The sequence below is a fragment of the Halyomorpha halys genome, unplaced genomic scaffold (assembly GCF_000696795.3).
Source record: "Halyomorpha halys isolate HHAL.00 unplaced genomic scaffold, Hhal_1.1 Scaffold2473.1, whole genome shotgun sequence".
In the NCBI taxonomy this organism is placed as follows: domain Eukaryota; kingdom Metazoa; phylum Arthropoda; class Insecta; order Hemiptera; family Pentatomidae; genus Halyomorpha; species Halyomorpha halys.
The window spans coordinates 42,200-111,604 of NW_027104807.1; the positions used below are offsets into that span (position 1 = coordinate 42,200).

The 69,405-nt window shown below is 30.1% G+C and overlaps 3 protein-coding genes across 6 annotated transcripts in view; 1 reads left to right on the forward strand and 2 right to left on the reverse strand.

Moving 5' to 3' along the window:
• Positions 1-18,732: 18,732 nt before the first annotated feature.
• On the reverse strand, positions 18,733-28,672 carry LOC106691539 (probable peptidoglycan muropeptide transporter SLC46). The gene is made up of 11 exons (XM_067045443.1): positions 28,635-28,672; positions 27,350-27,600; positions 25,918-26,092; positions 25,313-25,501; positions 23,882-24,145; positions 22,762-22,863; positions 21,654-21,791; positions 20,655-20,738; positions 19,519-19,678; positions 18,953-19,031; positions 18,733-18,867 (listed from the first exon to the last, which is right to left on the reverse strand). Exons 2-10 carry the CDS (start codon positions 27,575-27,577, stop codon positions 18,953-18,955), a joined length of 1,419 nt encoding a protein of 472 aa, XP_066901544.1. The 5' UTR covers positions 27,578-27,600; positions 28,635-28,672; the 3' UTR covers positions 18,733-18,867.
• A 5,033-nt stretch (positions 28,673-33,705) lies between these two features.
• Positions 33,706-57,850, reverse strand: LOC106691540 (probable peptidoglycan muropeptide transporter SLC46). Of its 4 annotated transcripts, none has more exons than XM_014437336.3 (10): positions 57,595-57,850; positions 46,518-46,756; positions 44,925-45,099; positions 43,140-43,328; positions 42,097-42,360; positions 41,146-41,247; positions 39,457-39,594; positions 39,045-39,128; positions 36,936-37,095; positions 33,706-33,887 (listed from the first exon to the last, which is right to left on the reverse strand). In XM_014437336.3, the coding sequence occupies exons 2-10, from the start codon at positions 46,734-46,736 to the stop codon at positions 33,809-33,811; spliced, it is 1,410 nt and encodes a 469-aa protein (XP_014292822.1). In that variant the 5' UTR covers positions 46,737-46,756; positions 57,595-57,850; the 3' UTR covers positions 33,706-33,808. The 4 variants fall into 4 exon arrangements, with proteins under 4 accessions (XP_014292822.1, XP_014292823.1, XP_014292821.1 ...); XM_014437337.2 differs by lacking the exon at positions 57,595-57,850 and adding an exon at positions 51,561-51,675; XM_014437335.2 differs by lacking the exon at positions 57,595-57,850 and adding an exon at positions 51,441-51,634.
• Positions 57,851-63,932: 6,082 nt separating this feature from the next.
• The window catches only part of Dus3 (Dihydrouridine synthase 3), a 12,583-nt gene continuing 7,110 nt past the window's right edge, over positions 63,933-69,405 (forward strand). The window contains exons 1-5 of the mRNA XM_014437339.2: positions 63,933-64,064; positions 64,185-64,309; positions 64,924-65,140; positions 67,047-67,164; positions 67,669-67,815. Coding sequence (XP_014292825.1) covers positions 64,027-64,064; positions 64,185-64,309; positions 64,924-65,140; positions 67,047-67,164; positions 67,669-67,815 — 645 coding nt within the window. The 5' untranslated portion in view covers positions 63,933-64,026. The remainder of the gene's footprint in view (positions 64,065-64,184; positions 64,310-64,923; positions 65,141-67,046; positions 67,165-67,668; positions 67,816-69,405) is intronic.

The window sequence follows — 69,405 nt, forward strand, 5'->3', positions numbered from 1 at the left end:
ATAATTGCTGATGTAAATTGATTAGACTGACAAGTATAGTTAGGGGGAATAAAAAATGGCGGTTGTTTCTAAATGTTTAAAAAATAAATTATTTTTCATCCTAAGCTTCATATCATTCAAACTACCCTCAAAACTAGAACATCTAATATCTTACCGAGATACACTTCATTAAAAATGAACGTTTCATAATGAAAAATCAGTAGTTTATGAATTTATGGATATTGATATCTCAGAAACCAGTAGACGAACAGATGTCTATTAGCACTCAAAGTAAAGTTAGTTTAATGTCCTATAAAGAGGTTTATTAAGTATATATTCGTAGTAGTAATATATATTCATAGAGTTTTCATGATATTTACCAAAATAAATTCACAACATTTGGATTTCTAGATCTTTTGTATTTTGATAATTAATACTCTAATTTAATATGTCTGCCCACAATATACCATACCAGCTCCATACCTTCAAAATTATCAACAACACCGTAAAACCTAAGAGAATATAATTTAAAATAGAGTAAATTTGGGGAAATATGAGCTCTAGAAGAGCTTTTTACGTTCAATATTTTCCGAGATCTAATTTTTTTTTAAAACAATATTTCATAAAAAAATACACTGAAAATCCTTGGTTAGTGAATTTATTTTGGGTATCTGTATCTCAGAAATCATCAGACGTAAAAAGGTCTATTAGCACTCAAATTATAGCCAGTATAATGTGTTATAAACTAGTTTATGACATTTACATTAGTAGAAGTACTGATTTTCATGATATTCAACAAAATAACTTCACAAAATGTTGATATATCTGGAACCATAAGCCGTACAGATGTCTGCTAGCATTCAAATTAAAGCTAATTAAATTTACTATACAAATTTAATGACGTTTATTTTTTGTTGGAGGTTATGATATCTAACAAAATAAATTCACAAAATGTTAATTTCTAGTTGTTTGAGTTTGAAAAATATATCTCTAGAACCATAAGACGTACTTATATCTGCCAGCACTCAAAATTAAGGTAATTTAACTTAATATAAATTAGTCTATTAAACGTATCTTTGTAGGGAGAAGTAGCTTTTATGATATCCACATATGAATATAAATTTTGCACATGAAAATTTGTCTGAACAACCATAAATCAATATATTTTAGCAAATATCATGAATACTACTACTCTTAAGAAGATGAATGTCATAAACCACTTTGTAGTACATTAAACTAGCTTTAATTTGAGTGCTAATAGACATCTTGCAATAGACAACATTGAAATGTTGCTTTTTTTAAAGCTATATCAGGAATACTATTCGTAAATAGCTCTATTAGGTCTGCTATTTTACTGGTAAAGATTTTAGTACATTCCTTACGTGACATTTTCTTTTTCTCATTTGAGCATTTTGCTCACCTGGCCACCTCTTGAGTTTCTTATTTTAAATCAAGAGCCGAGGCAAGAAGATCTTATAGTACAAGAGCCCAAGAGGAGAAAAAAGACAGTTATCTCACCCCAATTTTTGATTACTTTAATGAAAACTATGTATAATTACGAGCCAAAATTGATAAGTCTACCAAGTATAGGTAGGGAGAATAAAAAAGCTGGCAGACATCTGTACGTCAAATGACTTCTGAAATGATGTTTTTCATAAATCAAACTTATTGTCCGAACAACTATAAATTAATTTATTTTAGCAAATATCATGAAAACTACTATTCCTACGAAGGTAAAGGTCATTAACTTCTTTATAGTTCATTAAACTAGCTTTAATTTGAGTGCTAATAGACATCTGTACGTCACATAGTTCCTGAGATATAGATTTCTCAAAATAAATTACTAACTACTAATTTTTCAGTAGATTTTTAAGAAATTTTGCTTTTAAAAAAGCTATATCTCGAGAACTATTGGACGTAAATAGCTCTTTTAGGGCTAATATTTCAGAAAATTTACTCTTCTTTAAATAATGTTCTCTTAGATTTTCTAGTGTCGTTAGTTTTTAAGATTAGAGCTCCGTATGCAAAATTAATGTTTTTTTAAGGTTTTGAAACAGCCGCCATTTTTTATTTCCCCTATCTATACTTGGTAGACTCATCAATTTTGACTAGTAATTATACCTACTTTTCATTAGAGTAATCAAAAATTGGGGTGAGATAACTACCTTTTTTTCTTCTCGGCTCTTGTACTATTATATCTTTTACGAAATCTAGATCCTTCAGCCATTAATGGAAGAGCTACGATTTCAATTTCAAATTGGATTGAAAGTAATCTTAATGATTTTCGTTATCATCACAATTATAAATATTGTACAACGAATAGTACAAATCGTCTACCATGAGATAAATGCTCACGGGACACCTCTTAGTTAACATTACCAACGGTAATGATGTTAGTTGGGAAAACATTATTATTATATATTTACTAAAAAACATAAAATTGTGTCAGCCCTTGACTCCAAAACCAGACATTTTGTACATCTCATGCTTCCTGAGAAATAGATTTCCCGAAATAAATTCACCAATTATAATTTTTTATGAAATGTTGCTTTTTAATAAACTATATCTCTGAAACTATAGAACGCAAATAGCTCTTCTAGGGCTTATATTTTAGCAAATTTACTCTACTTTAATTGATGTTCTATTAGGTTTCCTAGTATTGTAGGTGGTTTCAAAGATAAGGATTTCCAAAAAAAAAAATCTTTTTCTTTAACAGTTTGAAACAGCCACTATTTTGTATTCACCTTGGTGGTATTTGGTACTCATATTGGTGGTATTTGGTACTCATCAATTCAAACTAGTAATTATGCGTAGTTTTCATTAATACTTTTGGTTTAAATGATTGACTCTTGTATTGTGACCATTCCTACAAAAAAGAAAACTGCCTAAACTCCTTGATGGATGACCTGGAAATGAGATCGAAACGTAGGCACAAGTAAATATTTTTTATTGTTTATTTCCTGACCCAAACCTCAAACCATCTCTGCATATTAATTCACAGCCCAACTATTAACACATCGATACTTAGAAAAGTTTGTATGTTGTATTAGCCCTGATAAATCCTTGCGATACGTTTAGAGCGACTTATTTTTATTCCCGTCCAGACTTTCCTCCTCCATTAATAGCTCAAGGTCAACCAATAATTTTCCAACTAAGATTATTACAGTTATCCTGTATATAAAAATAATATATAATATGTAATATTAAAAAAATAGATAAGGAGTTGATGTGGACTAGAGGAGAGGTTTAGGAGAAGAGGACCTTGGTTAGGCAGCTGCTTCCGGGCCCGGACAGGTATATAACTTTTTGTTGGTATCCTACCTGCTCTAGCTCTTCTAGGAAACAGTTCTAGTCTTCGTCACATCTTACAGCTCCTCTGGAATTCCAGCAATCTCTTCTCCAGGTCGCTGGGGCGCCACGGGATCAAGGAACCACAAGATGCTGAATTTTCAATCTGAATACGAAGATAGAAGTCATTAACTAGTTCATAGTACATCAAACTAGCTTTAATTTGAATGCTCTGTACGTCAAATGGTTTTTGAGATATAGATTTCCCACAATAAATTCACTAACTACTGGTTTTTTAGTGCATTTTTATGAAATATTGCATTTTAAAAACTATATCGTGAAAACTATTGGACGTAATAGTTCTGTTAGTGCTCATATGCTCAAAGCAAATTTACTATAATTTAAATTATGTCTCTGTAGTATAAAGAATATGGAGCCCCGAATGAAAAATTATTTTTTTATGTTTTTAAACAGCCACCATTTTTTTATTTCCCGAACTATACTTGGCAGACTCATCAATGTCGACTAGTGATTATATATAGTTTTCATTAAATTAATCAAAAATTGTTATGAAAAAACAGACTTTTTTCACTCTAGCCCAAAAGCTATGTTATCAGCTTAATAGCTACTTGATACAGATTCGTAGGAGTAGTAGTTTTCATGATATTTGTGAAAATAAATTTTAAAAATGTTGATTTCTAGTTGTTCCTACAAAATTTTTGATTTATGAAAAACCGTTGCACATACAGATGTCAGCACTCAAATTAAAGCTAGTTTAATGCACTATAAAGTAATTAACATTTACCACCATTTATCTTCATATGAGTAGTCCTTTTTATGATATTTGCTCAAATAAACTGATTTCTAGTTGTTCTGACAAAATTTAATATGCAAAATTCATATTCCTCAGTGTTCAATCTTCATATTTTATCTTCATAATAAAAAGAAACTATTATAAATAACGAGAAACATTGCTAAAGTTTTTATTGGAAGTTAGGAAAGTTTAAAAAAATTATTGAGGTTCTCAATACGATTCCGCATAATCAAAATTCAACAGATTCTATCTTTTCTGTATTATCTAGTGGGGATGGGATATCGATATTATATCGGCACTAAAGTATCGATATTCCAAATTATCGAAATTTAAAATCGAAAATTTAACCAATTAAAGAAAAGGTAATTATTTATTGAAATTTACAACTGTATAGAAATACAATAATTAAATGTGATAAATTTTCAGAATACATGATATTATTTGGAAAGAACCATCCAATAGTGGTTCTTCAATCATAGCTTTAAATTATAATATGATACCGTGGCTTCTTTTCAGACGCATCGGAGGATTATCAGAGAACGTTAAGGATGAGAGATTAAGAACTAATGGGCTTGGGTGGGTAGGGATTTCGGAATGAAAGGAAGTATATCTATTCCGGGCCAAATCTGCAATGAATGCGATGCTGAGGTCTTTATGAATGAGTTTATTTGTGACTTAATAAGGAGCATCAAGGATTTAACGGAGGATTTCTGATTGTAAAGATTTTATACGGGAGGAATTTGATGGTTTGGTGGATCCTCAAGGCTCAGTTATGTATGTCCAAATAGTTCTGATTATCACATAGTGTATCATATAGAGAATACGAGTTTTTTTGTTGCTAATGGGAAGTTAAGAGCGTTTGTCGAGTAGGTATTGTAGTGAACGGAATCTACAAGCAGTTTCTTATTTAGTATGGGCATTCCCAGCAAGTTACTTCACAAGATGGAGTCCTAAGTAGCGATTCTGTTCTTTAGGCATTAGTGGGATATTAAAAAAAGATTCTAGGGGTATTCAAGATCTTTATTTTAACATGTTAAATAAAGATATAATTACTTCTTTTACTATGTTAAAACTATATAACATATAACATGGTTGAGAGTCTGTTACTAAGTCTGTTAAATGAAGAATGACGTCACGGAACAAACCAGATGAGCTCGTCACCATTTTTTTTGTTGTCCTGTAAGGTTATTTACTTATAGTTTGTGTTAGTATTGTTTTGGATGATTTCATAAATAATAGAGCAATGGATGACAATAATAATAATGTAATGACAGTTGTCAATTAGCTCATCTTGATTCTCCTCACCAATTAGAAGATCAACAAGGCACTCAGTGGCGAAACTTCTACACAACTCCCACTTAAGGCATGCTGTAATAAATTACTTTAATCAAAACTTAGAAGTAAGCAAAAACAAGAAGTTTTGGAAAGAAAGGTTATAAAACAAGTTGCTCAGAAAATCCGCTTGGAGCTCTTATGCACTTAACATGACTTTAAAAGCATGGTAAAACATTTAACATTTAACACATCATGAATACCTCTATAGCAGGGTAGGAAAGTGGAGGTTTACGAAGGAGAGTAAAGCTGATCAGATGGGATTTGTTAGGATTTATTTTGATTCACTAATTGTGACACCATTCTTAGTAATTATAAAACATTAATATTGGAAATCATAGCAATACCTATTTCATATCATACCTAATTAAAACATATAAAAAATTCATGATTACAGTAAAACAAAACAACGCCATGACAACCAAAACATAAACATGACAAATATTAGAAAATTTACCCAACATTAACTAAAATATAATTGGCTGTGTTAATTGAATAAATCGTTTTAAAAAACATTAAATAGTTCAATAATCTCCAATTTACATTATATATATAATATTATCCAATTCAAAAATCAACATTTTCAAAATAAAAACATCCTAATAGTTCCGTTTGATATCGATATCAAATTTTGGCAGCAATAATAAAAGAAATTATCAATATTTCATTAGTGAAAACTTTGATATTTTCGACTGTCGATAGTGAATATTGCTGGTAATATTTTCTTAAAGTATTGTAATATTTATAAATCTACTATATCGATTGATATGATATTGATTGAATATTATTGGCTGGATATTTACCGATGTTATTGATATTTATTGATTTTTTTTTTTTTATGCTGTCAAAAATAATTTAAAAATATGAAGTTCAGAGGTGTGTGATTATTTTTAGAGAGCAGATCACCAATGATTTTTTTAAATACATATTCGAATGTACTTTTTTAAAAATTTGAGAAGAAATTTATTTATTTTATAAATTTATTTCGGTATCATCATTATCGAAATAACGAATGTTGGAGATAAATATCGATACCGATGTCACAACTCTATGTGTCTGGAAGTAAGTTTGAGAAACGTGGATTATTTTATGATTTATAATAAATTAGATCCATTTAGCTCCAACTCTATATTAATTCATTTTACACCTCAAACGTTTCGAGCAACTTAGGCATCATTATCAAGGATAATCCCAATCTTCAATTTCACAGCCTTACAATACTTTATTAACACTACAATATTTCATTCAATATTCATATTTCATTAAAATAGTTCAATTAATATTATTTCGATTCAATTCATAAATCCAAAATTTGTATGTTTTAATTGATATAGATACATGATTAATTTTTAATTTTAATCTTACAAACTAAAATTTTTATCTGTGTACCAACAGACGACTTGGCAGTTGTCATTTCTGTTTCAATTTGACACTTGGATAAACAACTTTTGTGAAGTATTTATAATGGTATTTTTCCAAATAGGTACTGTCCAAGAAGTATAAAGAATATAACTTATAATAGAAAATTACTTAAATAAAAAAATAAAAAAAAACAACATAACACTCGCACTGATAAGCCTAACGTGTGTTTATGTCGAAATGACGCTCTGACAAAAAATTAAGGCTGCTTGCTTTTTGGCGCGTAAAAAAAAATTAATTTCAATGCTTATGGCTAGATTTTAGTATGATAAAAAATTTAAAATATGTAAATAAATATGGGAAAATTAAAATATTTAAAAAGGAATATGTTAATGATATAAATATAAAAATATATTTATTGAAATTTACAATTGTACATTATAATAAATTCAGTAAATTTGATCTCAGTTATATTGGAGTGATACAGGCGTGTAAAGAACTACCCATTGGTAGCACTCTAATGACGTTTTTACACTAGCCGGTCTCGTGGCCACTTTCTTTTTAGGCACTTCGGAGCATTGTCAGGAATGGAATAGGATCCAAGGCTAGAAACTAGTGGGTTTGGGTGGTTATTAATGTCTTTATGTGTAAATTTATTTGTGATAAAGTAGAATATATATATATATTTTTAAATATTTATTTATTGCTATTTACAACTGTACATTATAATACATTTAGTAAATCTGATCTAAGTTAAATTGGAGTGTTACAGGCGTGTAGAGAAACAACCCATTGGTAGCACTCTAATGACATTTTACATTAGTTGATCTCGTGGTCATCTTATTTTCAGGCGCCTCGGAGGATTGTTAGGAATGGAAGAGGATGCAAAATTAGAAACTAGGGGGTTTAAGTGTTAGAGAGTTTATAATGGAAGGAGTGATATCTGGTCGGTTACATAGGGAACATTAAGGTCTTAATGTATGATTTTATTTGTGACAAAGTAAGGAGCATTGACGATTTTACGAAGGATTTTGGATTATAAGGACTGAATACAAGAGGAATTCGAAGTTTTAGTGGAGCCCCAAAGCTCAACTCCATACGTCCAGATTGGCCTTATTCAGTCTTGTAGATCAGTCTTTTGTAATGAATTGGAAGTTTAGACCGTTGGTCTAGTAAGTGCTGTAATAGTCGAAATCGACGAGCAGTTTCCTGTCTTTTCAGTCTGGTGTGAGAGAATATATATTTAAAACCTAAAAAAAGGAAAAATCGAAATTGTATGCAAGCAATATTAAAATTGATGATTAAAATTTTTTTTTTAAGTAAAAGCATTTAAGTAGAAACTAATAAAAAGTGCAGAAATTTTTACATTTTCTTATCTTCACCTTCAAAAACGTTGCAAATCATGTGCATTTGTAGTGGTCACTCATGCCATAATTTCAAAATATTCTACAATTAGAAAAAAAAAATAATAACCAATTTCCACCCTCCTTATAAACCCATGTAACTTGCACTTAATTTTATAATTTAATAAAATATACTATAATAAAATATTATTGTATACAGTTGAATAAACATTTAATGTATCGGGATATTATTATCCGATTGTCAGAATTTCTGTTATATTACTACAATGTGTTGTTAAGAAATATATACAGATGCAAAGACACTGTCAAAGACCACACGAAGATCCCTCGGTAGTTACGCAATGCTCTAGGACTATCTATTGAAAGACCTTAGTTCCCACGCTCCCTCCGAGTATATATTTATTATCATATACGTCCCTCCCATATAGTTCTGTAGTTTGAACGCGCCGCTCCTGAATGGATCTCTATATAATTTAGTGCCAACTTTAATAGTTGCTTTTGAAACATATATTGTTGTTCAGTGCCTTAGTCGTTACTGACTGACAATAGGCAACAATAACAGTTGGAAAAATTACTATCTCAAACTGTAGGGTATACCATTTCATTGATATCTTGTTGCATATTATGTTTTGTTAAGTAAGTAGTGAGTAAATATTGCATTGTATTTCTCCCATACGAAAAAAATATTTTGTCAAATTTAAATGTAACTGTATTAAAATCGAGACGCATTCACGAACGGCCCTTTCAAACTACAGAACTATATAGGACCTCAACATGATTAGTTGGAATTAGTACTGTTTTGGATGTTTTCATAACTAATAAAGAAATGGATGACAATAATAATAATGTAATGGCAGTTGTAAATTAGCTCATCTTGATTCTCTATCTAACAAGTTAGAAAATCAACAAGTCATTCATTGGACAAACGTTCACATTTCTTCCACTTTTCACTCACTTCAGGCATGCTGTAATAAATTACTTTATTAACTCAAAACTTAGAATTAATCAATAACATGAAGTTTTGGAAGGAAAGGTTATAAAACAAGTTGCTCTGAAAATCCGCTAGGAGCTCTTATGCATTTAAAATATAACACGACTTTTAATAGGGCTGCTCACAATCCTATACATAAAACATTTAACATGGTAAAACATTTTACATTTAATACAACATCATGAATACAACTATAATTAGAAATATGTTTGAACAGGTTGATAGGTTTGAGTATTTATACTCCATGGTAACTAGAAAAAAATGAAATTGATGAGGAAATAAAAAAAAAGGTCAATAGAAAATGTATTATTTTCGATTTATAAATTGCTTTTAAGTTAGAATTTACAAAACTATTATCTTTCTCACTGTTCTTTACGGATGCGAAGGTAACCTCTTACATCAGATTTGTATACTGTATAATTAATATAGTAGGAAATGGATTTGAATAGGTAACTGGGTTTAATTATTTAGGTTCGTGGCCTCTCACACTAAGAGTAAAACAGTATTTTTTTTTATTCAGTTGTTTCAAAATAAAAAAACAAATATTCTGTATTAAGATTAGTAATACATACGTATACGCAGTATTGCAGCACTAACGATATTTTTAGTTCATTCTCTCTGTGGTATAAATTAGTATTAGTTCTCTCAGCACTCTGATATAGATAAGTCAATATACAGTTATTCCAGGGAATAACAGTCTTTCTTAAATTCGCTGGTATTAAGAAACTCCCAATCAGTTGCTGAGCATTCTGATGGGTTGGGTTGGAAATTTAAAATCATATCATTCCAAAAGGAAAGCCTCCAAATCCTTCGTTCGTATCGTTACTATCACTTATTATTGCAGGCAAATGCCAAAATAATGCCTCCAAAGATCATTTGTTCATAACTAATCGAAAGAAACATTCTACAAGATCCTTACTGTTCGATATCTCGTTTACAAGTTAGCGTCAATCGGATTTTTTTTATGACCCCCTTCCTGGTCATTTCTGATATACGGGGAGGGGGTTATCTAGAGATAACCAACCTATTCTAACTATGATGGGGGTCAAGTTTTCATTTCGTGGAAACACCACAGGAAAAAAGTCGACCCCCAGGCTGGATCCGAACCAGCTCCGCAGCAGTTCGCAAATTGCAAAGACCTGAGACTCAACTACCTGTGCTACGGCCAGCACCGCGTCAATTTTGACTGACAGTAGGGGTATTCATGATCTTTGGTTTAACATGTTAAAGCGTGTTAAATGGAAAAACTCATGTTAAATCGAAAAAAATTGCCTTCTTTTACCGTGGTAAAACGAAATAACATTTAACATGGCTGAGAGTCTGTTACTTGGTCTGTTAAATGGTGAATGACGTCACACAATAGACCAGTTGAGATCGTCGCCATTTTTGTTGTTGTGACAGCTCAGTTCTTTCGTGTGTTTGTGGTATTCATATCCCTGTTATTAAACCAGAATGGATAATTTTAATGGAACTGCATATCTGAATGATAGAACATGGAGAATACTTTCAATACAGTTGTCAATTATCTCATCTTCATTCTCTTCCTCACAAGTTTGAAGATCAATAAGACACTTATAAGCTAAACTTTCACACAAATTCCACTTTTCACTCACTCTAGGCATGTTGTAATAAATTACTTAAATCAAAACTGAAGTAAACAATAACATGAGGCTCTGGAAGGAAGGTTATAAACATAAAGGCTTATAAAACAAGTTGCTGAGAAAATCCACTAGGGGCTCTTATGCATTTAACGTTTAACATGACTTCAAATAGGGCTGCTCACAATTCTATAGTTATAACATTTAACATGGTAAAACATTTTACATTTAACACATCATGAATACCCCTAGTGTAAACGTCTTCGTGATAGAATATGTCTGTCTTTGACTCGAAATACAGTGGGTCCCTTACTCTTACAGAAAGTATTGTTCTAAATCACCAACAGTTTTCTAGATTGATTGATATATATGGTTACTGTTCCTATGGGTCATACCGGGATATGATAACATCCCAAAGCCCCAAAAAACTCTATCTAATACAAAATCAGACTGGTAGCATTTAAACAAGTGATACTACTAATAACTACGATAACCTTAGATTTTAACAAACATATGTTTTAGCAGGTACTGTTACATAACATAATATCAGTGATGTCTGAATTTTAATTGTATGTAAATATTAATTATTTATAAATAATAGTATATCAAACCAATATTTTATATTTATTATTTTATCGTCAAGAGCTGTTACCTAGACCGGTACACCATTACCTGAACGAAAGTATTCCTGGCATTCCTAAGCCTAGCGTATCTAAAGGGCCTCCCTTTCTCCTCGCGTTGAAGGGCTTTATTCAACAGTTCTGTCAACAGATGGCGCCAATAACAGCTACTATAACTTTCTCACATGACTGCAGTGAAAGAACTTTAGACCATTGAGTGTCAAGAGAATAACTATACGATTTTCAAAGATTAAAAAAAAAAAATGTTAAAGAAACAGTAAACTATCTATCTGGGTACATTAAAAACTCTACAAGAAAAACTGGACTTTCCAATCAGTAATAAAGTGAGCATATGCCAATTCAGTTTCCCGATGCATTTTAGATAAAATTTAACTACTAATCCCCAAATTAAGCGTTAATTAATTTAATCGTTTGTTATCGATATACGTTTATCGATTACGAATGGACTACCTCAATAGATTGTCAGTCACAATGACAGTTTTCTTAAAAAGCCAAACTGACTTGATTGATTTGAAGACCACTGCAGTATTAATCCAACTGACACTTGTAAATGACTTGCGGCTAGCGCCCTTAATCATCCTCAACTGGCTTCTAATACCAGTGACTCTGTTGAGAGACAAGAGCCACCAGGATCCACCACAGTCCTGCTTCTGCTTTCACAAGGTGTTTTCCAGGCTAATTGGAATTAAGAATTAATAAGTTTAAAATGTTATTTTGTTTCAAGTTTATTTTTTCTTATTTTGTGATAATTTAATTTATATCTCTGCAAATATAGTGTGAATGCGCTCTTTGAACCTTATTACCATTTTCAGTAAATATATGACAGAATGTAATATAATACAATTAAATACCTCTCTTACTACAACTTGTAAATAAGTTATCGAACAGTAAGGATCTTCTGCAATGTTTCTTTCGATTCGTACTAAGCAAAAAGCTTGTTTGGCCATTATTTGTCTGCTGTACGTTGCCAGCAGAACAAATAGAGCTAGATGCTTTCTATGTAGTGGCCGGTTCCAAGGAATTCAACAGGTTGTTTCTCAATACCCCAGAAGAACGGACACCCAACGTGTTGACTCCTGATGTTTATCAGGACACTCCTCAGAAAAACCGCTCTGAAAAAGTTTTTCTGACGGTTTTTAACACATCAGATTTTATATGTAATAATGGTATGAGAGCAAAAAATCCATATTCTACGAAATAAAAAAATATTGAAAATGGAAGAAAAACCCCTTCAGATATTTCTCGAATAATACTACGAAACGATTGTAGGAAGATCGTCCGGAAGGCAGCCGACAAAAATAACAGGAAAACTATTTATTTGTAACCGATGTTCCATCCCACTTTACAGTGCTTCATCAGGTCTGTGTCCTTAAAGATGAGTGTCCCGGGCACCATTTTGGTACCTTTCTTCATCAACACTCTTACAATCATCTATTAATAATCTTGCAATACCATAAAGTGTATTCGGTGATACAAATGCAGTGAAATGAATTGATCTTAATGGATACCTCTGTATAACGTGATTTCCTCTTTTATTAAAGTGCCGGCCAACAAGGTACTTATTGAATGCAATTGAACCAAACGTCCAATGTCCGTCACTAATTTTATCGCCAATCAGCACTTTTCACTACTCTATTAAGGATACATGTCAAAATATGAATATTAACACACTTGCTATTCCATAAGAACATTTTGTGGTCAATGTTCAATGATTATTTTGTAAAAAAACTTTGTGAAATTAAAATGTTTTTATTCAAAATATATACCCTAATTTTTTATATATTTTTTCCAATGTGTTATCAACTTTTCAATCCCAAAACTGAAAAATTCAGGGTTTTGTAAACAGATGAAGTCAGAAAATGGATTCTGAACTGAGAATCATTTTCAAAAATTTTACCTTAAAGGAAGTTGTCCAAATTTTTGTACATATGGAAATCTTTTGGAGATAAGTCTAGCGAATAAAGTGGGTGTGAAAGGACTTTGTATAGTTTTTTCACTATCTGTCGTGAAACATGAAGTTTGGCTTTGTCGTATAATAGATTTATATATTCCTTCCGAATAACCAATGCAGGTTGTATTTTCGATACATTATGTCAATTTCGCTGCAGTACGATGTGGATGTGATGGTGTGGCCTCTGGATAAAAAGGAGAAATGAATTATTCCTGCAATCGACCACCTCACAGAAACCAATAATTGTTTATGCAAATTTGGTTTTGGCATGTGTCCTGGTCTTTCGTTGATATTTGAGCACTGACCTGACCAACGCCTGTTGCCATATACAATCCACTTTTCACAACACGTGATTATCCTTTCGAGAAAATGCTCGTGTTTTGCCTAGTAAGCAGTGAAACGCACGGGTCATAACGCTTCAGCTGCTACCGCTCATTAAGTTCACGAGGTAGCCATAGATCTATCTTTTTTACTTAGCCAATAGTCTTCAAGTGTCGATCCACTTGTATTCAGATGTGATGCAAGTCCTTCAAATGTTCTTTCAAAGTAAGCCTAAGTTCATCGTCAATTGCTGGTAGAAGTCTTTCTCTGTGTTGGTTATCCAAACAATTTTTCAACACCCTTCCCCGAACGCCGTGGTAATGCTTCTTGCAACTTGGGCTGTCGAATGTCCAAGTTTAAACTAAAAAAAATCATCTGCGTGTTTCCATGGCCATATTTGATTGCATACTAAACACTGTAGAATAAATTAGAATGATTGTAAATATTATGAAAAAAATGAGGATTAATAACGGTTCATTATTATCAGTTAATATAAACGAAGTAAACAACAAAAGTCCATTAATCCCACTTGGAATTTCTAAGATAATAAAAACGGACACTTCATATGAAATGAACCAATAGAACCATTTGGAAAGAATTTCTCAAATATGAAAAAAATATATAAGTATCCAGCAAAACGATGGTTAAGACGATATTCTTGAAAGACGTCTTCTCTTTTTATTAATAGTATACAAATCGTATTCTGTAATAAATAAACGATTCAATTATTTTGTTTTTTGTTTCTTTTTATATTAACCCCTTCCAAGTGGAAACCTGCGTATAACGGTCAAAACCATCTTCCCCGTGAGAGTCTTTTATACTTAATATGTAAACAGTTATCAGAAGCAACAATATCCTGGGCAGAGGATTCAGGACCAGAAAAAATGTTAACGAGTGTCTTCGTCCTTGAAGGCGGGAAATGCCTGAGGAGGAGCCGAACATTGCCGAGCGGTAGTTGAGGCTGTCGGCTCCAGGTAGCAGCACTCTGCGCTATCGTCACCACGTGTTGTTGAAGCCACGTGGTCCGGTTATGGTTTCGTCGTTTTAGTTAATCCAATCAATTACTTAGCGGAATTAATTAATACTTTAAATGATTATTAATACAAGAATATTATTATTAAATCCATAATTTTATTAGAATAGTACCAGCAATTACTCTTAGATACGGCTGTTAAATATGTTACAAAATAATTGAATTCGTCAGTAAGCTTATTTTAAGTATTAAAATGACCACTGGAATTCAGTTTACAACAATTAGATTTAAATCAATTTTTTATTGTAATGTATAGATTCTACTGTAGACTAAGGTTGCTTTCTGACAACTCTACTAATTTTAGGACAGTCTATAAAGGGACAAACGTAGAGAACGAAACCCCTATCTACAGTAATATTTTTGGAACACGTACTTCCAAAATAAAACAAAAACTTTTTTGTCACATATGAAGTATATATACTTTATACACTTTTAGATACTTTATATTAATTAATAGCTTGACCATAAAGATTGGTATAAATAGCATACAGTATAATAATAATTACAAAAAAGGCTTAGCGAACCCGAAGGTTCAATACCAATACATACATCTGTCCAGTGACACCGCTCCAAACCCTAATCCACTAAATCAGTCTTAACTCAATCCTCCCATCTACGTCTCAGTCTACCCCTTCGACGTTTATGCGTTGGTTCAGTATTTTTGTATTTTACGCAATACGTTATTTTCAAAAAATTGAGGCTCTGTTCTTTCCTTAGAGTAAGAGGCCACGTTTCGCATCCGTAATGAACAGTGGGAAAGATAATAGTTTTGTAAATTCTAACTTCAATGTTTTTGGACAGAATGCACAAGCTAAGCATTTTCGAAATTGAAAAATAAACAAGCATTTCCTACCTTTAACCTCGCTTTTATTTCCTCATCAATTTCGTTTTTTCTAGTTACCATAGAACCTAAATACTTAAACCTACATACCTGTTCAACAGTATTTCCTCTTATAGAGAGAAATTTTTTATTCACCCATGCTGCCCAAATACATTGGGTAGCTATAACATAACACACAGCCACACAGCCAACACACAGCCCATCAATCCATAATTGAACAATGTACACTATACTACATTAACATTTTCCATTTGTCAAACAATAATTATAAATAAACTAAATACAATACACTTCAAATACATTTTTTTTCCTATATACATATATTTATTTTCCTGCTCGTACAAAGTGAAATAACAATTTACCAATTCATCCAATACATTATCCCCCTGTTTCACTCCTTGTACCTCTCCTCTCCAGCGATCCGCAACCACCGTTTGATGAATTAAACAGTATACAAATATTTTTTTAACCCATGAAATCCCTCAAAAAAATAGGAAACATTTGATTTTTTCTTTGCTGTTGGTGTCTTTATTGACATACAAAAAGGTTAGAAAAATCTCTTGAATTTTTAGTAACTTGGGTTCATCTTTAACCAAATGGAGGCCTTCGACTACTTTAAGATATGGACCCATTTAAATTATTTTCTCAACAACTTTGGATAATAAATTAAACGGTAGATAAAATCATTAATTTATTTATGAACGGATAATTAACAAACATTAAAAAGAAAAAAAATGCATTTACAAGTCATGCTATTCTTAATTTTTAATTAGTAAAATCTTTAGCTAGTTCTTAAAAGTCTTTTAATTTAGATACAATAGTTTCTGTCCGGAAGAAACTGCAATCTTTCTTGAAGTAACGTTACTTCTCAGTTCACTCTTGATTTGTATTAACTTAAGGATCACAAATATAGGGTGTTCTGCGTACTAAAGATGACACAGATCTGGACAACTATTGCAGGGCTATTGTTTTCCATCTTTGTAAAGAGGAGACACAACTTCTAAAAACACACTGCGCCATTGTAAACATTGACAGCTAGACAAACTTAAAACAGGCTGTTTAATTGGTTGAAAAAATGGCCAAAAATTGTCACTCAATGGTCTATTTGTGATGCTATAACCATAATATTTTTTTAATAATTAATTAATTTTTATTTATTTTTTAATGTTTACTTAATTATTAATTTAAATTTGATTATAATAAGAGGAGAAACCGCAGCAGACCTGCTTTCCAGAACAATTCGCTTTATTAAAAGGCTCTAATTGGAAAGCTCTTAGAAACTATGTAGAGCAAGAGACACTGAAAAGAGCTCAATTGGTTAATATTTGAGGAATTAATGCCATATCACATTTTGATATCATTGCTTTGTTTTTTTTTCTTCTCATAAATATAATACTGTTATTTTAAATTATTGACTGGTTAAAATCATTGTTTTCAAGCTATACAACATATTTTTAAGTTTTGTTATTTATGGGTTTAGTTAAAATTCCAAACTGACTTCGACAGAGGGTTTTTCCATTGTCTATGTGGTTTTTAATTGTTGTCTAGAACCATTTTTTGTATGTTTTTTAATAAAAATATTTTAAATATAGCAAGAGGAGAAGATGGTCGGGGATGTAGTCAGTAAAGATATATAAATAGGCATAAGTCATTTATTTGTCCAAATATTTCGGCATGAATTTCAGGCCTTCATTAGAGCTGAAAAACATAACAAGATTACCTTAATTCAGAGAAAAATAAAATAATAACAAGCCTGAAAATATACACACCAATACATTAAGTAGATAGCAGTTAATATTAATAGATGATAAAATATAATATTTTATCATATTTACATGAGCCCTGTCTGATTTTTAATAATTTTATTATTATTTATTTTTAATAATTCTTATCTATATAATATTATATTTTATCTTCTATTAGTATCAAATGCTATCTACTTAATTTATTGTTATGAATATTTCCAATTTTTTTTTTTTATTATTTTTTTTTTTCTATAAATAAGGTTGTTATCTCGTTTAGTTTTTCACCCCTGATGAAGCCTTGTAATTCAGGTAACTCAAATAAATAAGTTTTGCTCATTTGTGTATTTTTACTCACCAAACCCAAAACTAACCATCTTCTCCTCGTATCAATCTACAGTCAAATAATAACTCCTCAGTAATAAAAATCTTTATTTTGGCATATCAAAGCTCAACTTAATAGATACTATCCATTACCCATTTGTTCATTACAGATTTAAGAGTTGGAAAATGCCTGCAAAAGAGGTGTCCTGAAGGTAGGTGAAAGACAGAAGTTGTGCTCTGGCTACCAGGAGGTACCTTAATAGCAGTACTTTAACAACTGTATGCCATATACGGGGGCACCTTGTATATTTAGTCAGAATTTCCATCAACACCAATACACTTTTACCAACAAACAACTAGCTTATTAATCCCAGCCAGAGAGGTTTTTGGGTTTCTACAAATAAAAAATATACTTCTGAAAAACATTTTTTATATAAATCCAGTTTTGAAAGCTTTTCTGCCATAAAAAGTTTTTCAGGGGCTCAAAAAGTGGAAGTCAATAGGGTGAGGCAAATAGGGATTTTGTATGGAGTTTGATGAAGGATTTCGTAATCCAAATTGGGCAAACATCACAGCCTTTTTTTCTTTTTTTTTTTTATATAGGAAGAAGATAGTTGAGCATATGAAGTAGATTGGAGGAAGTTGGTACAGAACACCATTCCCATCAGCCCTGCAAAGTGGAGCAAAACGTTGGTTAACAGTAAATAGCTTTTGTTACTATTTTGAAGCCTTTATTTACCGCCACCCGGACTATCTTCCTCCAATATTTTTTTTTTGTTTATGCTGTGCCACCCTATTCTAACCATGGTGGGGGGTCAAGTTTTTTTGTGGAACCACCACTGAAATAAAAGTCAACCCTCCAGACCATATTCGAAACGGTGTTTTAACTCGCTCCGCTACAAACGGCCCTAAAGACTTGGTTGGCATTCATTTAAGTCTATAAGACAACAAAATCAAATTGTCAATTACAGAATGGCATCCATAACCTTCTCTGTCTTCCAACTCAAAATCTCCTCTGTGAAACTTTTGAAACCAACGCAGCACTGTGCAGTTGTTAATGGTCCACCAACTCCACTATTCATTTATAATATGAGCAGTTTGCACAGTGATGCATCCTAAATTAAATTTGTTAAAAGAGATAGAACTGACAAAAGTGCACAAAAAAAAATTAATATTTTACTGTCATATCATTATTTTGGTAAAATGGTTTCCCAAAACTATTATTCTAAGAACAAAAAATCACAGAATAAAGTTAATCTTGAATTTAATCCCTTTCTTTGGATCAGTACCTAAAAGAAAATAATTAATTGATTTTTAACCAACTACAATATTATTTCAAATGATATATTGTTGATACAATGAGAAATATTGTACCTATTGCTGAATATCTCTCTCTTCTAAGTATTCTTGTGCTTCAGTGATATTTTTTCCATGCAGCTTGGCATTGATAAAACTGTAATAAGGCAATTAGTTATAAATAAAAAATAAAAAAATGTTAATAGTTTTACAATAAATAGTAGTGAGTGTAGTGTAGTGTAGTGTAGTGTAGTGTAGTGTAGTGTAGTGTAGTGTAGTGTAGTGTAGTGTAGTGTACAGTGTAATGTAGTGTAGTGTAGTGCAGTGTAGTGTAGTGTAGTACAGTGCAGTGCAGTACAGTTCAGTGCAGTGCAGTGCAGTGCAGTACAGTACAGTACAGTACAGTACAGTACAAAGATTATTTTTGATTTAATTGAATCATATTACACCATAGGATATTTTTAACTTTAATCTTTTTGTGATTATTATGACTGAACAAAAGATACATTAATTTAAATAATATCTCAGAATGAAGTAATCAACCAATTACCCTTTTTTTTTTTTTTTCTTTAATTGTAGAAGTAAATTAATTCACATATTTCTTTATTATTTGAATAATAATATTCTAAAATTATGAAACTTACAGTGCTATAAGAAATACGATTGTCTGGCTAACCACGACCACAAGGTAAAATGCTTCAGGGAATGGAGTGTTTATCGTATGTATGTAGACCTGGGAGAAAACATAACCAGAAAACAATGGTGGTGTTGTATCACTTATTGATAGCAATGCAAATGCTTTTCCTAAAACAGAAAATAAATGTTATATCACTGAAGAACTTAATAGTTCATATCAAAACTTAATTAAAGTGATTACCAGAAATTACAATCAATTTTTTTATTTATAAAGAATTTAATGATATTTGGAAATGATAAAAAATATTCGAGTATAATGTAAAATGATACAGTCCTATGATAACCCTTGAACCACAAATTATTTGAGGTACCTAATTCTTGACCTTACAGTATGCTCGGGAGACAGTGGGTTCATTACAGTACTCCAAGGTCCCTAACTGATGCCAAATGCTCCTGGTAAAACCCACTGCACTGATTTTCTTTAATGTGATGCTCATATTTTTTCATAGGTCATTTTAGTACAGGAATTCAGAACTGCAACTGCTAAGCTATAACAGAGGAAGACATTTCCCATTGAGTGGTATGAGGCTACCATATACTCTAAGGAGACATCCAAGCATTCTAATCCCCTTACAAACCTTGTATAACAAAATTCATGATCTTTTCAGGGATCCTGTTTAAAAGACTTCTACCCTTTACTTGGAGGGAAATAGGCTGCTATTAAGAATAGAAGTCTACCACCAATCAAATGTTCTTTCTTAGAATTTTACTGGAAAAGGCGAGGGAATTCAGGGTCAACATTCACCATTTATTCCTAGATTTTAAAGCCATCTTTGACAGCATTTCAAGAGAGGAACTCTATGAGGGAATGCTAGAGTTTAAGAAAAACTTGACAGTTGAACTTGATCCTGATCAAATGACCTCCTTGTAAAACCGATGGTCAAGAAATAGTACATCGTTACTAAACAATCCCAAGACCCTTCATGAACTGTAAGAGATACCGATTTATTAATTCTTCATTTCATTTTTTACCAAAACTAAGTTAGCATTTGAAAAATTATAGTATATTTTAATTAATAGTTAATGGATAACAACATAGAAGCAGTTAATTGTTTTTAAAATAAATATATTGAAGTAATGTTACCTCTTTCAGATTGCGGAACTAGTTTGGAAGTTATCGACCTCAGTACAGCTGCAACTACTGGACCCAAAGTAGCAACTGCAGCTCCTAAAAGATAATTTTTAATTCAAAACTCTCAGAAAATTTTTTTTTTTAGAGAAATTCATAAAATTTAATTTATACCTTTTTTTATCAAAAATGGCTCAAATGATTTGATTAAATTCAGCATATCAACATACAACCAAGTAGTTTTTTATATAAACTACATCTTATCCTCATTGGAACAGTTTTACAGTGCTAAAATGCTGAATATTTAAATATCTTTAATTTTATTTAATTGAAAATAAAATTAAAGATCCACCTTTTATTGCTAGTTGTAATGTACTATGGATAAATACAAAATATGAAAGAATTTTTTAATTAACTTAAGGACAAAATACTACATGGAACACGCCCGAGGGGCCGCCCAGCGGATGGTGTTGAAGAGGATTTGAGGACTCTGCTCGGAGTGAGGAATTGGAGAGCAGCTGCTCTTAACAGATTAAACTGATGGAAACTGCTTGAGGAGACCAAGACCCAATAATGGGTTGTCATGCCGATTGAATAAGAAGTACAAAATAAATCTTTTCGCCTTTCCATAGTTGTTATAACAACAGTTTGAATTTATTTTCAGTTACCTATTTATGCAATATATAAGAAGGGAAAGTATTTTCATTGAATAATAAAAAGATAGCTGTTTTGAAAAGTATTAAGTATTAATTTCATTTCAAAGTAGGGTTGTAAAAGTTTGTACTGAAAGTTTTGTGATGCGCTTACCACATTTTTAAAACTGATCAAGCACTTTAAAAATGGTAATCAATTGAAGACCAATCAATGAATAGCAATAGAAAAGCTTTTCTGATCAAGGGATGTAACATGTTTGTCAGTTAAGTTCACTATTTTTTCTTTTGAGCAAAGTCTTATTTTATTTTTCAGTAAATCAAAATAGAAATAAAATATGGATATTACATAAAAATGTATTACCAACATAATACCATTCAGGTGCCTCAGTGATGATGAAGATTATTCTTGCAGAAATATGACTAGTCGCTCCAATCATCATAATAACAGTGTCCCTTATGTGAAAACATTTCTGAAGGAGTGGAATGCCGACCAGTAACCCTTAAAAAAAATAATGAAGCATTCAAAAATTTAACAATTAAAATTGATTTACAAATGAAAATGGTTCATAATATCAGCATACATATGCATATATATAAATGTATTAATCCAATTTTAGCTTCCAACTAATACTGAAAAGTATCAGTTCGGGATTTGTCCATCTCTTGAGCTTGTCGAAGTCAACAGTTTTGGTCTAATTAAAGCAGTAATGATGTTATGTGTACATACATTTAAAAAAATTACATTATGTAAGTTATAACCTACTTTATTATTATTTATGCTTTACTTGATAGCTTCAACTGGCTAAGATTCTAGGGATATTGTTTTCAGTTTCTTTTTCTGGAAATTATCATTTTTCTATTGCTTATACTATCTACATTTATCTATAGTTATCTACATTTCAAATTTAATGGTTTGTCATGTAAAAAAATATATATACCTATGAGATGAGCCATTGCTGAAATATTTTGTATTCAGAAAGGAGTTTTCATAAAACTGAAAATAATTTATGAAATCTGTAAAACTTGGTATCAACACTACAATCCCTCAAAATGCCATCAAAATCAGGTTAGTGGTTCGATCAGTTATACCTAAACACAAATTTGACAACAGACAGAGAACAAAGTTTGTTTCTTGATGTCTCAAATGGATAATGTGAGTAAAAAGTTGTTATAGAAAATAGGTTTTATTATTTTGGTTTGTACATTAAACGGTAGATGGCGAAACAATGATACAGCTGAGAAAAAAGAACAGGCATGCTGCTTTGTTCTAGGACTGTCTGTCGTGGCATCTGTTTATGAAAACACACTCTTGTTGTCTTTATTTATAAAACCCTCCCTACTTTCCACAACAAAAGTTTCCATTTTGAGAATATAAATATTTATTATTTACTGCATTCATTCAAAGCTTCCCTTGGTAGTGAGGAAGCAAAATGGTTAGAAGATATTAACAAATGTTAGTTTAAACTTACCTAAAATGAATGATGCTGTCTGAAAAGTTCTGAAATTACTGTAATTTTTCACAGTCCAATTGAATTTTAGCTGGGTATAGAGTTGTATCATGCGGCTTTCATCTATAAAATAAGGTTAAGTACAAATTTTATAAAATGTTCAGAGCCAGAGATGGACAAAAAATAGCTTTAGTTGTAAATACTAGCTAAAATTGCAATGGATATCATGCTTATTCATTAATAAATAAATATTGTATCCATGACAATATTAGCTCTTTCTATAGCTAATTTTTGTTCAACTCTGTCCAGAGCAATCAGAAGATAATGATAATGCTTTGTGAAACTAGAAATCTGATGCCTATGAAACCAAAGCATGTTCCGTACAATGGGGTGCATAGAAAAAAATGTCCACTATCCAACAAACAGTTTATATTTTTATTTCTTTAACATTATACCAATTAATGATCAAAATATAGGCCATTATAATTAATTGTTGTTCACTAACCTCCAAATTTAGTAAACCTTATCATTATATTTTTTTAATCAACTGCTTTATTAGTAAGATATTGCAACCAAAATTTTTTTATTATTGTTATAAATTTTTTTTTTATTAATGTTATTTCAAAGTAACAAAAGGTTTAAACATTTAGGGTCAGCAATAAACAGAAAATATTAAGGGAGGAACAGTACCTGAAGGTTTTTGAAAATAAAATGTTGCATAAAATAATCAGAATGAAGAAGGATGAATTAACTGGAGAATGTAGATAACCCCAACTCATGTGAACTAGATCCAGTAAATATAATTCTGTTTATAGCATTAGAGCGAATAACATGGACTTTGTATGAAGTTGTAGAACATAGTAACAAATTTATTCTTAAAAAATTAATAAATACTGATCTGATGGGTAAACGTCTGAGGGGTTAACCAAAGAGTAGGTGAGAGGATTGCATCAAAACTGATTTTGTTGATTTGGGTTTGGATAGGCATCATTGGGTAGATATGTGTAGAGATTGGTGATATTGATATCAAACCTTGACGTTCGTTACATATTTGATTATTATAATGTTACTTCAAACACTGGTATTTCAAATGATATACACCACTGTTACAAGCAGTAAAATACAAATTTTTATAACTTACCCCTTTGTAAAGTAAAAAGGGCCATCCCAATGAGACATAGAATAAATATCATCCTCCTCCCTTCCTTCCTTTTTACTAACAATATCTTTAACGTATCAACAATATGGCCGAGCGTGCAGGCTCTATCTCCATCTTTTGGAGGATCCCTTGTTCTCCAAGGTATTACCAATAATGTATACAATATAGCTATTGACAAGATGGCACAATTGATAAGGAACATTCCTTTGAAGGAAATCTTCAAAGGTCCATTATATAAATAGGAGCCTGCAAAAGTAATATTAACTCTTATAAACATTATTTATTTACAATAATTAGATAATATTATATACTACAATGGATATCATATTATCTATATATAACAAATATAATGTAATATTGATCATAATGCTGTCCCACATTAGACTGTCAGTAATGTAAATACAAATATTGGCTTGCTAAATTAAGAGTTTATATCTATATACATAAGAGGTGGCTAAAAATCAGAGTGAAATGATGTAAGTGACCTTTCATTTGAGGTGAGGTCATAAATAAATCTAAAAGAGCTGTTGAAAGAAAAAAACAGACTTAGTCACCTGTATGCCAGCATTTTGGACGTTTTAAATATTTTACAACCTCTAAACTCGTATTTGTTGATTTTACCATGATATGTCATTTTCAGATGTTTAAAATAAATAAAAAATTATTTCTAAACTAGCTGAATCAATTTGTAATTAATATTTTTGATACTAGATCATCATAAGATAAAAGAATGTGTAGAGGAAAAACAAGGACCAACACTTTTAATTAAATAAACACTAAAAAAATTGAAAATGGACTTGGTGGTTTTGGAAAGCAATGCCTCAATTATCACAATATTTATTAAGACATTGAAGTGAAAAAAACTTCCATTTAGAATATTATTTATATTCTATATTTGCTTTACTACGTTTTGGGTTTCCCCATCTTCAAGTACTAATATTCCTCCTTTTGTTAAGTGCATTTATTATTTATTTTTGAAATATTGTCACATTAATTAAAATTTACCCCATTAATAATAAAATTTGTTTAAACAATGTTGTTCAGACTTACACCACTTTGACTTTAACCTCCTTCATATATTTATCATATATCATGTCATACATTTTAGATAATATAATATACAATCAAAATAATTTAATTCACTAATGAAAGTTTTTTTTTTGAAGTTTTTTATATTGTGAAACTTCTTCCTTCTTTATCAGTCTTTATTGCTGTTATCATATAAACTCAATGTTTTGGGGCTATCTGTATTCTTGAGCTATCTGAAATTAGTTTTACATTTCTTGCAATGTTAATCTGTTTTTTTGTGCTTTTACATAATAAATTTTTTTATAAACCTTTTTTTTATAGTTTCCTTGTTATTTAATCTGTATAAATAAATTTTGTTAATGATTATAATAAAGAAAGTCATACCAAGAGCTGTGCCAATCGGCATTGGTAACAAATAAGCCACTTCTAGCAGCGTTGTCCTAAGAGTTCTTTGATCTATAGGTGTTGTATCTGCGAGATATGCAAAGCAAGCCATGAAAATAGATAAGTTCATTCCAGTAAGAGCTGAAGGAAAACAGGCGGTGTAGAGTATTGCCTCCAGAGGCCACAACTCTGCAGAAAAATGTTTTACTATTTTCTTTATATCCTATAAATAATAAATTCATAAATCATTTTATGAAATAATTAAAAGATAATTAATAAAAAACATCTACTAAATATGAAGGTCAACATAGCTTCCTCACTATTTTTATCTTTTTTCTTTTTAAATTGCACTGCCATCTTGAGATCAAATACACTGGACTTTTTGTTAAACTGGCTATATCTCCTGAATGGTTTCAAAATTCTTCATATAGCCAACAAATAGCATGATATTTAATGTTTTGACACATCAAATTCAATTTTTATGAAAAATATGGAATCCACTTTTCAACACCTCATATGTCAGCAATGGATTAATACAGAAAGACTTTTGTAATAACGTAATAGATTTGGTTATCTAATAATAAACTAATAATGGTAATACTTACCAAATATATTATTGAGAAACAGAGCAAAATAATATATTAAACAACCAAAGAGGCCTAGAAGCAAGGGTAGTTTGCGACCAACACGGTCACTCCAACCACCAAGAATGAAGGCTAGAACCAATGGTATTGCATTAGATGTCACACCTTCATATTGGAAGAATTTAGAAACCTCAACCTAGAACGATAAAATATTGGGTTATACATATTATTATTATTATAGATATAATAATTGTAAATTCAGTGTACTAGAAAAATAGTTATTATTCAATGTTTACATTATTTTTGTTTAGGGTATTTTGGATATAAGTGAAAAATAAAAATCCATGTAAGGTTATTTTTATTTTTTCATTATTTTTAATTTATTTTTCAAAACACTAAATATGAAATTATATGTCTGTAAAGGCCTGCATTAGGCCTGTATGACCTGTATCAAGGCCTTGCACTTATAGGAGCTGAGCACAGAGAATAAAAAAGAATTTAAAATGAGTTGAAAGTTATGTCTTCCAGTTTCAGAAAAAAAAAATAGACATCTGTTCACAGATACGGCAAGATCATGATAATAGGATGGGATAAGGAAATAAATCTACAAGATTGATACTATAGTAGATAATATGTGGGCCTTGCAGAAAAGGTTTGGACTGGGCCTCACATCAGCTTTTATATTTGATCAAACCACTGCACAAATGGTAAAGGGGATAAAATAATTATAATGGTGATGATGATATTTGATCAAAAATAATTTTCAGAACAAGATCCAGTAGAAGCAGTTAGTGTTAATTTCTTTGGCCGAAATTCGATACAAACATTTCTTCAATACTCTAACATTTACTAACATATCTATTCAAAAAATATTTAGTTAATAAGAATAAGGAATATAAATGAATATTTAAATCAGGCGAAGATGGTTGAGAAGCAACAAGAAAGAACAAAAAATAAGATACAACTATAATGAATAAGAGGAATTAGAGAATGATTAAAAAATAAGTTATATATGCCAAAAGGCGTCAAAAAATATGAATATGAATGAGAAAATCTAGACAGTAAATATATGTAAAAAACATTTAATTTAAGTTAACGAAATATGTAAGTAAAATACTTGAATGAAATAAGTAAAAAATTATAAGCCAAAAGGAGTAATTTGTAAATATGACAATAATAAGATGTGAACGTAACTTAATAGGGTAAGGAAGAAAGAATAAGAAAAGAATAAAAAAGGAGAAGGGGTATAATAAGAAAGATGAAAAAATAAATAAAACGTGAAGAATATACCGATTTCATGCAGATTTCAAGCACAAGTATAGACATTGAAATAGAAGGGACTAACAGAACAAGTCAAGAATGCATTTACAAGTTACACTACTTAAATAGGTAAAAGGGGTGATAACAAATAATTTGAAATATAAAAGAACATAAAACATGAATATTTGAGTACCTGAACTTGTTTGTTGTAATTTTGATTAGCTTTGTCCATAATATGTTCACAAATATTTTTCGGAAATCCCAGATTAACCGTACAGGCCTTAAAAATAAAAAATTGTTCTCCGACAACAGACGTCATCATGTAGGCACTCATATACAAAAACATCACTGGCTCTACCCCTATTTTGGGAAATCTGTATTCGAATTTAACGTCTTCTTCTTGTTTATTTTCATTTACCATATTTTCTTCCTTGTTTTCAAAGCCTATTGACATAATATAAAGATGTTTAAATACTGCATACAAACCTTAATTTTTTAAGAATGAAATACAGAATAAAAAGCTATTTATTAATAGCCTACATTTTGACTCTCATTGGAGGTTTTCATTAGAGCCAAATAAAGAAGATAAAAAACAATGTAGTACTATTCTAGAAATAGAAGATGACATTCATGAACGATAAGATGAAATATAGAAAATTACATAAATATGGAAAGAGTAAATTAAATATTTAATGTGGAAGTACAGAATAATAAAAAAAAAAAAAAAGAAGAAGAAGAAGAAGAGTAATAGTTGATATAGTGATGAATCATAAGCAATGTCAAATTGGATGAGTATTTCCTGGAATTATATAATCTAAACATAATCAATTGCATAAAAAATAAACATTCTTATTTACTATGTATTATTAAAAAAGTCATTACTTACTACGAAACCTAAGCAACTATTTCATGTGCCTGACAAACCATTGGCTATACAAAGGACAAATTAAATTTTATCACCAAGAAATTTGATTTATGAGTAAGAAAAATTGAGAAGAAATTTCTTGAAAAGGTATCATTGTATTTAGTAATTTATTTTTTCTTATACCACAAATGTTGAAAATACAAAAAATGACCCTACTTTGTCTTTATAAAACAACTTTGGATTTTCTATTTTTAAATCTAATTGATTTTAGAGGGTATCATTAACATATTTGATGATACTATAGGGCATAATGAAATTTTAAACAGCTAGTTGAACTGAAATTGCATTCAATTAAAAATGAAAAGATAGTTTAAATGAACAAACTAATGTAATATCAATTTTTAATGAGTTTATTTTATTAAGATTTACAAATACACATTATGAAATAGCAAAAAACAAAGGTTTTAAATCCATCAAAATAAAGCAAAAACTACATGATACAAATTAAACACTCAAATTACTATTGATGATTCATAAAAAAAAAAATATATTAATAATAATTTATAAAAAAAACTATGAACAATCCCAAAGATAAGACTAAATACATACTAACTAGATCTTCCGCTCTTGTGCAAATCAATTTTACTTGTGCTCACTACCCAATGGGCAGCAAATTTAATCTCCCACTTATTCAGATTTAAAAAAGATAATATATCAAGAAAAATGTTATCATTTATTTTTGCAAGACAAAAAAAAAATTCAAAGAAGCAAAATAATTCAAAATTAATAGTTTTGAAGGAGTGGAAGCAAGAAATTCCACCATAACTAGTGTGATAAATTCATTCATATTTATTCAATATAAGTAATAAATATTTTTAAATACTTACTCTTATACTTAAAATATAATAGTTATTCTATTATTTAAATATTAGTAAAATATTTTTTTCAAACCTCAAAATGTTGATATTATGAAATGATGCTTCGTCTTAACACACTTAACACTCTTAGACACCTTTAGGTTTTATATTTTGAAATTTAAACTATTGATTTAAAGATATCATTAAAATATTTGATGATATTGGATATTCCTAAATTTTAAGCTGCTAGTTGAACTTAAATTAAAAATAAAAAGGCAATTTAAATGTTCAAGTTAATACAATAATAATTGAATTGATTTTATAAACATTTCTAAATATTAACATTATGATGACAAAAAAAAAAAGTTTTAACTAACTCAATATAATATTGGAATTATTTGTTGGCTACATGCAACTAATGAAGGAATATAGTTCGAGGGTTGGTTGCTCAAAATAGTGCAAAACCAAATATACATCAGCGTTTTGTCCCAGCTTGTATGGCTTATTTCAAGTTTTCTTATTTGTCACCACTTAGTCCTAATAAAGCCTTGCTATATGGGGCGAAGCATTGGATTATAATAAATAGTTTTTGTACTATCAAAGTACATATTAATGTATAAGTAAATATTGTATTGATACTTTTATACCTCTTATTAAACAAAATCAAAAAGTGTTCACTGTTACTATGAACAGAACATTTATATTAAACAATTACATTTTTAATATAAAAATATTAAAAAGATTGATTAATATTAACAATATAAAGAAATCATTGTTATATTAATAATATAGGAAAATGTGTATATTTTGTTAGTAAAACATTTATTTGATAAATATAAATTAAGAATTCTTTTAAAATATTCATTTTTTAGATGAATATCATTTATTTAATCAATTGGAAGTGAAGCGGATATTTTCGTTTTTTTATTTATAAATTTGAATATTTAAGCGTAAAGGTAATTTTTTAGCTGTTTGTGAAAAATTGTTACAATAATACAATTACAATAATTTTAAAAATAAAAACTAGATGATGATTTTTTTCTTTTAATGAACATAATCAAATAAGTGAAGTAATAATAGAACAAACAATATTGAAAGTTAGTTTAATCTACTTGCGAAGTGGAACATCAATTATAAGGAATTACTAGAAGAAGCCATCTCAACCAACTGTGAACTACAATCAAGACTACCACCAAGCATTCAATAACTATTATCATTTTTTTTTAATTTCATATGTTTTTAATATTTAAATTAAGTTTAGATTATATTTGTTAAATTTTAAATTATTTTAGTCTATATTAGAAATTGGATTTCATGTATAAATTACAAATGCTTTCTCCTACAGTTAGATATTCCAAACTTTTTTGAAAATAATTTTAAATATAAATGATTTTCAATTTAATTTTGTATTAATATTAATGAAGTAAAGTTTTTAAGTCAGATATGTTAATTATGTGAAGTAACCATATTAACAAGCAACACTTATAATTTAAATATTAAATAAAACAATTTGTTTTTAAATATAAAAATAACATCATATATATTTTGAAGTTTTAAATTAACTAAATAATTTAGTGGTTTTTTTTTTCTTGAAGTAGATGTAACAACTATTTTTTGGCCTAAATAGATTTTTCTAACAATCAAACTTGAGTTACAACATCTGGAATTTATATATATTTCTTTCTAGAAATACTTTTACCATATACTTATATAGTAAAGAAGCCGAAAGGGTAATGCTCTAGTAATTGAATTATGAATTGATTTTCGAGTTCTTATTAAAAAATATAGATTACTTCATTCTACATATGTATATACCTCTAATTTTGTATTCATATATTGATCAAATGTGTATTTTTCTGCTATCAAAAGTAATTGAAAAAAAAAAAAGTGATTATTTAAATGGTCTTTCAATATCGTCTGCAATGACAAATACTTCCCACTATCAGAAAATATTAAAATATAAAGCTACTTTGATAAAATTTTATAAATATGTATCGATTAAGTGGAGCTTCTATGTGATGGTGATAATGATAGTAATAATGATTGTTTACATCAGGACCTGCTAGTGCCTTACTCCAGGTACCCTGATATTAGGGATGAGACACATCATTGTTATTCACTGTTTACCAACAAACAATGGAATTTTGGTTTATTCATTTCAAATTTCCTTTCAGTCCATGTGCATCTTTTGTTTGCAACTTCCCGTACAGCAGCGAAACGGTGGTGGGTGTCCATAGTTGAGGTGACCTCTCCGAAGTCCTTGGTGAACTGAAGTCTAAATGTTATCGAAACGTATACCTTGCAAGCCATCAGTCATGAACCCAACCACCTCATCGATGTTGGGGAAGTAGCTGCTTGCATGGGCATGCTCAAAGTGCCGCTTGGTGGCGTTGTCCATTGCTCGATGGGCAAACATGGACAGAATCCAATCCAACTCATCCTCCTAGGCCAAACCACGAAACGATTTGATGCCCTCCCTCACCTCAGCTAAGTATGATGCATATTTCGCATGTTCATAGCCAGACGTGTATTTGTGATTCAAGACCCTTTGCAAGCATCTTGATGTGAGAATGTGCACCCATCTCACATATGCAATCATATTCTCACATTAGGGTGTCCCATGCCAACAGGTAGAAACTCAAGTCAAAAAGAAATTCCGCCAGTAGCGATGGAGGCTCAGTTGTAGAGCATCTTTTAAATAATGCACGGGATGTATGTTCACGGGAGCTAAATGCGTATTGTCGTGGACAAGAGAAACAAAAGTGTCCCAAAATCGCATCCAGGATAGATCACCATCAAAAATTGGGATATGAATGTTGGGCAGCTGGAACAGATACATCCGTGCGACTAAACTCAGTTCAGCCTCTTGAACAGTGCAATTACATTGAGCCTTCAGCTTGGCCTGATGCAACTCACTCTGTCATCTAGGTGTTCTATATGGGATATATATAAAATCCACTGCATCCTCCTCTCCTACCTTCCATTGGCCTTTGATATAATGTAAATATAATAAATGAGACTAAATTGTTGATTTAGATCCTGAAAGTTAGCTAAATGCCACACCTAACAATCTATAAAGCAGGCTTAATGCTTGAATTATTACTACTAACTATGATTGTGGCATTTAAAACTCTTTTTATAGGTAGTAATAACACTTAGCTTGCATTGAGGTTTTAAATAAATAATTTTAAATTTTTTTACACAAAGCCTGTTAGTGATGTTCAATGTTCAATTCATCAATGAATCCTTTTACATAATGCATTTAAGATATGATGTTATCTTACCTCTTCAGTCAAATCTCTCAAACTTTACACTGAATCACAACATTATCTTCTCCAATTCTTCAATATATTATCTTCTCCTTTATTATCAATATATTTTAATTGAACGGCCTGTTAATAAAACAAGTCTAATTGTTCTTTGAGGTTCAGATAAAAACTGTTGCAGATGTCTTAAATAGTTTATTTGTCTCTCTGGACTTAGAATATTATTAACATGATTAATTTTGTAAATTTGGGAATTGTAGATAAAAAAAGAACATAAATACTTTGAAAAATGTAATTTTCCAACATTTTAAAAATTTTGATGATATTCTACAATTTTTTCTATATTACAATATCATAAGTTTAAAAACTAATAATACTTTCCAAGTAGTAAACATATTATTTATTCTTAAAAGAAATTAACAAGTAAAAATTAAAAATTGATATCCTGATGGAGGCATTGAAATATAGATACCACGAGAAAGACAGAAATTAATTTCATCTAAAGAATAATTTTACATTTTTATATAGGGATAAAAAGCATAAAAATAAATATTGTAAAGAATAATCAATTTTCTAGATCAAATCCAGTTTGATTATTTTATGGCACATTTTGTTTGATGCCATTACCACTTTTTGCTAAATTCTATTTCTACACATTATATGCTTACATCTACAATACAGCATATTTGTTCAATCAGTAGTAAAATGGAAACATTGCCTTCATACATGGCAATTAATGGTTCTTGTAAATTATATTAATAATTAAAATAAACTTTAATAGAAGGAAGACGATCTGGGTGTGGTCAAAAAGCAATTAAAAAACTTTATTAAGAGCCAGTGTTTGTCCCACTTTGCATTGGGCTAAAAAAAGATGCAAACAATTAAAATATGTTAACATTGTAAGAGAAGAACATGACATGAAATAAAAATTAAATTAAGGTTGGGCTAAAGAAGATGTAAAGAATATGTGAAAAAATTAATAAAGTAAATTAAAATAAGAAGTATGAAGATAAGTATAAATAAAAAAAGAAATACAGTAAATAATTAGACATAAAATGAACAGGAGAAGTAACAACAAATAGAATAGTAGATATAAGAGAAATATAGAACACATTAAAAGATGCAAAAATAAGGAAATAAAAAAATAAGTGAAATTTTAATGTTCTGTCTTCTATATTTACTTTATTATTACTATATTTCTTTCTCTGTTTATTTTACGTCTAATACTTCACGGTATATTCTTTTTTTCTTATAGTTAATGTTATAATTTTCGCATATTCTTTTTATTTTTTTTAGCACCATTTAATTTGTTTTTGACCCAACCTGGACCATCTTCCATTTATTGATTACATACAGTTTTCTATAATAAACTTTATTGTTATTTTGAGTTATACATTTAAAACAGGAATCAGTTAAATCCTTTACAAATATTGAAGTGAAAGCTAAAAATACTATCACAGTCTAGTTTAATTAGACTTACAAGATATTTAATATGTATCATCAATTTGATGAATTTATTCATTTGAAAATGTCAACCATACTTTTTTTCTTTGGTTGATACAAAAAAAAATAAAAATAATAATACTCTAAAACTACTTCAGATCTAGAGTCACTACTATGTCAACATTACTAAAAATAATCATAACAACAGGCTTCCATTCTGTCTAATGGAGTGCAGCTCTCTCTTCTGTGTTTTCTTTAGCCTCGGCAATATTCTTTCCTTTTAACCTCGAGTTCATGAATCTGCAATATAATAAATCATTTTGTGAAGTTACAAAACATAAGTGCTTTTTCAAAAATATATGTAAATCACACTAAATATTTTTGGAACCAAAAAATTCCAGGACCCTCAAGCAAAACAAATTAACTGAAGTGTAAGCACAAACAGCCACTTGAGTTGATTAAAATGTTAATTTGGAAAAGTTAAATTTGTTATTACTCTCTTAACTTTGTAGTAGTATATATGTATTGAAAACATCTTATTTTCAATTTCACATTCCTAATTTTTAACTTTCTTATAAATTAAATCCAAATTTTAGAGCTCATAAATTGGTATAAAACAGTTTTTGCATTAATTACCTTTCCTAGAATACTATCTGATATTCTTCAGACCTTCTCTAACTTGATTATCACATTTTAGATCAATATCTGTATGGATGACCTACTTATAATGATCAGTGTCATATTTACGAACCCGATTTTTGTGCGACTTTTATTTATTTAAAATTGGGGTTATGGGTCTCAGTTTTTGATGCCCCCATTAGCAGTCTGCATCGAAAAGCCCTAAAGACTCCACATCAGTAAGCCCACCTTAGAGCCAACCTGATGTGACATTAACACCTGTGCCTGACAGCCACTGCCTCCACAACTGGATCAACGATTCACTGGACAGCCTTTGACCAAGAAAGACATGGATCGAGCGAAATAGGCAACAGAGAATCATTGTGGTAATGAAAACATCTCCTGAGATAAGCAAATATATTCATACGAGACCTTTCCCAGTCTATCTCTTTTTAAATCAGAATGTATTAATGAATGCATTAACAAATTCTCAAATTAGCAAGCACTTGTCCCATCAAGAATTTATTTTTGATTTTAAAAATATATAAATGCTCATTAACCAAGATGGTTAAATGTCACTATATTTTATCCAACCTTCTCCTCACAAATAATTAAGAACTCCAAACCAAACAAGAAAGGGTTCATGATCGTAAACCATCTAAAATTGTATAGTTTCCTAAGCACCTAAATGATCAAAAATGAAGTATGGAACATTTAATCCCAAAGAAATTTATTTATAAAATGTTATGAAACTATTGTAAAAATCCAGTATTAACATTATCAAAGTATCCTTATGAAAATGTAATTTTCTTGGCACGCATATACTTCAAACACAACTGATCCCATAGATTTTATTCTCGAACTATTGATTAAATTTATTTTAAAAAAAAAAAAAAAAAAAGGAACATATAAATAAAATAAAGTAAGGAAGGGCACCAATAATGTATGTATATATTTAGATATATATTAATAATGTTATTTATCTATTTAATAAAGGAGGTAAAAAAAAGAAAGGAATATATCAATAAATAAAAATCAAAGATTATCTAGATAACCTGGTTTCAAGAAGGTATATTAGAGTTTTGATCTTCTTATTTATAAATGTTAGGAATTTTTAATTTTTATATCATTGGCAACAATATGTTTATTGTTAATAATTTAAGGCTAATAAAGAGAACAGAAAATATTATAATAGAAGATATATTTAATCAGATACCTGATGATATTTGACCAAAACCGTCAATATTCGTTATAATTAAATAAAATAAAAAATTTAAATAGGGAAGAGGACTTTTCATTCACTATATTCAATTAAATATATGAACTGAAATATATGAAACATAGTATAATTTAAGGTAGTTTCATAAAAATATAATAATTGGCTTTTCATTACATCAAGAGGAGATCACGACACAAAAAATATTAAGAGACAATCCTATCCAGCTCACACACCCCATTAAAATCCCGATTTAGCAATTGTCCTATATCACATTTGAAACATTTACTTTTAGTGGGAGGAGGAGACTTAGGTTAGTTAAGTCGAGCAATATTGAAAAAAAGCTAAAATTGAAAAAAACTGTATGAAACTCCCCTTATCTCCGCCCTTATGTAGCCTTACTTATCTTACCTTTGAAACAGGCACTTATGTTAGTCCATGTACAACATGTTACAATCTTTCTAAGGGGAGATCATAATGCCAAAAGTAGCAGAAGGGAATCCTTCCTGGCCACCCTGGCTTGCTAAACCCCGATTTGGTGATGGTCCTATGTTACCTTTGAAAGATTTACTCAAAGCAGAAAGAGGAGACTTAAGTTAAATCAAGCAACATTAAAAAAGTGGGTAAAATTGGAAAACGGCATGAATACCATTTTAAAATATTTTTAAGGTATTAAATTCAATCTTGGTTACAAAGTCAAATTCTTAACATTCAAAATCATAAGGAAGAAATTAAAAGACTTGTTACATAAGTGTAATTAAATTAATAGCTTCTGTCATTATTTCCTTTCTTACTTTATAAAGTAAACTAGCACATCAATGATAATATTAGGCAATTTATTAAGTTTTTTTATAGTAAAACTTAATGTCCTAATAAAGATTTTGCAATTTGATTGTTTCCTTGCTTCACGACAGAGCAATTGATGTTTTATGGGGTTTTCACTTGAGGTAGTCATGATGATTGGGATGTTTAATTTGAATATTTTGATTCATTGGATGGATTCTTGAAGAGTTTTACTGATGCCAGATTGACGAGATAATTTTGTTTTTGAGATGGTGTATACGATTCAATCATCACAGATGAATTCACAAATTTAGATCCATGGGATATGTTATATCTTATCCGCAGAAATTTAATGTCGGATTGTGAATTTTAATAAAGTTTTTTTTTTGGTTCTATATTCTCCTATTCTAGCCATTGATCGGTGTAGCTTGTTAGACATGCTCAATTGGAAGATTTGTTTTTTATTTAGATTAAATATTTCTTAAATTGTATATCTCTTGGGAAAACCTTCCAAGTTAGATCACTAGGTACTGGTATAACATAGACCTAGCTGATTTTGCTACGAGATAAACAAGTTGAGAAAAATTTAATCAAAATCTTTTTTTTTAGAAATTCAGACTTATGAGGTTTTGATAGTAAGCTTTTGTCTAATATTAATTTAATCTTTTTTTCATATAGAAAGAGAATATAGAATAGTTAGAAGTAGTATAATTAAAAATAGACACACTCACATGGTGATGAGCAGTACCAAAAATTGACTAGCAGCAGTCACTAAGAATATCGCTTCAGGAAAAGAAGATTTGATGGTGTTGATGTAGACTTGGGAGAATATGAAGCCTGATACCAATGGAACAGTTGTATCGCAAACAGAAAGTAGGGCAAATGCTTTGCCTGGAAAAAAGTAAATAAACTTACTACATAATATTACAGATAATGATGTATTTTGAAATGCATAATTTAAGAAATAATAAAAATGCATGCAACTCGGAGGTTCAATAGTGTTGTAATCAATAATCACTACCTATAAACCTCTTTCCCTAGGCCAGCATTAAAATATGAATCTACAAGATCAACCTCAACACAATCCTTCTCATATCTCAGGTCCTCGTATAATATTTAAATATTTACCTAAAAGTCTGGGCCACAAGTTCTAATGCATTGTATAGTCTTAAACACTTATCCCATAGTGATTCAACTAAAAAGTATCTTTATAGACCTTACAGACCCATCTTTTGTGCTGTGTGTTTAATTAAACCAAGGTCTATTATAAAAATATAGACACAGTTCTTAATCTTTATAACAGGTACTACCATTAGCACAAGATCCTGAGACATTTTACCATCTCCCTAAATATATTATTTTTATTAAAATTTTATTAATAAACTTTATCATTCATCATTCCTTATGCTGGGGAAAGAAGCGGTTTCCATTCCGTACAACATCACCGGGTTGACGACCGTATTGTAGTGTCTTATCTTTGCGTTTGTTGACAGGCTCCTTTTATTATATAAATTGCTTGTCATAAAGCTTAGTCTTTCCAATTTAATTATTTTCTCTTTAATGATTTCTTTCTTTGGCTCATTGCTACATATAATCTCCCCCATGTACTTGAATTTATTTGATACTTTGATTCTCCCGTACCTTGTCTCCATTATTTTCTTTTGGAATTTTCTATCTGTTGTCATTAATTCCATTTTCTCAAACGATATCTGTAAACCTGTCTTTTCAGCTATTTCCTTCAAAGTGTTCAACTGCTCTATTGCTTCGCTTTCAGTCTCCACCATTAGGGCCAGATTGTCTGCGTATGCCAGGTATCTCACTTTGATGTGCTTGTTTTTAGTCCCTATTGTTGCACCAGCATCATTCCACATTTCCTTCATGATTTTGTCTAGGACTATGTTAAACATGTTCTTACAAGTTAAGGTTAAATGTTAAGGTCTAACTGATGGACCCCAGAAACTTGACCCTTGATTTCGTCTCCATCAGTGTCAGCTCTATTAGCCTCCTTGTCTTCCCATTATTATATTAAACAGATGAGGCAAGAAACTAAGAGACAGAAAATAACAGATCAAGACTGTTTCGAAAGGGATGACTATGAGAGAAGACTAAAAGAAATTAAGGTCCTTGTGGGGGAGAAAGGTACGAGAAAGGGTGTCTCATGGACTCAAGAATGAAGGAAGGAGCAATCAGAAGGAATGAGGTGGGTAGAAAGAAAAAAGGAGAGAAGGGGTATGAAAAGAAGTGAAAATAATGCTATTCGTGTGGTCTTTAAGGGCGTTCTGTGAAATAAAAAAAAAAATTCATTCATCAAAATTAACAAACTTGTATTGATATATGAATATACATTTTAATTTTTTAATGAGAACTTGTATACCCCCTTTTTAGTTGCAAGAGCAGTTGCAAAAATTTACGGGGAAGGGGATAAACCTAAAATTTCTAAACTTACTGGATGATTACTGGAGGTTGGGGAGTATCCCTAAAATTATACCTTTTCCTAAACATTTTTGGAAAACTAACACTTCTAAATAGATTAGATTTTTAAAGACATATAAAGAGTTTTGAGTGTAAAAACTCTTTGAATGATGTTTTACCACAATTTTTACATTTTTAAGTAAATTTTCAACTTTTCTGGTTTTTGAAATTATTGGGGGATTGTCCTTCAGCTCCTCCTGCCATCTCCTCCCATGATATCCCTGATCAGCAGAACACCTCTGCAATAGCTAAATTCATCATAACATGGCTTTCAGTACTATTTCACTCTTCATCTGAAGCCATGAAAAAATTGTCTTACTTAATTAGGTCGTAGTAAAATTATAATTGGTATCTTTCTAAAACATTACCTCTTTCAGAAGGTGGTACGAGTTTAGAAGTCATGGACCTCAGTACAGGCGCAACTACAGGTCCAAAAGTAGTAATTACAGCTCCTGTGACAGCATTATTGAAATAATTAAATAAAATTTTAAATGGTTTCAAACGTTTATAAAGGTTAATGAGTTATTGAGTATTCTAAAATAAATATAATTTTTTTATGTCAAATCTAAACTATATAATTTAAAAGAAAACATTTTTCAACTGATTACCATGCTTCTTCTGAGTTAGGGGAGATTACAATATAAATCAAATGGTGGCTAGCAGAGAGCAATCATTTTATGAAATGATAATAAATACAAATTAAAGGAAGTTTATAAGTGCAATAAGACTGACGACAATTAATATAACTGTTATTATAACAAAATTAATTTTTTTACTCACCAATATAATACCAGGTTGGGTTCTTGAAAACCATAAATATAATCCTAGCAGTAATGTGAGATAATGATCCAATCATCATAATGAAAGTATCTCTTAATTTTAAATATCTCTGAAGCAGGGGAATACCGACTAAGAGTCCTAAAAATAATTAAAATGTATTTAAATTTTTTTTTTAAACAAAATTTCCAGTTTTGTTCAAAAACAGAACCAAAATACAATTTTTTTAAAACATATATTTATTCTCATCTTGGACGTTTTGGGGAAACAGATCCCCTCCCCTTTTGCATTATATAATTCACTTTTTATTTTAATTTGTTATTTTAATTGTAATTAAAATTTGTTAGTTTCATTTCTGATAATAAATAAAAGAGTATTGTAACATTATATTATACTTACTTCATATGTTAAAACTATTAGCACAATAATAAATTTTAATCTCTCTATTATATAAAAAGTTGTTGGTAATCAACATGTAATATTGTATTTTACATATTTTTTTTATTTCTAAGCCACAAGGATGTAAAATTTGATATTGGGTGGGGAGGTGTAGTGAGAAATTGGTGAAATAAATTTCTTTTACTGCATTAGATGCATTTTAAGAAGGTGCCGTGGAAAGGGAATATGATAGATAGGTAAAGGGTATTGTGTCTGCTGTTTGCATGGCGGGTTTCATGATGTCAGTAATAAGTTAGTAGTTCTCAGTCGAGTCCAAAACTGTTTATGGGTGTTTGACACCTTTGTGGGCTTCCTATTGGTATAAATTTCTGAAAAAGTGGGTTAGTGCAGTGTTGGAGGCTATCAAAAAATTTGAAGTGCCTCTGTGAGATGAATTCTGTCACTGTCAGCAGTGCAAGTGTAGTATAGATGTCAGTTTTCACTCTTTGTAAAGTAGTATGTTTTACAACACGTCTCAGGACAAACTGTTGGAGTTCCTTCACTGTTGTGGGTGCTATGTTGGCCAGCATAGGTGCTCCGTAGAGGAGTATACTTTTGTATATCTGTAATTTGAGGCAGAGAGAAAGGTTAAGAGATGTTAGCAGATGATTAATCCCGTAAGCATTGGGTCCTAACCACCTTTATTTTCTTATGGCAGTGGCGAGTCAGAGTCAGATGGCTGTTAAGGGTGACACCCAAGTACACTACACTGCCTACTAGTCTGTTCTCACACCCTGCTACCCTATAGACTTTAGGGAGAAGCCAGTAGGCAGAAAATAATAGTTGGTCTTCTTGGGATTAACTGAAATATGTAGCTCTTTCAGTTTCAATTTTACATATAAGATGGAAATTTATTTTAATAAATTGAAGTACAAATTAAAATTTATTTATTTTTCATGATAAAACTATATTGAAAAAAGTAATATAATCTGAACTACGGAACACATGTATATTATAGTTATACAATTTGAGCAACGAGCAGTACAATAATGGGCAATTGCATAATTTGTGAAATGGAATTTGGCCTGCCGTTACCCAGACAGGGAGTGCCTTTTTAGTTTTTATATAAATTAATTTTTTTAAAAAAAAAGTATGTCATATAATGAAACAAATTAATCAAATTATTTTTCTTTCAAACCATTACACTTATAACATTAGTAAAAATAATAAAATAATAGAAGCTAACGCTTTTAAAATAATTTAAATACACTAATGATAACTGGATTTGAAAAAGTATTAATACTTAATGCTTACCTATAATGAAAAATACTGACTGAAAGGTTCTGAAACTACTAAACTGTTTCACATTCCAATGAAATTTCCACTGGCTGTACAATTGCATCATTCTTTTCTCATCTGAAACTCAAAAAATCTTGATTATTCTGAAATAGCTGGTGCATTACACAGGGCAACAGAGATTTTGTGGTTTAGGATTGCACAACAGATATTGTAATTCAAGTTTTGTAAATATGAGAAAAAATCATTTTTTTTTTTTTAAATAGTCTATTCATAATTTATATTGTAAGAATATGAGGGTGGAGAAGAGGGAGAGAGAGGAATGTTATAATTTTTTTAACTAAAAGACTGTCATTATTTGTTTATTTAGAGCCTGATGGGAAAAAAGAGTATGCATTTTGAAACACTGAACCAGTCTTAATTAAAACAATATCAGTTAGGGAGTTCAAAATCTGTTATTAATTTATTAAAATACACTAAATATTTAATTTTACAATTGTAACAATTAACAACAAAATCGTACAATAGTAAACAAAATCATGAATGAGAATTAAACAGGATTGATTAAACCAAACAAAAAAAAAAATTATGATAGTCTTGGGACTAGCTGACAGCAGTAAAACTTCTGAAAATTAAATAATGTATTCAAATTTTATTAATAATGTGCATGTGTTCCCTCATTATAGGCTAAGGCAGAAAATACTAGTTCTCGAAGAATAATAATAATTAGAATAGAACAGCCATTTCGGCTTTTCGGCGTAAAACCCTCCGCTCCCGCCCTCGGTTGTAACATTACTAATCTGACTTTTCACATAGACAACTATATCGAGTAGGTTGGTCAATGTATGTCATCACAATCTCACAAGAGGAGATCATAACACAAAAAAACAAAAAACAATCACTTGCATAAGGCAATCATAAGGTAATAATCATAATTATTATAATTTAAAAAATAAATGCATAGCATACCTCTTTGTAAAGTGAATAAACCCAGTCCCAATAAGCATAAAATAAGCAATAGCCTTCTTCCTTCCTTACGTTTTGTAACCAAAGTTTTGAGAGTATTGCTGAAATGTTTCAGAGTACAAGCATTATATTCTCCTTCAAGAGATTCACGCGTCCTCCATGGAATAACAAGGAATGTGTAAACAATCGCTATAAATAGGAAAAGCGAATTCACAAGAAACATTCCTCCAAAAGAGCGATACAGTGGCCCATTGAATAAGTATGAACCTGAAACAAAAAATACAGTGTTTTAATGGTAAACCTAGTATAGAATCATTTTTAAATATAAGTAACCAACCTAATTATATAAATCATATCATAAATAATAATTATATAAAAAAATAAAAATTTCAATGAATTGGTAAGTACGAAAAGATTGGGCTTAAGTTTTTCTGTAAAAAATGAGGGCAGCAATATTGAGGTCACACCATTTTTTGATTAGACTAGATTCTGAGTAAAAACATCACTCTTTCTCATGATGGAAAAAAAGCATTTAGTTCCAACATTTTTTGCTAGATAGGAGCACCTCCAAATGACTTAGTGGTGCAAGAGGATATATTTTATTATCTAATAATGTATTTAATGTTTTTTTTATCAATGATTTAAGATTTTTAAGCATTATATTTTGTTTATATTTGCTAGTTCATTTTGATTGTTAATGCAATAAGGATAGAGGTATCTCCAAACTTTTAAGCTTCCTCCCCCATTCTGAAAAGAAGAGAGTGGATTGTAGATGATTCAGTGTGATTATGTATTCATTTTTTTAAAGAAAAAAAGAGCTAACTCAAAAACCGAATTTATAAAACGTTTAATTTTTATTTTCTAGTTCACTTTTTATATCTAATTATGCATATTGTAAAATGGATGAGAAATATAGCAGTATGAATAATAGTGTGCCAAAATAAAATTACAAAAGTCCTTAAGCATTAAAAAAGTAAAAATAATGAACAAGTTAAAAAAAACTATAAAGTGTAACATGTAATAATAGAAACTAAATAGATATCTACCAAAGGCTACACCAAGTGGCATAGGAATAAGGTAGGCCACTTCAAGAAGTGTTGTCCTCACGGTACGTTGCTCGCTGGTTGTTGTGTCTGATAGGTATGTGAAACATGACATGAACACAGTTAGATGAGAGCCAGTCAGAGCTGAAGGGAAACTGGCGGTGAAGAGTATCATCTCAACAGGCCACGTCTCTGTTGGCATTACATTTAAAATTAAATAAAAGTAAAACAAATATTCTAAATAAGATGATAATAATAAAAGTAATAAAGGTTTAACGAACCCAAAGGTTTGATCCTGATACTATCAATTAATATCTATATACATTTTTGCAGAGACGCCTGTCCAGACTCAAATTGTTTCAGTCAGTTAGTCTTGATGCAATCATCTCTTTGGTCTACTCCTAGGAATTTACTTGTCTGATCAATTTTATTAATTTTGCATGTCTATTTTATATATTGCAATATATGCACTTGAATTATACTTTATACTAATTATGTGAATAAATTATGCTGGTGCAGCTCCCACAATTCGACATTGTATAGCCTTCTAAGTTTTCCAGTTAACCCATCCTTCTTCAGTTCGAATACCTTGCTTTCCATCCATAAAAATAGTAGGAAGAATAATAATTTGGTAAATTCTAACTTATAAGTTACTAGAAAAAAAGTTTAACCTGCAATTTAATAATTGAAAAATTATAAGCATTTCCCACCTTCAACCTCATTTTTATTTCCTCATCAATTTCATTTTTTCTTGTTACTGGAGACAATAAATACTTAAACCTCTCTTTCTGTTCAATTGCATTTCCTCCTATATCTACATCACCAAAATTTTTGCCATTTCTGCTGCTAACCATATATTTTGTTTTATTTGTATTTATTCCAAGGATTAGTACTTTAGCTTTTCTTTATCTTCTATACATGATAAATAAATGAAAAATTATTTATATTAATGTAAAATTAAAATTCTAAAGTTATGAAAATATTTTTGAAATGATGCCATGCTAGCTGAATACACTGGGGCGAAGATCTGTGAGTACCATACTCCGAATGGTGTGGTTTCCCTCTTGAGGCAGTCTCAAGAAATGAATGTCGATATTCCCACTATTATATTACCAGGTGGCAGCAACCTCAAGATAACCATCAGTAGTTAGTAAAATAGACTACTAGGCTCACTCGCTGGTTCCAGTTCCAGAATTGTTATCATAGAAGAAAGTTGGGGATGTGGTCATGAAAGAAACAAACATTAATGCTTTAACAACTGAGCTCTTTCCAGTGAATCCTATCGTACAAAGGTGCCAAGAGCTCTCCAATTAGAGCCTTTTAATTAATAGAATAATTTTTCTGGAGAGCCAGTCGATTGCCCAAAATATTTTATTATAATTTCACTATACTTGTAACAGGTTTCCAAGAAGTGAATGATATCTTCCTTTTCTTTGGAGTTACATATCGGATAATTATCGATACTATCCTGCATCTATGGTTTTACATTTAAATTGAGTAATTCCGCTCTATACTGGAAAATCATGCGCATCGATACCAGATCAACATTATCATTTAAATATGGGGTTTCTGTTTCAACCGCACATAAGCTTGCATACAAAGAAAAATTAGACTGGAGACATTTTCCACGATTACTTTTTTTCTCATATTCCTTTATGCAATGTCTGACTGTGGTCCATCTTCCACGCATAACAATTACAAAAGGAAAAATAAAACTGAAATGACTAAATTTAGAAATGTTATAGGATAAAATTTATTTTTAGTCTGACCAGAAATGTAAATAATCACCAAAAAGTGCATTGATGTAAATCATGAATGAGTAAATCAGGCAGCCCAGAAGGCCAAGTAGCATCGGTAGTTTGCGACCAACACGGTCACTCCATGATCCAAGAATGAAGGCTAGAATGACAGGCACAGCATGAGAAGCAATATTCTCGTACTGATGAAACTTTGAAACCTCAATCTGAAATTGAATACAATTCAATTGCTATACAATATTAAATACAGCTAATAATAATAATTGTATTTATATTAGTATATTTTAGGAATATATACATAAATAAATACATATTTAACAGATTTCTTAAAAACTCCTGAAAAAATTATTGTGTACAGTATACCAAAAACAATAACTGTTGAATTTTTTTTCGTAAATAATGAAACATTAAAATTTTAAAAAAATGATATACTTATCAAATAGAATTTAAAAAAAAATCATATATAGAAATCCTATGAGGCCTATCATGCCAAACCCTAATAAATCCATTTCTATTTTTTCAAATATTTTTTGCCATTTAGGTCCTTTCTGAGATACCCACTATCAATATCTTTAACAGATTTGCTCATACAAGCCATATTTTTTAGGGAAAATAATTCTCTTTTCTAAGAAATCAAATTTTTTAAGTTTTTTGGTATCCTATAAAATTTTGAAAATTAAACTTTTTTGGATTCGACAAAAAGTATCTCAAATCTGATGGATTAATATGTGATATTATTTCTAATAAACTCACTAAAGTTCATTAACTGGCCACTAGAAGTGAGAGAAGCAGCACTGTAGAGGATCTAATGATTAACTTAATAAGAGTTACAGTATTGTAATGTACTTTTTGAAGTTAATTCTAAAACTGATATTTCATGTCATATAATCTAATAGTTGTAACTTGGAAATTTGAAGTTGGCTTTGTAAACTTTTAATATTTACCAAATGGTTTTTTTTTCAAGATAAAATCTTAAAAAGTACATCAAAAGGGATGGAATATTTTCAAGTATTCAGAAGGCAGAACGTAATGTTTTATTAGGAAATATTTTGAAGTTTTTCTTGGTATATTAAGATGTTTGATAAGAAATTTTAGAATGTTATTTACAAATATATGTATTGAATTGATGGGCTATGATTGTATTAATTTTGAAAAAGAAATTGAATAATGAATCTTAAATAAATTTCAATATTTAGAACTTTATATATGTTTTTAGGATACACAATGTTTATCATTACAAAAAAAACTTGGAATTTTATTATTCCAATCAAAAGTCTTAACATCCCTCAGATATCTACAATCAACAAATCCATTGTTAAATCATGTGAAAGATTGTACCAACAAGTGGAAAAATTTATTCAATTTTTTTAGAATTTCCACTTTCGATTTTCATGGTGATTACAATAACTTGCCTATAAATCGGGAAGTTAAAAATATCTTTTACACATGTGCAATTTTATTCAAAAACAAAAATGTTATTAACTGCTGAATTACCTAAAAAAAAGAAACTTTTTTTTACGCCAGTTCAGATTACTGGAGTCTTCGGATTAGAGATTATACTGTATTATTTTCAAATCATTAGAATCAAATAAAAAAATGTTAAGTAAGTAGCGAAGATACTGACCTGAACTTGAGTGCTGTAATTTGTATAAATTTTTTCATTAATATGATGACAGATGTTTTTAGGATATCCCAAGTTGACAGAGCAAGCTTTATAAACAAAAAATTGTTCTTCCACGACAGTTGTCGTCATAAAAGCTGCCATGTACAGGAACATTACTGGTTCAACTCCAATTACAGGGAAACGGTGCCTTATTTTGTATTCGTCGTCTTCTCTTACCATTTTTTCTTCTTTGACAGATGCTAAAAAAAAATAAAGGAATAATAACTTTAAAGTTAGTTACCTAAAATTCAAGAGTGTGCATCAATAAATAGATAGTTCAATTCTATAACATTTTGGTAAACTAAAACTACGTTTTCAAAATTCAGTTTTTGAGATAACTCCTTTTTACTTTGACTTATCTGTATATGTAATATATTATAATTATAATGTATATAGAAAGAATTTAGAATTCAAGTTTCAACAGAAATACATGTTTTTAGGTCCTCTGAGTCCAAATATAGTTGAGTCCCCTAAGTCCTAGCTTTCCAAAATTGTCTCTGTGTGTGTTATCAGTATACCTCGATAACCAAAAGTCGATCGAAACTGGAATTACATATTTATGGAGAGTATATGCGCCTGGAGCATGGCAGCAAAGTTTTTGACAAAATCGACTGACTGGCAATGTCACTTAATGGAATCAATTTTTCACCTTTTTTTGATTTTTATTAAAATAGCTTAAACAATTTTGATTAACTTTGATGAAGAAATGAATAATTAAGAAGTTTTTAATACCCGATAAATCTTATCCTCATTGAAACAATTTGACAGGGTTTAAATGACGAATTTTTAAAAATCTTTCTCTGAAGCACCTTTAATTTTGTTCATTTGAAAAAATAAACATTGTTAGAAATAACAAATAATGTATAACTAGAAGACATTAAAGAACTTTATGAATAACTATAAGGAAAATATTAATGATGCTGACACCAGTTTGAACAGAAAAGACGAGACTGCCAGATCTTTCTAGATTGCATTAAAGTTTTGTCATCTTTTGTTAAACTTTTGTATTCTTGCCAGGAACATAATTTATATTCGTTATTACCACCTCAAGAAACCCTTAATTACGAATTTTTAGTCACAGAAAATTAAGATTCTTTGTTAATACTTTTCACCTTTCCTGGTCTTTATATATTTTTTATTTCAAAAGTCACAAAAAAAAAATAATAAATAATACTTGGACAGGATTCCACCAATCTGCACAAAACTTGGGAACATAAGTAGGGTGGTAGCACCTTCCTGCTCTAAAATAGGCTAGTAAGCTGCAGGATAATCACTCTGAATGCCAAAAATGTTCAGGCAGGCATAAACAAAAGAAAAATAGATATAGAACTAAATGCCGGGTTTTTTTTTCTTATTCAGTATAATGCATACCAAACTGGAATATGACTAAATTTTTCTTTTCCAAATTGTATTTTACTGTCTAACATTATATATATATATTTTTTTTTTATTAATAATTAAAGAGTTATTGAGCATTTAGTGAGTAGTTTCACCAAATTCTTTGTTCTTTTACAGCAAATTACAACATAATTTAAAAGTAAGTACTACCTTTTCCTATCGTGGGTATTTGAAGGTCAAAATGAAATACTTATCGTTTGGTTGAGATAGTCATTCTGTGGGAACTCTTCTTTCATAGCTGATAGTGAGGAGTCTCCGAAAAGAGCAATTCACTTTTCGTTTTTTTTTTATTACCTCCTTTATTTATTTATTCATATAATATATACATATTACGAGGATGATGTATACAAGTGAAATATTGTCTTGGATTGACTGGTGGCAAAAGAGCAATTCACTAAATACTCCAAAACTCTTGACTTATTAATAAAAAATATCATATAAAATGTTAGGCAATAAAATACAATGAGGAAAGAAAAAATTTAGTCATCCCCCAGTTCAGTACACATTAATTCAATGCATACAATTTCTGTTACTGATGAAGCCTCAGCTTATTGTAATTGGACATCTCTTTATTGCTACATTGTTGTATTTTTGGATGTAGCACTAGATCCTTCTCACACCATTAAAACCAGTGGGGAAGTGCTAATCTAGCAGGTAATGAAGGCCAGAGCAACTCAATTTTTGCATCATTAGGAAGAGATTTTTTTTTTTTTTTTTTTTAGCAGAAATTTAACTAAAAACTGCAAAACAAAAATAGAGCTCTCTCCTTAATGAAGCAGACTCCTAACTTCTATTGTTATTTAATTATAAAAATCAAGAAAAGATTTTTTTTCTAGGCTTACACAAATATGATAATTAACAATGGGATTTGAAATGGTAATTTACTGAGGATTATGCATATGAAAATATAATAAGAAACAATAAAATAAGCAATTTGGACTGTCCGCTCGCCCATCTTCAGTTAATGAATCTTTTTTCATTGTTGACATATCTTTTTTTGTTGGCATTTTTTTTTTTTTATTAGTATCCTTAAATAGTTATTTAAAGATCACTTTTTGTTTGTTTTATAAAATGATTTGTATAATTTTAAGAATGAACAATGCAACAAGAACAATGTATTATGTTAAAAGTTTTATAAAAAGAGTTTATTATGTTTTTAAAAAAATTACAAAAATATCTATTATAAATGACACAAAAAAGTGACCTTTTTTGAGGTTAATAACTATTTAGCGTTATTAATGAAATAAATATTTAAGAAAAAGAAAAAAATGCAAGATAAAACAACAAAGTAAAAGAATTAGTACCTAATGAGGACGAAGAGTCTGAAATGTTGGAAAAAATATTTTATTCATGTAAAATTGATTAAAATAAAAGGTTGAAGTAAGAAGGCTAACAATCTAGAAAGGAGAAAGCAGAAAATAATTGAATAATGTTAGTAAAAGCTGTTTACAGATCATTATTGTAATCTCTTGGAACACAAATTTATCAAATAACTGACCTTCATTAATTAATATCATTGGGTATAACTGTTATTGGAAAACAATCAAACAAAAGAACTGCAAAATGTATAAAAGCAAATAAATAATCAAAGTTGCTTGAATTTAACGTTCTACTTACTATTATCAGCATTTTTATCAAGCATTATTCACCTCAACTGGCTACTGTCGTAAGATAAAGTTCGAGCTAAGAGTTTTAGACACTTAATGCATTTTACAATGATAAAAGTTTAAATCGAGTCACGTAATCAACTCATAAAACCCCTCCTGCTGAAGATTATCAACGATTTTATTTGGGTAATACAAAAGTTAATATTTGTTATTATGAGGTAACACGGATATCAGGAGATTATATCTGGTTACATAAATTAGTTAAATTAGTTACATAAAACTAGTAATAAATAAACTAACACACTTAACATTACATTATTACTACTACAAAGTTTTTTATAAATAGTTATAATAATAACAATTATAAATCAAATAACTGCCGATATAAAAGTAACACAATTAAACCAGAGAAGCAATAAAAGAGAAAAAAAGTCTTCTTCCACAATATCTTCACATAATATATCCTCAAAATGTAGTATGAAAAGGGGAAATATTTGAATAGATAAATTAAATTAATATTATCAAAATAATTTGTAGACATTTTTCATTTAAATATTAAGAAAATATTAAAAATATGAACCGTGGTCATGAACAAGGTATAGACATTGGTTGAGAATAAAAACTTATTTGTAAAACTGGATTGTTAATCTACTGAATGTTACAAGTTTCTATAAAAAATGATGGAGTAATTATTGTATCATGTCATAAATATTATTTTTTAGAAATAAGAGTCAAAATATTTTACATTCACACTCTGATTTAAATTGGAAGAAGATAGTCGACCTTATGAAGTAGATTGTAGGATGATAGTCTTGGCGGCGGTCAATAAAGGTATCAAAATAGTAAAAGAAAACTATTTATTGTAAACCAACGTATCGCCCCACTTTGCAGGGCTTTTTATCATTTAGCCCTGACGAAGCCCTGCAAAGTGGGGCAAAACGTTGGTTAACAATAAATTGTTTTCTTTTAAAATTTTGATACCTTTATTGACCACCCAGACTATCTTCCTACAATCTAATAATATACCTAACTATAAGTTAAAAGTTAATTGCAATTTATAGATAAATTCCTTATTAAATTGAGTTATTATAAGTATTTATATGTCTTTGAATGCATTTTATAAGTAAATAGTATGTGTGGAGCTATTCAACATGATTGGAATATTTCATGATTTTAAATGCTAAAATTTAATTTATGAAATATTTAAATTTAAAGATCATAAAATTCCCAAGGTCAAGGTGACAAGAAAACAGTGCTGATCCTAAATTAAACATGTTTAAATTAACTTAAATTAAATTAAACGTTGTGTATAAGCAAGCTACAAATGCATATAAGATTGAAATATTCATATATACAACAAAATTGAAGCTTACTAAAAATTAAGGGGTTTGTTAATTTACAGTACAGTTTTATTTTGAACATAAACTCATGTCAAATTGACGAAATTAGTTAAAAGAACCTTCAATTGTTATTATATCAAATAACTACAGAAGGTGCTGCTTTTAAATCAGAAAAGAAGTTAATTAAGTCTTCTTTGTACCTTTGATCAAGTTACTTACACCTATGTTATTAGTGTTTCTAAATTCCATATTACTATATATGTAGGCCATTTTAAAAAATATATAAAACAGCATTTAAGTCATAATAGACTGATTATGTTTATTAGAATGGATTTTATCTGATGAATAAATAAACTAGGTTGCAATAAAAAATAAAATTAAATAAGTGATCTGTAAGAAGATGAAATGAAAGACAGCACTATAAACACTGACATAAAACCAGTAATTCACATTATGGCAAAGAAAATTTATTCCTACTATAAAATGGAATCATTAATACTAGCAACTACATAAAACATTAGAAAAAGCAGAATACGAACCAATGAATCTATTTTCTTGACAATTAAACGTCTCAAAGCACTTTAAACTCCCTGTCCAATAATTTTTAAAAAACAAATTTTTTCACCGTTTAAACTAATAATTTGGTAATACATTAGTACCTGATAGTAAATGGAACACTGAAAAATTTTAACTTATCTTGAATCATACTGTCGGGCAGAACTAATTCATATCAAGTGATAAAAGAAATATACTTAATAACAAAAAGGTCACGGGTCAAAGATATTAGAATACTATCCATTATCAATTGTACACGGTGTGACACATACTTCAGATAATTTGTGATGTAAGGTTTGAAAAAACAAATTATGTAACATAAATAATTACGTAAAAATATTTAATATATAACCATATAACTTGTTTTTAACAATAATATAGGCATGCAACTGACAAAAAAAAATCAAATCGATATAAATAATTTTAATATTATTTAAAAATGATTTATTCCTACAAATTGGCCTCGTCAGAACGAAGAATTTTTTTTTTTAATTTTAAATTTAATGGTAAATGTAACAATGTTCCTTATTTTATTATGAGCTAAAGCAATAACTGTTTACTGATTAATTAGTTATAATCCATAGTTAGAGCAAGGCTTTTATTTCAAACTGAAAATTGAAAGAGCCAATTCTTCTTTCCTTCTTGGTTGTGTTGGCTATGGAGGCTTTAACATCTATTTCATGCTGGTGACAGCAGTCCAGTGATGACCTCCACTAAGTTATAGCAGTTCCCCACTCTTTTATAAGATTCATCTTCAAGTTTCTGCATCTTATTTGCGCTGCTCTAAGATGGCTCGCATGTTTCTAAAGAATTGTCCAATTTTCTGACCCACAAAGAAGAAATGGCGAGAATGCAGACTTAAACAGGTGTCTCAAGAAGATTAGGACTCTTAATTTCGCCTAACATCAAATATAAATTCAAAGTCTACAAATGATAAACACACACAGAAAAAAAAAAGGAACAATAAAAAAAAAAAAATGAAATAAGAAACATATTTATAAATCGGCCCCTACCCAGAAGCAAACCTTGGATACACCCATGCAGGGTTGAATAATGCCTTGACGTTTTCGAAAAAGCACTTCTCATTAAAGGAAAATAATTAGTCCCTTGACTGTCCTCTATTCAGAGATTTCACTACTATAAAGTAAAATCAGAGGAGAAACTAGCCTACTGCATAGTTCCAGCATAGCTAATTATTCATGGACAAAATACATTATTTTCAAATACAATGTACCACTTATTATATATAGGGTGTAACAGGATAAAGCCAACAAACTCCAAGTTGTGATTCTACATCTCGATTAAAATAAAAAAAGTCTACTGGTTCCATGTCGATTTATCGAATATAAGGAAAGAGTCTAAATTTTTGTGGGTTTTTTTTTCCGAATAACATAACTTTTCTTCATAAAAATAGCAATATCTCCTTAGCTATTGGTCCTAAAACAAAATCAAAATAATGGTTCATAAGATGATTAAATTTTCCTAAAAAATAGGTGCAAAATGGGGCACTAACTTTTGGCGAAAATGTAGACAATTTATATTAGTAAGTTAAAAATAAAATTTAGCAATTCTACATTTTTTTTTAAATACTTATCATTGTAACCATATTTAAAATTTTCTATTTGCTTCATTATAAAACTTGGTTCAACATCGTAGTTAAATTTGCCAAACTTTAATTGTTGACAGCATCTGTTTTCCGTCAGAGCACACTTTCCCCTTCCTTTCTTTATCCATTTTTTTTTTAATATTCTATTTTATATTACATTACAAATTGAAAGGTAATCCCAAAAATGAGTATGCTGTTTGAAAGAAGTTTTAGTGCTATTTGCAAAGCTCATACCAAAAAATTTATTTCCGTGAGATAAAAATAAACTATTTCAAAATTTGGCATTCTTTTATTTATTTATTTTTTAATATTGATCATTGCAACCATATTAAAAATTAGTTTAGGATACTGTGTAAGAAATAAATTGTTTATAGTTTCACCAAAGGTTTAATGAGCTTTTGGATGGTTGTTTCAATTTTACTCTAGGACTATAAGCTTAGGAGATATAGCTGAGAAACTTCGTGTTATTCAGAAAAAAAACAAAAAAAAAAAACAGATTCTGCCCTTGTTAGGAATCAAACATGGGTCAAGTAGACCTTTTGTTGTACTCAAGGTATAGGTAGAATCATCACCATAAGTTTGTCTACTTTAACCTGTTGTTTTGTGTGTACTGTAATTTTAGTTCTGGTATATATTTTTTTGAATTCCGTCTTCAAACATTCCCTAAGGAAAATAATATACAAATTGTTTTCAATGTAAAATTCGATTAGAATGTGGAATAAGAAACTTTTTAGGAGGTTATTGGTTTCACCAATGTAAGCACAATTTCTGTCTCCTCACATAATTATTCTGCTTTAGGAACTTTTTGTTAGTGTAAGCATTGACGCCATGGCTTAAGGTCATTGCCTCTTCGCCGAGATATTTTTTGCAAGTAAAAATCTACTTTCGTCCAGCTAGATCAGTTTTATATCAAAGAACCAAAAAGTAAATCCACGCTAATAAAGATAAACTCTTTCTTAATATTACAACGGTTATTCCTAAAATAAACAGCTGAAGACTCATTAAGATTAGCAAACAAGGAATGAGGTTTGATACAATGTTATCTCCCAGGCTGTTATAACATAAAAATTAAGACCACCTAACGATTTTAAACAATTATTGATACTAAAAAATTATAAAATATTTAAAATTGAAAAATAAGAGTCTATAGTTTACTGGTTTTAAAGGTGAGAAATTAACGTATTATTTTCAAAGAATTACTGCCCAAATTTATAAATAAGGCTGCTGCTTACGCAACACAATATTAACTTATTTAACTTAAAACTAAAATCTTCGATTCTGAGGACAAAAATATTTTTTATTACCTACATACATTACTGCCATACCTTTGGTAGTGAGGAAGCAAAAGTCGCTTTAAAATATCATAATTTAAAAAAAATTATTTTTCATTTATTTAATTTTTGTTCGGAAAATAATAATATAATTCACATATACACAACTAGCACACGCTAACCATTATCAAACAAAATCTGATAGTGCAACAGCAAATATCAGTTTACATGATGTTAGCGGCTGCGACAGCTATCCATGAAACGTCCGCTTGAGATGAAACCTATAATTGACAGTCTAAAGCAGTGTCAATTAATATACGTTAAAATTTATTTGACCTCGATATTATTTTTTTTAAAAGAAAAAAGAATAAATAAATAATTAGACGAGTTACCACTAGTGAAAAAAAAACAACCTAAAACTGGTTTCTAACCAGGACAAACACAATACCCAATTATCTTGTGATGGCTAGGGAGAGGGCGCGAATCTCTCCTCTAAGGCTATGTTTTCGAAAAACTATTCATTTTAAAGATGCTTTATTCGGACTAAGCAATACAGATAAAATAATTAAATTTCATCTTACTGAAAAATAATTACTAATCACAGATAAAAGGAAATTGATAAGTAAAGAAAATATAATTGAAGGTAAAAATAAGTTAATGAAAGAAAATATAATTTTACAATCTAATGCAGTATGTAGAATTATTTTTTTGTAGTGAACTGAAGGGGAGGGGCATTAGAACTTAATAAAAAGATAACTTAAATATTTTTATTAAAAATATGAAATATACTAATATCAGATTATTCCAAATTCTTTAGAAGAATATAAAAAAAAAAAATGCTTTAATAATAAACATACATTTCATATTAATTATCGATTCAATTAGTGACTTGTATACTTACAGAAATGTATTCATAATTTGAGACGTTCAAAAGCCTATCGCTCGAAATAGTTCCTATTGTTGAATGGAATATGGTCCGGGTGCGGTAAAAAAAAACTCGAATAGTAAATAGTTATACTATTTTATTGAGCCAACGTTTCGCCCCACGTTGCAGGGCTTCGTCAGGGCTGTTTTGACGGCAGTCAAAAACAAAGCCAATTGTTTCCCAAAAGATTTCCTTTCTATATAAAGCAAAAGAATAAATATGAAGTAGAAATATGTAGTTCAAAATAAAGAAGATGGCGGCGTGTGTCCTTCTGAAGTCCGTTGAATCGTGGCTGAGCAGATTCAAATATTTTAAAAACTTTATTTAACTTCCCATAATAATAAAAAAGGTACAGTAGATTTAAGAAAAAATAGAAGTTTAGAAAAAGTGTTAAAGAATAATAATATATAGAAAGGAAATCTTTTGAACAACAGTTCCTATTGTTCTTTAAATAGAATTCAAAGGAAGAGAAAAACTGCTGATTGTGATATGTTTTCGACTCATTATATAATTTTAAACAAAACATAAAAATTATGAGTTGATTTTTAATTACTGTGCAATAAATATCTATGGAATACAAATACTTTAAATTTATTATTTATGTTAATAAGTGTTTTAAAATATATACTTACAATATATTTAGTAAAAGTACATATTTAGTATTCAAGTTCTACGATAACAAGAAAAAACAAAATTGATGAGGAAATAAAAGCGGGAAATATTTATTATTTTTTCAATCTCGAAATTGCTAAGCTCGCAGCTTGCTAAAATGTTTTTTAAATTTTTAGTGAATAAACAATCATCTAGTAGAATCAGTAATATTCTTTTCATATTCTTCAGATAGAGACAAATCGATTGGCATATAGTACCCATAAAAAAAGCGTATATTTTTTGAGCTACAAGCCAAAAATGCTTAATTTGTTAATAACTTTTTTATTTTTCGGAAAAATCGGTCCAGCCTACAATCTTCCCCATTACGGCCGGATGAACGGTATGACAGTGCATGAAGTACGATCAAACAAATTAGATTGGTTTGTTTTATTAGGTTTTATCTTTTTAATAGTTATTTATTGTACTCGGTTATTCTGTTATTATATTGGGACTGGTTATTATATTAGGACATTGTTTCTGTTGTAATAATAATTAAATTATATAAATAGGTTGGCAATCCCGATGTACAGTGAGGCAGAGTGACCTCAAATCACTAGCTGTAAATATTACCATTCGAAAGAAAATCAATTTTTAATGTCATTGAAGGAATAAGTGGAATTTTTAAATAACTATATTGAAAACTTCGTTGCAATAACTGAATAAGGAAAAACATTTGGTTGAGCCATCAGATAAATATTTACATAAGAAGAAACAATTACGCTGTGGTCAATTTGTATATATATATATATTTCTTTTTTCGATTTGTGTATAAAAGATAATGTACTTTTTAATGATTTGAGAAATGTTATTACTAGAGGTTTTTGAATTTACAAACATATTAATTGAAATACATAGAAGAACGATTGAGTATAGAGGAAAAATAATTTTCAGGTTTGGACATGAGTTAATTAAATATGTAAAAAAAATAATGGCAACATCATGCTCATATCATATCTTGTCTATCTGATAATCTATCACAAACTCAGAGAATAACGTAATGAGAGACTTGGAGGCTGAATATTGGCCAATTAAATCGAAGCATTGCCAGTCAACGGTCGTTATGCAATTGGATTGGTCGCGCATCTTAATTGACAATGCTTTTAAAAGATTATTTAAACAAGTTTAAATAAACCTTTTTTTTTTGTTATTGTATATTGTGTTAAATGTTATACACTATACAAATAAAAATATATATAAAAAATAGAACATATAAAATATGTTTTTAACTAATTTCATTTAATAAATTTATTGTCGAAATCAAAATTATTATGGTTAACAAAAAGTTAACTTATTAAAAATACAAAAACTGATTGACTATTAAATCATCCAATATTGTATACTATTATATATTACACATTATATACTAGAAAAAAACATAAACAATGTAATAACAAGCAAATAACTCAAAACAACAGCATAACTACAGATTGGAAAACGCACGTTGTTCAATGACCACGTGGTTAAGTGACCTCGAAGAAATAAAACTTAATTTTCGATAAGGCATTTGAAAATAATATAGAAAAAAGTGCCTATAATAGTAACAAAAAAAAAAAACTTTAATCAATTCTAGAAATATATCGATTCTTAAATTAAAGATTACAAACTTGCTAAATTATAACTGTCTTACATAACATATAAAACATTTTATAGAAATACATAATCTGATAATTTTAAAATATAGTTACCTAAATTATACAGAGGAAAAACAACATGAAACTCCAAGATCTAACTAAGCAAGCAAGTAGGAAGCAAAAACGACCGGTATTTGACCTTAAAAGTCACTTATTACTGTATAGTAACCGTTTTACCGGTCACCAGGTACTGATTCATTTACTCTTCCTGTTAAATGATTGAAGAGATTAGATTAACACCATAATCATGGGTTGTTGTAAGTTACTTATCACTTTCAAAAATTACTATCGCCACTTCGAAGCGCGCGATAGTAACAACTAAGAGCGACCTGGTGATTGTAGTACTAGCAATTGCACGATAGATAGCGTTAGTGTCAATAAGGTTACTTCAAGCTAAAATAATCGGTTATTTTTCTAATTTTGGTTAAAATAACTGTTTACTAAACTCCAATCTGGCTAAAATAAACCTATTTTCCGATTTTATACCGTATATATTAAGGAATGTTAATGAACTTTTAATAATCAGATAGTCTGAGGTTAAATTCTCAAAAATTGAAATGTTTTCGACAATGTTGTATCACTTAATATAAAGACGCTCTAGTTAAATTTATGGAGAGGGATATTTTATTAAAAAATAAAGTTAATACACGCTGATGTCATCAGCGAGTTTTAGCCGACCACAAATATGTTGCAAACCTATAATAACTTCATGTTGTTGAAAATCTAGTGAATTAATTCATCAGCAAAAGAGAAAAAATAAATGAATTAATGTATTCATTAAATTATAATCTTTAAACCCATTAATACATTTGTAGTCAAACAAAGAAAAAGCAATCAACGTTTACGGTGTTAAAGATGAATGAATAAACGACAAAATTGAAGCAATACAAATGTAGAACTCTAGTTGTTATAAAATCTCTAATTTATTTAATAAGGAAAAACTTTTATTTATTTTGTGTTTTCTAAAGGAAACACAACTATAGAAAATAACAAAAATGTATTTCAACATATTTTATATTAAATAATCTCCATGTCTGCTTAATACTAAGTCCTCAGTCTCTTAGATCAACTTTAATTTCTTAATACCTACACCAACAATGATGAGCCGTTGAAAGAACACTGTTTGATATTATTTTTAAAAAAATAATAGTAATTTTCAATTTATCGTTAAAAAAAAAGTTATTTAAATGCAAGAGGCTATTTAAAAACCTAACGTTTATTTATAAAATACTTAAGGTAACAACGAATTTGAAAAAATAACTACTTATTTTAAAACAGCTTTTCAGTAATAATCGGTTAATCGAATAGTTGGTTACTTGGGCTCATTATAGATGGAGCCCCATGTATATGAACCTTATCATTGACCTGCATTGATAACAGTGCAGCTTGAGGAGAAATGGTTATAAATTCAGTTAATTCGAAGCAGGATGTGTAGTTAACTAAAGTTTTTGTAATAAAAGTTACATAATCTATAAACGTAAGTTAGCTGATGTAATTTTGTTTTATTATTCCTTCATCCAGTTGTGAAATCAAAATCTTTTTCCTGGTTTGTTCTTATGATTATTTTTTTTGTCTAATTATTAATTAAATGATCAAGTTATATGATTCAGATAGTTTGAGTTGTATGTGTTTTTATTAATGTATTCTCATTAAATATTAATATAAATAAACATGTAATGGTTAAGTTTTTGGATACTAAATAAAAAAGTACCTAGGAATTAGTGTTTTTTTTTTATTAATTTCTAATCATCCAAACTTAAGTTAACTAAAAGATTCAATTTTTCTTACCAATGAAGATACTGCCCTTGCTTCTGTAATGGTAGGTTTCAAATCTGCTATTGGAAATAATTGACTTGTTGTGTAGTAACTTCATTATGGTCTAAAACTAAATTATTCATGAACTAATAGCTTTGTTTTTAAGTGATAATAAATTGGATGCCCGATCATAATTTGAAAATATAAGTTATTATCATACTTCAAGCAATATACAAATATAAAGTGGTTTTGTCTGGCATTTATTGAATTTATCATTTTCATAGCCTCGTGGTAAAATCTACAAACACTAGTTATTTGAAAATACCTCTTCGTCCCGCATTAGTTATAATGTTTATTATTATTTAGGAAATATTCAGTTAGGGATGTATAGAATTTTCTTTTTATATTATTCCTTATTATCTAATATAAGGAATTCTAAGGGGAATAATGGTTATCATAAGTTGGTATGGTATGGTTCATGGTGGTAAATGATTTATTATTATTGAATTGGTAATTCCAATCCTCCAGACTTCAACTGTGATAACACAAAAGCTGTGAAAAATAATAAGTTCAGTAAATTTTGAAAATTAACAATACATTAAAAAAAAAAAAGTAGGCTATGCAAGCTATCACAGATTGTATTCATTTAGAAGTAAATGCATTTTTGGTTACTATTATAAAAAAAGGGGCCATGCAATTTTTGTTGCACAGTTTTCAATAAAAACCTATCAAGATTGAATACTTAAACTTATTTACTGCAAACGTTTTGGACCTATGCCTCATAAATATTTTGGACAACAAAAAAAGACTCACATCAAACAAAATTAAAATCTTCCGGGGAAAAGCATTCAGTACAATTACAAAAGCTCCTTGATATGTCAACAACATAACTTTACATACCAACTGTATGGAGGTACTAAGTGCCCTGAGTCAAGAGCTTATTTCAGAACAGACACAAAGGCTAAACCCAACATTCCAGAATATAACAACTGTTGATGAGCACATTCAGACCAACAACAAGCGATTCCATGACAAATTAACAAGACTTACTAACACTCTTATAAATGCCCTGGCCACAACAATCATGCCTGATGACGTCCGTAGAAGACTGAAGAGGAGCTTGATGAAGGAGTTTCTTGTCTAATAACTAGATTTTATATTATATCTTTAGGAGTGCCACTCTCCTTCATGCCTCTCATAGCATTCTTATAAGTAGTGTATTGTATTCACAAATTGCCATTTTAAGTGGAATGTATGAATAAAGTTATGACATTAAAAAAACAAAGTCTATTCCTGGGAATGTCATTTGGTAGAAGTAAATATGGAAGAAAGTTTCCTTTTATTCTCCAATTGCATATATAGGGTCAAGTTTTGTCTGTTAGTGACCTAAGTTATGAGAAGGAGCTTTTGTCAAATTATGAAAAAATATCACAATCTCATGTTTATCTTAAAGCTAGTTTGATTATAGTTGTTCTGATTTATGGAAAATTGGACTGCTCTTTCTAATAACAAAATTATGGCTTCTGAGGAGAGAGATAAAAAGTTTATTTTATCTATGTTATATATACATAATAGGTTTCTATTATACACAGAATTCTAATCAGTCTTATTAGATAAAATATAAATAGTATCATAAATATTTAACAAAGTTTTAGCAGTTTTTACCTTAATTTTTATGCCACTCCTCCCATTATGACTATATATGAAAATCCCTATACATTGTTTGTGTTATTAATTAACCAACAGTTACTTTATTTATTAAAACAACGGATACTTTTTTAAAACAGCTGCCCAGTAGAGGAATAGCTCATCTGATGAACCTCTAGAACTCCTGCCTCAAGTTGAGGTATGGAAACTAGTTATCCTCTTCCTGCTTCTGAAACTCATAATGACTGGATCCCAACCTACTGACTACAGATCAATAAACTTGTTTCCGCACCTGGACAAGGTTTTTGAGAAAATTATTCTTAATTAAATCAAAACCTACTGCTCACGGGTAGAGCTAATCCCACTGGAGCAGACTGGTTTCCAGGCCGGCCTCTGCCTGGATCACCATCTGGCAAAACTGCAGGCATAAGTAAGCAAGAAGACAATGAAGAACGAGGTAACAGCGATGATCTCAATAGCCTGCAAGGAAGCGTTTGATTCAGTGTCCCATAGTTTGCTATGTAGAACACTACAAAACAACGAATTCCCAAAACAGCTATACACTCTATTAAGATCATTCCTGCAGCACCACTCATTAAGGCGAAGTGCGAAGTGCTACCAGGAGAGGTCCCACTCACCTGTGGAGTACCCCAGGGATCTGTGCTACCCCCTGTACTTTTCTCAGTATATACGGCTGAAACTGTTGGAGCCAAGCTTATAAGGGTACTGCAGCGGCTTATGCCGACGATGTAACCATCTATAGTTGTTCGTTATAACGTTAACTCCACGCATGCACTACAACAGGTCGTAAAAGTTTGTGAAGAGATCATTCAATGGCTGGATTATCTCAATATCTTCGTAAATTCAGCAAAGATGGATGCGTGGTGTTCGCATTCCAAGCAAAAGAGAGAGCAAAACTGCTAAGAACGTCTAAGTAGCAAACTCAATAATCATCCATGGCCATAGTTTATTTGGGTATAAAGCTGGGACTTCTAAAGTTTTGTGCCAATCTACATCAGAAAACGAAAAAGGTCAGTAGGAAATCCTACCGCCTACACCATCCTCTAACATTATCGGCCCTTTCCCTCCAGTTAAAACTTCAGATCTACAATAGCATACTCCGTCCAGCGATCCTGTACGGTGCCCCTTTATTCATCCACTTCACCCAGTGCCATCTACAAAACTTGTGAACTACAAAAATGCTGCCGAAGATCGTACGGATTCCAGCATGGAAGAAAGAAAAACCGCCGCTTCTTCACAAATTACTGGATATCTCAACGGTCCCAGACTTTATCTCGAGGAAACTTTTTAAAGTACTGTACTCCTTGAAACATCAACCTAACCCTCAATTCCAGACATTGCAACCAGCCCCTCCCCCACCAGTGCGATGGAAACAGGCTGTATTATAGTCACTTTAGCAGCAGTAATTTGTATATATTGTAAATTTAGGCCTAGTTTTTAAGTTTATGAACTCATAATAGTGGTATTTTTAAATTGTGGTTCATAAGGTAAACCTCTGTTTATTGGACCCTCACTTAGTAATGATGATTTTATTCGTTTGATTATATGGTCTTATCCTTTAAAGTTTTTACATGTGTTATCTTCCCATAACAGTCCTTCAATATCAATAATTATAATTAAGGCTTGTCCATGAACTCTTTCATATGTTGAGGAGGTTCTGTATAATAGGTCTAAGAATCATTTAAACAGGTGAGGCATTCTTTTTTAGCGGGCTTCTATGACGCGTGTTCACAGATAAGGTAGCTGGATAGGAGATGAAGTGGTAATATGAGTCTTAAGTTATCTAATTCTGTATGGTTATAAAGAGTTGAAAAGTCTTACAAGTACTCAGTGAAGATTCTGATGGATAGAATGAAGGTATAGGATAGTTGAGATAACTCAGTTCGTACCTAAAATAGTGGAGAATATACTAATATATGTGACCTAATACTATGTTCAGGAAGTGCCATTATCCTGGCACTAAGGGGTAATAATACTGTTAAGAGTGCAAAGGCCAGTAAGAGGAACAGCCTGTAACAAATTAGTTTACTGTGTATCAGTATATTATTTTAATTGTGTTTATTTTTTGAAATAATTAATTTACAATAATATTTTACAAAGTTTATGAAATTATTAAATGGGTAACCAAGTGCTGAGAATTCAAGGTGTATTATAGTGACGGTCGTTCCACTTCAGGCTCCTAGTCTCTAGAAAAATTGGATCGGCTCTAGAGAGAGCAAGGAATAATCGAGTTCGAATTCTGTAGAAATCGGATTTTGGAGACTGAAAATATATATGAGAAGATAGTTGACAATGGATAATATATATGAGAAGATAGTTGACAATGGATAATATATATGAGAAGATAGTTGACAATGGATAATATATATGAGAAGATAGTTGACAGTGGATAATATATATGAGAAGATAGTTGACAATGGATAATATATATGAGAAGATGGTTGGGGGTGCGGTCAGAAATATATATGATTGCTAGACTTCAGTCATGCTCTGCTGAGGAGGCCCCTCACCCTTAAAATAGCTCCTTTTTAGAATGGATAGCTCAAGACATTAAACATAATAGGTAACCTTAAAATACCAAAGGTAGTAAAAGGTAAGACACAACACAAATTACTTTATCTTTTTTCACAGTAATGCACTACTAATTTACTTTTATTTCTGTTTTAGAGGATTCGGAAAAAAAGAGAAAATGCTCTGCTGCCGCTTTGTTGGAAGCTTAGAAATAAAATACAATTAACTACTGACGTAAATGATGAGTCGCAGCCATGGGAACGGGCAATGTATCTTCCATAAGATTTAAACTGGAGAAGGCTGGTGTTATGGTCTTGGTAAGAAACACACTACAAGATAAATTGTACTGCTTCAGAGTGTTAGCACTACAGGCCGACTAAGTCGTTTTCAGCATCTGAATTACTAAAGTAAGTAATATTTCACAAGTTTTCAAGTCCTGGTTAATAACCTCTTAGGACTAACTGCTCGTTTCTGATCTACGACTGTTTCATGTCAAGAGTAGCTTTTTTCTGGGCATGTGCCATCTTTCACAAGGTTTGAGTAAATTAAATTATGGAAGCTGAAGAAGGAGTTGCTCAAATTAAACCTGAGTAATTTGTTAAATCATTTTATGCATTATATGAAAATTGACAATGAATAATTTTGACACCTTAATAATAGCATTAATCATAAATCCCATTATAATAATTTTTAATTGCCTATTTTTGTAGGTACATTATTACTAATCATGAGCGGTCTCTGTGTTATACCTGTATATCTGAAAATGATAAAAGAAAACTCGATGAAGAGGAAGTTGAAGAACAAGAAGTACCTCATAAGAAAAAAAAGCTGACAGGTGCGTTTATAAATTACAATGAATTTTGAAACTGCTGGACTTCAATATTTACATTAAGCCTCGAGTCCTTCAATTCCCAAATGATCTTAGATGCAATTAAATTTCAAATAAATTTATAGGTACTAGTTCACAACTGTTAAATGATCTTAGATGTAATTGGAATTTCAAACAAAGTTATGAAGTTAAGTTTTCAAATGAAAGTTATGAAGTTAGTATTAGTTCACAACTGTTACCGAGTGTGTAAGGTGGTTTTGAGCTTGGTTATACATGAAGAGCAAATAAGGGACCACTGTTGTCAGTTCTAAAGTAGACTCTTAAAAGTGATCTATATTTATGCAGTTTATACTTCACCTCAGTTGAAAAGGCTTTGTTGGGGAATTATTTATTTCGAGTGATTGAATGGAAGTCAAAGTCTGTCATTTAAATAAAGCAGTAATAATCCTTGTAGATCATACCTTATAGATAATCTGTGATGTGTGTTGAGTTTAGACCATCTATGTCGAAACTAAATATTGTCTATCCTCCAAATTAATTTACCGGAATATTATTATAGTAATATTATGTGTCCTATTGCTCTAGTGATGAAATAACATAAATATTTTGTATTGTTACAGGTCAGAACAAAGCACGTAATGTTTTTCGGCCTTCTAAAGATAATTTTTGCCATGCTGTGGCTGCCTCAGTTGACGAGTCTCAAGAGAAATGTGAGAACGATAACTGCAAGTTTTCTCATGACCGGAAGTCATATTTTGAGAATAAGCCTCCTGATATTGGAGACACATGTTATCTTTATTCAGTTCAAGGATTATGTTCGAGAGGTGTAACTTGTAGGTATGTAACGGTTTTAAAATTTCATTCTAGACTTATGTGTTTCTTATTTTATTGTTTCTTGTTCTAAATTCCTAAGGCTGGATGCACATTGAGATTCAGCCCAGAAAGCACAAGAGATCGGTGCACTGCATCTCTGTGGGCTATTATATAAAACTGTGCTGCCGTTTGCTGTGGTTCATTAGGTCTCTTCATTTTTGTTTGCCTGAATTATAATATTTTGTTAAGGACTTGATATTATCCTGACTTCCAGTCTTCTGAGTCAAAATAAAAATAAATTTGTATAGACAGCAATGTTCTAAGTTATCATATTTCCTCCAAGTTTATTATCAGTGTTTTCACATATTCACACAATGATTTCTAACTTAGTCTTTACTATATAACTAACTACGATACTAACTCTTTAGTTAGTATAGGGCATTAACTTCTATGAATTTGAACTTTTCATGACGATTAAAGACTCATCATACCTATGCTATATTTTTATTACATGGTTTCTGCTCCATACCTATGGGTGGTGATGCTATATAACCTCAAGCCTTTTTCAATTAATGGTATATTTACCGCAAAAAGAATTCTTCAAAAAGAATCTGACTGATATTTCATGAAAGTAGCATATTCAAATAAACTCTTCAGCTTTATGTAATGGTCTAGATTATTAAACTTGCAATGTTGATTGACTTACAAAAGAAAAACGTGAATAATTTAAATTTTCCTAGAGGCAATTAATTTCATATCTGTTTATGTCTTAGTACCTGCTGGGAGGAAATAAAGGAAGCGCTTGGAACCAATAAGAATGGCTTTAGTTTTCCATTATTTAATCTCAAATTGTTGCTGAACACCCATATGTTAATGCTTCTTGTATTTTTTGGATGCCCTCTAGGATCTCGGAGGGATGGAAGGATAGGTAAATTTGGCGATCGTCAGCAGATAAGTTGTATTGTGTGTGGTTAATGAAATAGGGGAAAAAGGGAGATCGTTGATGTAAATGGAGAAAAAGGTTGGTGAAAATGGGGTGTTCCCTGGGAACACCTCATGTCAGAAGAGGAGAGAAAAAAGGAGATTTGTTCAGAATGATGACTGTTTGGGAACGATGGGACTAGAAGGGGGAAACAACTTTAGGATACTATTTGATATACTAAGGTTTTGAAGTTTAGTGAAGAGGATCTTTTAGTTAACTGAGTCAAAGGCTTTCCAAAAATCAAAAATAACTATTATCGAAATTTGCTGATTGTCTGACAGATTGGATTGGAAGTCTTGGAAGATTGTGTGGAGTGTCTAGAGCAAAAACCGGATTGGAGAGGATTAAGGAGAAAATTATTAAGTTGAGAGTGAACTAATCTTTCAAGTGGCTTGGACAAATTATAAAGAATAGATATTGACCAGAAGTCAGAAACTGAAGAAGGGGAAGGACTTTGTTCAATGGTCAGACCAGGACTTTCTTCTAGGCTCAATTATATTACATTACATTTCCTCTCTTACTTTAAAGTTTGCTTGACAGTTGTATTAGATATTATATGAATATTAGCATGAAAGCTAACTGCCACAATTAGACAACATGATAGTGAACTTTCATGACTTGAAACCTTAAAAGACTAACCTTACATATTTAAACTAAAACTTATCTTCCTATTTGTTATTTTTCTATGATAACTGTTATTTTTGTTTAGTAATCATTAGTTTTTAGCATTCATTGACCAAAATTGAACAGTTTGATTCAATATTCACCATTATTGGTCTTCCTTACAATTGTGATATTACTTCATGATGGATATCGGACAAGTGCAAATGGGGCCATTACCTTTTAAGCTGTTTTTCTAATTTTGTAGTGTGTACTGTATTCAATTAACATAATACAATTTCAAGTTTGGTTAAAAAAGTTTCTTTACATATTTTATTTTTTTTTTAGATTTGGAAAGGAACATTTGACTGAAAATGGTGTAAATATTGTAAATAAAGAGCTCCATGAAAAATGGCTTCAAAACAGTAACAAGACTGCAACTTCTACAACTTCTTTTACCAAAGAGGTAATACAAAAATTTATATTCATTTATCACTTTTTGAATATTTTAGATAAGATATTTTTATTTTAAACTTCTCATTGATTTATATTTTAAGGTGCAATTACTGTCTCCCAAAAAATGAAACTAGCTGATTATTTTCTCGTTACTAATGATTATTGAATCCTAGTATATTTGTTAAATTTTTTTGTCCAACATCATCATCTACTTTTCCCTTGTTAGCTTTGTTGTTCAGATTTCAGAAAATCTGGTCCAATTTCATCATAAAAATAACATAACTTCCCTCTCTTCCCCACCCTTGATGGTTTTTAAGCATTAATCAAAATTAAATTAACAATTTTTTATCTGTTTTCCAAATTAACATGGTGCTGAAATACTACCTTAGTTACTTTTATTTAAAAATTTGTGTTGAATTGATATTTAGTTTTGTTTTGATTAAATAGATTGTACCAATTTAAATTTAATGTACTTTAATCGTTTTTTAAAATCATTTTTGTTATATTGTTTTAGACACAAAACCTTCTTCGGAAGAAGAAATACGACTTTTCACGGAGTGAAGAAGCAATAAAAGAAATAAACAAATTAAAAGGCAAAGAAACCTCTGGACCAGTCGATGATCTTCATTATGTTAAACTAAGACCTCAAGAAATGAAAAAGGTATTGTATATTACTTATTTATTTTTTTATACAGATAAATTAATCAGATATTTCTCAATAATATAATTTATCTTATATTCCAAGAAGGGGAAGTCTACTATATTCCAAATACCTGGAAAAGTCAATTTGCTACCATAAATCAGAATCATTATTGGTCACATAAGTTTGCATAAAAGTGGTATAAATACAAATATATGTATTTCATAGCTGTTGCGATGTTGTCATTGATTTTACAGGATAAACAATAATTGATGTAGTAAATGTATAAACAATATTGATATAGCCCATTAGGAAATAGTTGATAAATAAAAATATTCTTTGTCTTCTATCACCTCAAAATATTTTAGAAATAGGAAGTTTATTTAAATTGTATTTAACTGTTTAAATGACCTGGAATTTTATATAGAGGTACAAATAATTTTCTGCCGTTCACTCTCAGCCATCTGAGCAACATACCCTCCCCACCTCAATCTACTGAACCTCACAAACTGGACTATTAGTGTCATTATACAATGTAAAATGCTGTTTAAACAGGTCATGAGCCACCAACTGGAACAAGTCATAATTGGAAGGGGCAATGTCTGATGAATACGGCGGTTGGGTAGGACTTCCCAATTAATTGTATCCAACTAGATTTAAACCTGTGCCACAACAAGCAAACAAGGATTATCATATATGGGAATGATTTTGTCGTGTCTGGAGTAGTAATCGTTTTCCTTGAGTGCTTGACTCAATTGTGTTCAGTAGTGATCTCCAGTAATTGTTTCGCTCGGTTTGAGCAGTTCATGATATGACAGTTTTCCCATGAATATTTGCTTGGCTGTAGATGTTGAAGCACGGCCAGGTGGTTTTGTCCTCAATAATTTTTTCTTTGGGTTTTTTTTAGTGAATCTATTTTTCATTACCAATGACTAGACAGTAAAAACAAACCTTTGATATATCTAGTAAGCAGTATTTCTCATGAAAAAATGGCATCTAATGTCTCTTGGCTTCAGTTTATTTGGAACTCTATTCCTTGATTTTGAATTATTCTCAATGACTTTAAATTTTGTTAATTGCTTGTTGATCTTTTCTAATGTAAATGCAAGTTCTTTTTGCATTTGGGACTGCAATAATACTTCCTAATCTGCGTCTTTGTACTTTGTCTGCCACATCCACATGCCTCCTGTTTTTGTCTTCCACATCAAAGTCACTATTTTTAAAATTTTAAAATCACTGACAACTTCTCTCACTTGAAGCAACCTCACCATATGGCAGAAACTTATTTGGATACTCATTAAAAAAAAATAATAAACCTGTAAAAGTTAGGAAATTCCATAAACCAGACTCTCTGTCCAAGTTTTTATGCTACAGGTGATGAACAACTCTGTTCAATGTTATGGAAAGTGTATAGAAGTCTTTAGTATGCTTTAGTGATTTAATGAATTGTTGCTGAAAGATATTAGTTGGCCTGTATGATTGTAGGTCCGGGTGCAGAACTGCACTGTTGTAGAGTACCCCTCCAGTAGTAGAGTACGCACCCCTCCAGTAGTAGAGTACGCACCCCTCCAGTAGTAGAGTACGCACCCCTCCAGTAGTAGAGTACGCACC

What these genes read in the sequence shown, in the direction of transcription:
- LOC106691539 (XM_067045443.1), bottom strand. Translation starts at nt 27,577, where the DNA reads ATGGTAAATGAAAATAAACAAGAAGAAGACGTTAAATTCGAATACAGA. An exon ending in GCCGATTGGCACAGCTCTTG is followed by an intron (nt 24,146 to 25,312) that starts GTATGACTTTCT and finishes TTACTTTTGCAG; the next exon opens with GCTCCTATTTATATAATGGA. An exon ending in CCTTTTTACTTTACAAAGGG is followed by an intron (nt 22,864 to 23,881) that starts GTAAGTTATAAA and finishes CTTATTTTATAG; the next exon opens with ATGAAAGCCGCATGATACAA.
- LOC106691540 (XM_014437334.2), bottom strand. Translation starts at nt 49,596, where the DNA reads ATGCTTGATAAAAATGCTGATAATA. An exon ending in TTTATTCACTTTACAAAGAG is followed by an intron (nt 41,248 to 42,096) that starts GTATGCTATGCA and finishes TTTGAGTTTCAG; the next exon opens with ATGAGAAAAGAATGATGCAA. An exon ending in TTGGTACTGCTCATCACCAT is followed by an intron (nt 33,888 to 36,935) that starts GTGAGTGTGTCT and finishes ATTATATTGCAG; the next exon opens with ATTCATGAACTCGAGGTTAA.